At 40.0% G+C, this 71780-nt stretch overlaps 5 protein-coding genes across 8 annotated transcripts; 3 read left to right on the top strand and 2 right to left on the bottom strand.

The window, feature by feature from the left end:
• Positions 1–11155: 11155 nt before the first annotated feature.
• Positions 11156–26339, bottom strand: LOC122023180 (pentatricopeptide repeat-containing protein At2g41080-like). The gene is made up of 2 exons (XM_042581264.1): positions 26286–26339; positions 11156–11677 (listed from the first exon to the last, which is right to left on the bottom strand). The coding sequence occupies exons 1-2, from the start codon at positions 26337–26339 to the stop codon at positions 11156–11158; spliced, it is 576 nt and encodes a 191-aa protein (XP_042437198.1).
• A 20723-nt stretch (positions 26340–47062) lies between these two features.
• Positions 47063–47659, bottom strand: LOC122023179. The gene is made up of 2 exons (XM_042581263.1): positions 47503–47659; positions 47063–47409 (listed from the first exon to the last, which is right to left on the bottom strand). The coding sequence occupies exons 1-2, from the start codon at positions 47657–47659 to the stop codon at positions 47063–47065; spliced, it is 504 nt and encodes a 167-aa protein (XP_042437197.1).
• Positions 47660–52127: 4468 nt separating this feature from the next.
• LOC122024930 (protein OCTOPUS-like) lies at positions 52128–55817 on the top strand. Of its 3 annotated transcripts, XR_006123538.1 has the most exons (3): positions 52128–54396; positions 55431–55573; positions 55693–55817. XR_006123538.1 is itself a non-coding variant. In XM_042583668.1 (2 exons), the coding sequence occupies exon 1, from the start codon at positions 52469–52471 to the stop codon at positions 54377–54379; it is 1911 nt and encodes a 636-aa protein (XP_042439602.1). In that variant the 5' UTR covers positions 52128–52468; the 3' UTR covers positions 54380–54396; positions 55431–55817. The 3 variants fall into 3 exon arrangements, 2 of the variants coding, with proteins under 2 accessions (XP_042439602.1, XP_042439603.1); XM_042583668.1 differs by having other exon boundaries at positions 55431–55817; XM_042583669.1 differs by having other exon boundaries at positions 52128–54401; positions 55431–55817.
• Positions 55818–56844: 1027 nt separating this feature from the next.
• Positions 56845–66019, top strand: LOC122023629 (nuclear poly(A) polymerase 4-like). Of its 2 annotated transcripts, XM_042581854.1 has the most exons (13): positions 56846–57967; positions 58086–58163; positions 59777–59884; positions 61496–61558; positions 61623–61784; positions 63008–63121; positions 63202–63264; positions 63359–63688; positions 63767–63931; positions 64026–64770; positions 64889–65169; positions 65270–65343; positions 65440–66019. In XM_042581854.1, exons 1-13 carry the CDS (start codon positions 57842–57844, stop codon positions 65462–65464), a joined length of 2334 nt encoding a protein of 777 aa, XP_042437788.1. In that variant the 5' UTR covers positions 56846–57841; the 3' UTR covers positions 65465–66019. The 2 variants fall into 2 exon arrangements, with proteins under 2 accessions (XP_042437789.1, XP_042437788.1); XM_042581855.1 differs by lacking the exon at positions 65270–65343 and having other exon boundaries at positions 56845–57967.
• A 136-nt stretch (positions 66020–66155) lies between these two features.
• Positions 66156–68752, top strand: LOC122023630 (protein DETOXIFICATION 51-like). Its single transcript, XM_042581856.1, has 2 exons — positions 66156–68347; positions 68443–68752. The coding sequence occupies exon 1, from the start codon at positions 66711–66713 to the stop codon at positions 68334–68336; it is 1626 nt and encodes a 541-aa protein (XP_042437790.1). The 5' UTR covers positions 66156–66710; the 3' UTR covers positions 68337–68347; positions 68443–68752.
• Positions 68753–71780: the final 3028 nt, after the last annotated feature.

Below are 71780 nucleotides of genomic sequence, written 5' to 3'. Positions count from 1 at the left end.
TCGTCCGGTCCAGAGAACGAGCTACCGAGCCCTCTCTGACCTAGTCCGGAGAACGAGCTACCAAGCCCTCTCCGACTTCGCGTGCCAAGTTTCCAACTTGGACTTTTCCCTTCCACTTGATCAACCTTGATCATTAATCAAACCGAGTTTAATTAACATCTGATACAAACTTAAATCCGTGTCAACATCAAAACAACAGCCAGGTCAGACTGTATCAACAGTAACAACACAATTTTGGCAATCCTTCTTTAGCGCACTGCTAATGAGACGATCTGGATGAGCTACAACAAGACCCTGATGACCCAAAGCTGTAAAGTTTCAACTCATTATTATCGGTATAGCTTTTTCAGTACAGTTTAGTAATAATCTCTTGTAACCTTTTGCGCGATTATAGTTGTTGCCCAAAGTAAACGCTCAACGAGTGTGTGCCTTGGAGTATGAGTCACCACAGACTCTGAACCAAGTAAATCATGTATTTGCTTGTGTCTTTGTGTTTTAATTTTCGCTGCGTTATTCTAAGATTTTCGAAACAAAAAGTGAAAGCCACGAGCGCTATTCATCCCCCCCCCCCCTTCTAGCACTTTTCGATCCAACAATTGGTATCAGAGTGGGATCGCTTCGATTTGGTGCAACCGCCAATCAATCATTGTTTTTGTGATTTTTAGTTTTTCGAAGTCAATCGATATTATTGTCATCTTCTGATCTAGTTTTTTTTCGTAATCGAATTTTTCCTCGAAGTTGGTGCAACACCACTTGAGTTTGCGTGTTTATTTTTTAACCCGCACTACTAAATTCAAGACCTAGTCTTGAAATCTTTTGTCATTTATTTTTTTCTGTGTGCGAGATTCATATCTCAAATGACCCATCAAGAAGGCTATAGCACAGTTCGACCACCGCTCTTCTCCAGGGAAGACTTCGGCTACTGAAAGGGCTGAATGGAGTCCTACCTCCAAACTCAGTTTGAGGTATGGATGATCATCAAGACCGACATCTCGCTCCCACTTGACGGCGCAGGAAAACCCGTATCATGCGAAAGCTGGGAACCTAGCATAATAAAGAAGGTAGAAGCCAACGCAAAAGCAACATGTATCCTTCAATGCGGCCTTACAATGGAGGAGCTGAATCGAGTCGGCCCCTTCTCAAGTGCAAAAGAGTTGTGGCAAAAACTAATCAAGTTACATGAGGGTACATCAGACATGAAGTAAGTAAGAGGGATCTCATTTTTAACAAATTATATAATATAAAGTTGCAGAAGGGTGAAACGGTAAACCAATTACATGCCCATATACAAGATTTGCTCAACGGATTCCACGCAATCGAACAGAAAGTGGAGAACCGTGACGTTCTAAGGTACGCCCTAAATGTCTTTCCGAGGAATACCTTGTGGGAATCCATGGTAGATGCTTCCAAGGTATCCAAATATTTATCTTTAATTAAACTTGATGAATTATTTACAGAATTTGAATTACATGAACAAATTAATGCTCAATCGTCCGAGAAGGGTATAACTTTGATTGCAGGTACAAGCAGAGCGTGCGAACCAAAAGTAAGACGCAGAATTGAACCGGAGTCAGAAGAAGAACCGGACTCAGATGATGACGACGATGAGATCACAGCTGAACTCGTCAACTTGGTAAAAAATCTCTATAAAAAGAAGAAGGGATTCAACAAGAAGGGCATCAAGAAGGTGATCCAGTCCAAGGAGGTTCAACCAAGTTCAAAGGTGAGGTTCGAAGTAACCTGCTACGGTTGCAACCAAAAGGGACATATCAAAGCCAACTATCCGAATCAAAAGGATGCAAAGAAGCAAAGGAAGAAGAAAGCTCTAAAGGTAACCTGGGACAAGTCCTCATCAGAAGAGTCCGATGAAGAGCTCGAACAGACGAGCTTCCTTGCACTGACAGTTGGCTTTCGAAACCAACGAATTCGAAAGCGAGAACGAATCAGAAGCAGAATCAGAGAGAAGTCACGGATCCATATTCGTTTCTGAAGGGCCTAACCCCGATGTAAGTATTTCTCGGTTGCATAATCTAGTCAATTATCGTATGCGTAAACTAGCTAAATCTAACGTTCGGATCAAATCACTTCTAAAGGAGGTAACAGCCCTTAAAGAAGTGACTAACTCTAAATTCTTGACTGGCCCTATTCAGACTGAAACCTCAACTCAAGTCCAAAAGCTTGAGGAGGAAAATTCCAGCCTGAAAACTCAAGTTAAGGATTTGAAGATCATATTAGAACGGTTTACACTGGGTTCCAAAAATCTTGATTTAATTCTTGGAAAATAAAAGGTCGTATACAATCAATCCGGACTAGGATTTAGGACAAAAAAGAAATATTGTTCATATCTATCTCTTGTCAATAGAACAAACAAGAAACTAGTCCAAGCATGGATCCCCAAGTCAAACTTGGTAAATCAAGTTGGACTTGGTCAATGTTGGATCCCCAAGGATTAAATTCATTACCTTGATAGACCAAATCGAGTTTATGATCCAAGGGGAGCCAATAGGAAGACTGTTTTTAGAATTGTTTGATGATTGTTGCTTACTGCTTTTACTACACATGCTTAGATTAGGCTACATAAGGACCTAGGCGTAATTTACACTTGACAAGTTAGACCTAGGGATTTCAAAAGGAAAATTAAATACCCAATTTCTTTGAGCGGCTTTGTTTAGAAGTGGTGGATGATCCCATACCCAAAAAGGCCTAGTGTCTCGCCACAGCCTGTAAGTCAATTTTTGAAATGTGTATTTAATTGACCAATTGAAAAACCTGAGTGTAACTTAAATATAAATTAATCCTTAGACATAACATAAATCAAAGATAAAATTAAACCATCTCACAAAATCCATAAGGATCCCTGATTGATAATTTAGAAATGAATGAGATAGACCTAGGTAAAATTTAGAAATGAATTAAAATAATTTTAAATTAACAAATTAATTTTAAACAAACAAATCAATTTTATTTTAAATAAATAATTAATTGATTTTCACTTAATTAATTTTAACTTAATTTTTACTTAATTAATTCTAACTTAATTTTTAATTAACTAATTCTAACTTAATTTTTAATTAAACAATTCTAACTTAATTTTTAATTAAATAATTTTAATTTAATTTTTAATTAAATAATTTTAACCTAATCTAAACTTAACAAAAACAAAAAAAAAATAAATAAATAAATAAAAAAGGGGGAAACAAAAACTCCTCAGCAAGGCACCTCTCGAAGGCGCCTCCAACACAAAGGAGGTGCCCTCGAGAGTGGCGGGAAATTTCCTGCCAACTCGTATTAGGGCGCCTCGACCGAATACAAGGCGCCTCCACAGCAACCTTGAGGGTGCCTTCAAGGGTCATGAAGGCCCCCTCAACACACGATTTTCCAGCGAACAAAGTCTTCTCTGTTCACTATTTTCTCTCAAAATCAACCACACCGAGGTACCTTCAACTCAAGTTTCTCCCCTCTAACTTCATCAAAGCCTCACAATGCCTCCTAGGTATACCCCAATCCATCTTAAATGTTTCTATATGCTTTTATTGTGCATTTTTTTGTTATATCTGTGTTTGCCTAAAATTAGGAAACGACATAATGTTGCGTCTACTTCCGGTAGTGTCCCGTCCACCGATCCTAGGTTCCCCACTGAGCGACATAGGATTGAGTTTATTGAGCATACATTTTCTCCAATTAAATGTAGATATTTGAGTAGAATATTTTTTTTCTAAATATTGTCAGCCCGTAGTCGAGATGGTTGAGCACTTTCAGCTTGATAAACTAGTTTACTGCAGCAATGTAGTAAATCAAGACTTATGTGCTCAGTTCTATAACAACCTCGAGAGGGTTGATGAACTGACATATTCCACCTGTAACGACCCACCTCCTACTGACTAGGCTGCGAGGCCGATCGTTACGTAATGCTGTGCTAAATTACTATTGCGGAAAAAATCTGAATTGATTCAAATTTTTACTAAACTAATTACTGTAAACTGAACTTATTATTCTAGGTGTACCTAGGAGTCGTACACATGCTAGGGGAGATATTCTATGCCTTTCGGATGTCCTGCTAGCTGTAATCAGGCATTTCAATCGATCCATGGATCGATTGGGCTGTCGGATCGATCCCATGATCGACCCAGCTTGATACTAGCACGGAAGAACGCTCTGGACCGATCGGCTGACCGATCCACAAGCTGTCTTGTTTTTGTACGCGGCTGGATCGGTCTACCGACCGATCCAGGAGTGCACTGATCGGTCAGTAGACCAATCCAGTGACTCACTGATCGGTCGGCTGACCGATCAGTGAGCTTTTGCACTCACTGTTAGCCTCTGGATCGGTCGGCTGACTGATCCATAAACTCTCTGTTCGTGACTGGATCGATCAGCTGACCGATCCAGTGGCACAACTCAACTCTGATCGATCCGTGGATCGATCGGAGTTTCTGATTTCGCACTGAAACTCTGATTTTAGCACTTGTTCGTGCCAAAATCTCACATTTCACTTATACAATCCATAGAATATATTCTAATGACATAAAGCTAGCATTCTAAACTGGATATAAAGCATGGTTTACTAGTTCGTAGCATTTAACAATTAAAAGTGCGTGAAAATAGAAATACTAAAAGTTCAATTGTTTAAACTTGCTAGATCCCCTAAGGATCTTTTATTCCAGTTCCTGCCACACACACCATCTTTGCATTGAACTCCAGCTTCCTCTGCTAGTCCATTTTCCCTTTACCTTTATCTGCAGTATAAGGAAAGTAGAATCTGCAAGCTTAAAGCTTAGTAAGAAACCAACTACCTCACTAAAACATGCATACGATGCAATATATTTTTAAAACATGCTATTTGAAAATACATACTGAATATGCTAAGCATGGCATGGCATACAACACATAGAAGTAAACTGATCATGGCAATAAAGCTAATGATAAACTATCATTTGTATCAACAGAAAACTAAACTGATCTGAACATAAACTGAGCTAGGCTGGAGCTGAATTCAAACTCAACTAACATAACTATTCTTTGTGAGTTTTGAAAAACTAATAATGTAATAGATTAAAGTACATAATCATACTGCTAGTGGGCCCGGCAACTGTACATGCTATGTGCGCATCCTTAACTAGACCCGGGGTTGCAAATCCCGAATTTAGTAAGGTTTACTAGGTTATCTAAACCTAGGGACCGACTATGGGAGCCCAGCCCAGTGGATATCTAATCCTGTACAGTGCCACTGAAAATAAAATACTGAACATAACTACTAATTGCTTATTTTGCTATTTCTAGGTTATCTGAACCTAGAGCTAGGTTATCTAAACCTAGAGGCGACTGTGGGAGCCCACCCATTGGACCGTAGTCCCATGTAAGCTGTAGTAAGGCTAACTAAGCTATTTTAAATGCTTCTATTGCATTTACTGAGCTATTAAAAATACCTAAGTTACATTTTACTGAGCTAATCATTTAATCGAACATCTAGTGTGCTTAAACTCTCCCCTCTATTAGGGAGACTACCTCTAGGCACCCGACAACATCTAAAACCTCCAACTGAAGGGGGAAAGACGTGTCCGGCCCATCCAAAGGTACTCACTAAATCCCTAAACCTGCGAGGAGGGTTAAATACACCCTATGTGTCCGACAAATCTGCATATAACTAAACTAATGCATAGAAAACCAAATGAAGCTACTTATACTCCAGGTGAGGGGTTTCTTACCTCGTACGCTAATTTCCTTACAATTCTAATCGCTAGGTTTCCGGTGGAGACGAGTTTCTCGATGATACTCTCGCGTCTACGTGTTCTGCTCGCGGAGGGGAACGTCCTTGTGCTAGAATCGCTGCCGGAAGGTGCTCTTAGGGCCCTAGGAAAGAAGCCCTAGGTCCTCTTGTGGTTGGCGCTGAGAGAAGGAGGAGGAGAAGGGGAGTCGGCGGTGAGGGTTTGAGGAAAGGTTTTCTCGTTAAAGAAAAATAACAATTCCTCTCTTAAATCCCTATTTATATTTAGGGGTAATTTCCGGCCCAACTCTAATATAAATGTAAATGTTCCCCTTTCCTTTCAGCACGGCCCTGCTGGGTTCAACTGGTTACTAGCATTATCCCTAAGCCATAGGTCTCGGGTTCAATCCCCGCTTAGGCCGTTTTCGTTTTCTATTTATTTTTGCTACTTCTGCTACTCTAAAAATTCCGAAAAAATATCTAAAAATTCCAGAATAATTATAAAATATTTATAATATGGTTTTGAGAATTTTCGGGCGTTACAATCCCCCATACCTTATAAAAAGTTCATCCTCGAACTTAGAATAATTCTGGGTACTTCTGTCTCATGCTGGCTTCTGTCTCCCAAGTTGCCTCTTCTGCTGTGTGACTGTGCCAAATAACTTTGACTAATGGTACTTCCTTGTTCCGCAATTTCTTAACTGCTCGGTCTATTATCTGAATAGGCCGACTGTCATAGCTGAGGTCTTCGCGGATCTGTACCAACTGGGGCTCAATCACCTGGGTGGCATCTGGGGTATGCTTCTTCAGCATAGAGACATGAAATACATTGTGGACAGCTGACATTTCCTGAGGTAGCTCTAGCTCATATGCTACCTTGCCCACTCTTTTGCTGATAAGGTATGGTCCCACATATCTGGGACTTAGCTTGCCCTTCTTTCCAAAACGCATTACTCCCTTCATGGGAGCTACTCTGAGGAACACTGAATCCCCAACTGAAAACTCTAAGGGTCTGCGCCGTGTATCAGCATAGCTTTTCTGGCGGCTCTGAGCTGTCTCTATCCTCTGGCGGATCTGCTGTATCTGTCTGGAGGTCTAGTTCTTTCTGTTCACCACTCTCATACTAGCAGATTGGAGATCTACACCTCCGCCCATAGAGAGCCTCATAAGGTGCCATGCCGATGGTGGCCTGATAGCTGTTGTTGTATGCAAATTCTGCTAAACTCAGATATTTGCACCAACTTCCTTTGAAATCTAGGGCACATGCTCGGAGCATATCTTCGAGTACCTGATTTACTCGCTCCGTCTGACCATCTGTCTGAGGATGGAAGGCTGTGCTAAACTTTTACTTCGTGCCCAAAGCTGACTGTACACACTCCCAGAAGTGTGATGTGAACCTACTGTCTCTGTCTGAAATAATGGTTCGTGGGACTCCATGCAGCCTGACGATCTCCTTGAGATACAACTGAGCTAACTGCTCCATGGAATAGGATATTCTGATAGCTAGGAAGTGGGCTGATTTAGTCAACCTGTCGACTATTACCCAGATGGTGTCGAAACCATTCGTGGTTTTGGGTAGTCCCACTATAAAATCCATAGAAATGTCTTCCCACTTCCATTCTGGAATCTGAATGGGCTGCAAAACTCCTCCTGGTCTCTGATGTTCTGCCTTAACCCTCTGACAGGTTAGGCAGGTGCTGACATATCGAGCGATGTTCCTCTTCATCCCAGGCCACCAAAAATGTTTCTTCATGTCCTGGTACATTTTGGTGGAGTCAGGATGCATCGCATAGGGAGTCTTGTGAGCCTCATCTAAAATCTTCCTTCTGAGTTCCCCCTGATCTGGAATGCACAATCTGTCGCCAAAATACAACACCCCGCTATCTGACATTCTGAACTCCCCACCACTACAACAAAAACTGCAAACGACAACGGATATTATCCGTTGTCATAGGGTGAAAAAACCGTTGTAACTGAGGGTGTTGTAGAATGTATGGCCCTACGACAACGGTTTTGAATCCGTTGTCTTTGTAGACATTTGACAACGGTTTTTATCCGTTGTTGTATATATGCTCAAAATTTGGCTACGAAGGATACAACAACGTTTTAAAACCGTTGTGGTAGATAATTTCAACAACAGAAATAAACCGTTGTGGTAGACTTTTTTTACAACAGATATAAACGGTTGTGGTAGATAATATTTGACACATTTTGTTTTTTTTACAACAGTTTTAATATATTTTACAACGGATAAAACCGTTGTCTTTTATCACTTTTTACAAAAAAAAATTCGTTGTGGTTTACCTTGTTTTTACAACATTTTTAACTGTTGTCTTTAATGTTCATTAATACCAAACAACCAATCTTATTTTACTATAAGCAAACCACCAATACAAAACTAAATAGTTACTACATTAAATCCAAAATAAACATCCATATATAATTTATCTTGTAGCCACATATACAAAAATATACAAAATGAGTTGTTACTCATCAAAATACACATGTTTTCCATTATTATTCTCCATATACATTAAATCACATGTTTTTCATTTGTTGTTCTCCATATGGCTTTTAATTTACAAATTAGCAAGGCAAGCTACATCCTAACAAAGTTCACTTCTTGCATCAAAAAAACTCAAGCCTCACGCATTGCCCGACCTGCAAGAGAAAAATTTAACAAAACTTATCAAATTCCAGAATTCCAAAAGGAGAATGTAATTAACCAATCTGTAGTGCATAGAAGGCAAAAACAAACCAAATGAAGGAAACAAAAAGAGGTGTTTATTAGAGAATAACAGTACATGGAATCTACTAGGAGCAGTGATACCTAGCTTAGCATAGTTTACTAAATAATTAGCACTGCATGCAGCTAACATTATTTAAGTGAACTATGATCCAAGATCAATAGAATCCATGCAAAGTGCATTACGTCCATTAACATCTTGAAACAATATATTCATGTAATTTTCTGTGTCATTTTCCAAACTGCATTACCTTTGAGAATTTGGTATGCACAATATGCTTTTCCATTTTGCAAGTAACAAGTTGCCAGGAGCTGCAAATTGATCTGCAATAAACAGACCCATGACAAAAGCCGCATAAGTGAAAGTAAAAAACATAGGTTCAAAATCTTCCAATTAAAACTTGAACAAAAAGAATTGGATCATCATGATGAGTTATGGTAGGGTGAATTGTTTGTAGAGCTAAAACAATTCCATAAATTCCTCAAAATAGAAATCACATACGCACAACTTTAATAATTACATAGGACACCTAAAAGAACCAAAGTGTCAATCAAATAAGTGTAGATTAAGAGCTATAACATTCACTACATTCTAGCTGGAAAAATAGATTTTTCATTCCATTTCATCAATACAAAGAGAAAATCTAACAAATTTAGCTGCAATGCACCTGCAATTCACGGGTAATTTGCACTACTCATCCATGCAAAAGTATATAGAGCAAACTATTAAGAAATCAAACTGCAGTATATAGATATTTTGTATATCAATATACTATGGATCATACACAAAATGCCTTTACAAGCTCTTCATTTCATTATTCTCAAGCAATCACTAACATGCATATAGATTAAATGAGTGATGCGAAAACTTACCACATGTACTGGAAGTGTTTGTGGATCCACAAATCTGAACTTATCAACCTTGTTTTCTTTTTTCATCTTTTTGAAGAGAAACCTTCCATTCAAGCAAAAAGATGTTAGTATGCTAATACAAATAAAATGAAAAAAATGAGTGATGCGAAAACTTACCACATATAAGCAACCAGACAATTAGCAGATATTGACTCCAACTCATAAAAAGGTGTGATATCTTCAATGTTCACTAGCAATTTGTACCTAATATGCCAAGATGAATAAGTACAATCATATGGCACAATTCAGCAGCAAGAGCAGCAGATGAATAAGTCTATCAAATCTTTCTTGCAACGTAGTTACCTTTGCTACAACTGTAAGTGTAACACATGCCTGACCCTTTATCTCCAGCTCTTGGATCTGCTTCCAAGACTCTACCAATAGGCCCTGCTGCAGCACTAAGACCAGCACCTAGAGAAAAATGCATTCGGCTGCAAAATGTCTTAACTGCTTTGGAACCATGAAGTACGATGATGTAGTCCATCAACTCCCCTCCAATCTAGTGTTGTTAAAAAAACAAAAATGATCAGATGAGGCAATCACTTAACCTTAAAGTTAGTTTGCTGAATAGTCGTACTCCAGGAAAGTTAAGAACTAAAGGCAATTTATAATTTTCAAATTGCTAAACAACTGATAATTTCCAGTATGAATCTTTGCCATAAGTTCATTTCATATTTCAGAAAATGTCAATTGTAATGTAAAAACAACCAGAAATTTGTAATGGTATTTAAATATTATTGGAAATAGTCATGCACAAAGTTCAATGGAGAAATAAGATCAAAGTAGCCACGGCTTGAAATCTCATGTTGTGCTAGACTGGTCAACATGACATGTATCATTCCGATCAATTTAGAATCCAATATTGATCAACACAGATAACCTATCATGTGCCACCCGTGTAGTTCATGTCAATGAGTGTGTTGTGTTGACCCTTGACGTGCTTCGGCATGCTTCAACACACATCAAGCAGATTTTTTAAAAGTTTTTTAACTTGTTTTCCAAAATTATAATTCAATTGATTGTCAAATTATTATAATCTTATTTTAAAACTATACAAATAAAGTAGAAGAAAATTATACGAGTAAAACTTAATATGAATTTTTCTCAACATGCACTGAAGTAAAAAACGAAAAAAAATCATCTCTACTTTAACTATCTAAATTGATATAGTTTATTAAAAGTACAAAAAAAACTCAATGAGAAAGAATTAAATGAGTAAAACCTATCTCAATTCATCTTGGCATATTAAACACGTGTCAACTCGTATGGGGTTTCAAGATTGTACGTAATCTCGAATTGTAATGGGAGAAGTCAGGACCTTCCTGTTGCTGCTGTTCTTCTAATTTCCTGGATTCAGAGGCATAAAAATAGCAACTGTAATAGTGATTTAATATGAACAAGCAGCATAGATAGCCATAAGATTCGAAAAGAACTGGTAAGAAGAGTATCATACCTTCGCTTTCGGTGTCAAAGATTGTATATTAACTTCTCCATTAAAGAAATCTGATTAAAGATTGACAAAATGTGAAAAAGAAAACATGAAAATTGTAAAAGAGAACAGAGGATGAAATGGTGCTAACAAAGGTTACATGGTCTGGCAACAATCCGATATTCTTCATGAGGATGAAATGGTGGAAGGCCCCTTCAGGGTCCCCATTTTGTGCTCTTCCTGCAATCACAGTATGGCAAGAGACCACATTGAGGAAAGGCAATCCTCTCAGAACCCTTTCTCCTTCTTCAAGATGACCACTTCTCATGTACATGTGAGCTAGAGAGCTCCCAACACACATGTCCTACTCAAACCCATTGATAACCACGAAGGCATGGATTTGGCGACCAGAACCTGCATCCTTCAATCTGGCGCAGCATCGCAAGGTGCTCCCCAAACCAAACTCATCGGGACGCAGGCCCTCCCTTCTCGACCTCAGGAAGCACTCGAGTCCCTCCTCGTCGAGCTCGAAGTGAGCCAGCCCGGCAATCATGGCATTCCAGGTAGCGAGGTTCCTCTCTGGCATTTCATCGAACAGCTTGCGGGCAGCGTTGATGTCCCCGTTGTGGATGAGGTCGCCGATGAGGATGTTGAAGGACAACACGTTTCGACACGCCATTGCGTCAAACACGACGCGGGCGGCGGGGACTCGGCCAAGTTTGAGGTACATGTGGAAAAGGTGGTTTCCAGTGAAGCGGTGGAAAGAGGCAGCACCGACGATGGCTATGATTGCGTGGAGCTGACGGCCTAGGCGGAGGGAGCGCGGCGAAGGGAGTAGGCAGCAGGCGTTCAGGAGGTGAGAGAAGAGGTTGGGGTCGGACCATAGCTGGGGTCAGATCGCCATCTTTCGGAGCACGATGAGAGGAAAACGATGGAGGCTGGGAGAGGGGGAGATGGTCGTGGCTGTGGGAATGGGAATGCGACAAAAAATACGGAGGGGGAAGGGATTTGAGAGATATCGAGAAGCTTCTGTTACAAAAAGGCGATTGGAGCTATGGACAGTGTTGGGGTCGTGGAGGAAGAAGGGAGGGAGGGAGCGGAGGCCGGAGCCGCCTCCCACCAGTTCATTGATTCCATCGTGAAGAAGGAGAAAGTAAAGTGGCTAGGTTCGGAAGCGCGAAGGGAAAAACACGGCACCGAAAAGAAAACAGCGAGGGAAAGGAAAACAGCGAGCGGGAAAATGACCAAATTTAATTACAACGGTTTTTTCAAAACTGTTGTCGTAGTCGCTAAAAACGCGGATAAAGACAACGGTTTATAAAACCGTTGTAAAAAGTGTTGTCATTTAAAAAAAACGCTCAATGACAACAGTTTTGCCAAAACCGTTGTCTTTTATATTTAATAGGGAGTTCAAAGACAACGGTTTTGGCAAAAACCGTTGTCTTTGAGCAAATACGTAACGCTTTCTCTTAAAATCGTTGTCGTAGGGGTGTTGTCGTTTGCAGTTTTTGTTGTAGTGCACCTTCTGATTCTGCTAAACCTTGCTTGATTCTCTGAATTTTCAGGATCCTGCTCCTGAGCTATCTGGATGTCACCGAGCAAGGTAGACTCTAATGTCATAGTAGAGAGCTGTCCGACTATGAGTTCGAGACCGAAATCTGTGATCTCTTTCTGTAGGGGCGGTGACATGGCTGCTAGAGATAATAGGGTAACGCTGGACTTTCTGCTGAGGGCGTCTGCTACCCTATTTGCTTTTCCTGGATGGTAGAGGATATCTATGTCATAGTCTTTGACCAGTTCTAGCCATCTGCGCTGTCGCATATTCAGATCCTTCTGAGTGAAGAAATACTTCAGACTCTGATGATCTGTATACACCCTGCACTGAGCTCCATACAAGTAATGTCTCCAAATCTTGAGAGCGAATACTACTGCTGCAAGCTCAAGGTCATGGGTAGGATAATTCCTCTCATAATCCTTGAGTTGTCTAGAGGCATAGGCGATCACCTTGCCATCTTGCATCAGCACTGCTCCTAGTCCCAACTTCGAGGCATCACTATATATGTCAAAGCTATATGCGTTCCCTGGCAGAGTCAGAATAGGTGCACTGGTCAATCTCCTTTTCAGCTCGTTGAAGCTGTTCTCGCAATCCTCTGTCCACTGAAATTTTTTGTTCTTTCTGGTAAGAGCTGTCAGTGGGGAGGCTATCCTGGAGAAGTCCTCTACGAATTTCCTGTAGTAACCTGCTAATCCCAGAAAGCTTCTGATCTCACTGGCGTTCTTGGGTCTTTTCCAATTGCTCACAGCTTCTATCTTACTAGGGTCTACCATGATACCATCCTTTGAGATGATGTGACCCAGGAAGGACACCTGATCTAGCCAAAATTCACATTTCGTGAACTTGGCGTACAGCTGATTCTGCTGAAGGGTCTGCAATACATCCTCGGTGCTCTGCATGTTCTTCCCGAGTTGGAATAGATAAGGATGTCGTCGATGAACACGATAACAAACTTATCTAAATATTCTCTGAACATTTGTCACGCCAAAGGGCATAACTACGAACTCATAATGTCCGTATCTGGTCCTGAATGTTGTCTTGGGTATATCCCCTTCTCTAACCTTCACCTGATGATAACCTGATCTGAGGTCTATTTTAGAGAACACTGCTGCTCCCTTTAGCTGATCGAATAGGTCATCTATTCTGGGAAGAGGATACCTATTCTTGATTGTGACCTGGTTCAGTGCCCGGTAATCTATACACAGGCGCATGCTTCCGTCCTTCTTCTTCACGAACAATACAGGCGCTCCCCATGGTGAGTGACTAGGGCGTATGAAGTCTTTGTCAAGTAGCTCCCGTAATTGCTCATGAAGTTCCTTCAGCTCGGCTGGAGCCATGCGGTAGGGTGCTTTGGAAATAGGGTTGGTACCAGGAATGAGCTCTACCTCAAATTCAATCTCCCTGTCTGGTGCTAATCCTGGTAACTCTTCAGGGAAGACTGCTGGGTAGTCACTTACGACTCGGACCTCTGCTAGCTGTTGGTCCTTGTCCTGACTACGTGTGCTAAAAATCCTGTACACCCTGAATCCATTAATCTCTGTGCCTTCATAGCTGAGAGAAACCTTTTGGCCTTTCTTTTGGGTTCTCCGACGAATTCGAACTGTGCTTCTGCTTCAGGTTGGAATATGACTTTCTGTTTACGACACTCGATGGAAGCACCGTATCTGATCAAGAAGTCCATTCCAAAAATGATGTCGTAGTCAGTCATATTTAGCACGATCAGATCACAGAAGAGTTCTCTGTCTGCTATAATGACTGATACTGCTCTGAGCCAGTGCGTAGATGCCATAATTTCTCCCGAAGGTAATGTCGTCAGAAACTGACTACTGAGTACCTCTGGAGGTATTGCTAACTTGTTTGCGAATGCCCTGGCTATATAAGAATGGGTTGCCCCAGTATCGAATAAGACAGTTGCTATTTGCTGAAAAATACTAATCTGACCTGTAACAACTGTCGAGGCATTTGCTACGTCCTCTCTGGTGAGTGAGTAGATCCTCGCATTGGTCATAGCTGGAGGGGCTTCTAATCTGCCCTGGCTGATGTGTGGACCATCTAGAGCGGCCTGCATCTGATGCAACTGTGCTGGCTGGCCTCCGTACTGAATCGGCTGTGGCTGAGGAAGACTGGTCTTGTTTGGGCACTGCTTAGCCATGTGCCCTTCTTGTCCACATTCAAAGCATCCTCGTGTGCCCTTACGACAAACTCCAGGATGGAATTTCCCACAAGTAGCACACTTTGGATAACTGGGCTGCTTGCTGGCTGGTCCTCCTTTTGGGTAACTCCCTGGTTTGCGCTTGTTGCTGGAGTTCCCTTTCCAGTTAGAGCCATGAGAGCTGTGGCCCTGCTGCTTCTGGGTACCTGAGCCTCCTTGACCCTTAGGTTCTGAGAGGATTTGCTTCTGCTGCTTGATACTATTCTGGTAGTGCTCAGTGGTCAAGGCACTGCTGACTAGTTCTTCGGTGGTTTGCGGCCTGTGGATGCCGCCAGCCACGTTCATTGCTATTTCCGGCCTCAGCATCTTGAGCATCAACCGGACTCGTTCTTTTTCTGTGCTGACTAGTTCTGGGCATAGACGAGCCAACCTGTTGAATTTCTTCACGGCTTCCTCCACTGAAAGGTTGCCCTGACGAAACTCTGTGAACTCGTAGTAGTGGCGGTTCGTGACCCGCATGTGAAAGAATTCCTCAAAGAACTCCTTCTCGAAGTCAGCCCATAACATCTGGTTCACTGGGCGCTTCGCTCTGATTCTCTCCCACCACATGCGTGCATCCCCTGATAGGCAGAAGGAGGCACACTTCACCTTCTTATGTTCTGGCCAATTCAGAAGCTCCATCGTACTCTCCAGTGTTTTGAACCAGGCTTGTGCATCCCATGGTTCACTAGTGTCTGAGAAGTTCTCTGGCTTGACTCTCTGCCACTGGATCAGATAAGCTTCTCTCTTTGCCTCTACTGCTGCTGGGGCTACTGGTGCCGCAGGCTGGACTGGTGGAACCTCTAAGACTACTGGCGTTGCTACGTTCGGTTCTTAAGGTGGCTATTTCCTGTTGCTGTTCAGCTAGCTGCTGCTGTAACTGAGCCACTAGTGCTGTAAGGTCTGGGGAGGCACTGAACTGCCTGCCTCATGCTGGGGCTCAGTAGCTGGTGTCCTTCTAGCTGGGCGTCCTCGTGTCATTTCTAAAGACATAGAGGACAGGACATGTATAACTAATACAATTATAATTGTATAACTATTGCTATCATGTTATCTATTATCACATACTAACATGCATCAGTTATCTATAAACATGAACTATAACAAGAAAGCAAGAAACATAAATAAAGTAGAGGTATTCTTACTTGGAAGCTGCAGGTTCAATGCTGATGTGTGTGTAGGAAGTATGGAACACTGCTCTGATACCACTCTGTAACGACCCACCTCCTACTGACTAGGCTGCGAGGCCGATCGTTACGTAATGCTGTGCTAAATTACTATTACGGAAAAAATCTGGATTGATTAAAATTTTTACTAAACTAATTACTGTAAACTGAACTTATTATTCTAGGTGTACCTAGGAGTCGTACACATGCTAGGGGAGATATTCTATGCCTTTCGGATGTCCTGCTAACTGTAATCAGGCATTTCAATCGATCCATGGATCGATTGGGCTGTCGAATCGATCCCATGATCGACCCAGCTTGATACTGGCACGGAAGAAGGCTCTGGACCGATCGGCTGACCGATCCACAAGCTGTCTTGTTTCTGTACGCGGCTGGATCGGTCTACCGACCGATCCAGGAGTGCACTGATCAGTCGGTAGACCGATCCAGTGACTCATTGATCGGTCGGCTGACCGATCAGTGAGCTTTTGCACTCACTGTTCGCATCTGGATCGGTCGGCTGACCGATCCATAAACTCTCTGTTCGTGACTGGATCGGTCAGCTGACCGATCCAGTGGCACAACTCAACTCTGATCGATCCGTGGATTGATCGGAGTTTCTGATTTCGCACTGAAACTCTGATTTCAGCACTTGTTCGTGCCAAAATCTCACATTTCACTTATACAATCCATAGAATATATTCTAATGACATAAAGCTAGCATTCTAAACTGGATATAAAGCATGGTTTACTAGTTCGTAGCATTTAACAATTAAAAGTGCGTGAAAATAGAAATACTAAAAGTTCAATTGTTTAAACTTGCTAGATCCCCTAAGGATCTTTTATTCCAGTTCCTGCCACACACACCATCTTTGCATTGAACTCCAGCTTCCTCTGCTAGTCCATTTTCCCTTTACCTTTATCTGCAGTATAAGGAAAGTAGAATCTGTAAGCTTAAAGCTTAGTAAGAAACCAACTACCTCACTAAAACATGCATACGATGCAATATGTTTTTAAAACATGCTATTTGAAAATACATACTGAATATGCTAAGCATGGCATGACATACAACACATAGAAGTAAACTGATCATGGTAATAAAGCTAATGATAAACTATCATTTGTATCAACAGAAAACTAAACTGATCTGAACATAAACTGAGCTAGGCTGGAGCTGAATTCAAACTCAACTAACATAACTATTCTTTGTGAGTTTTGAAAAACCAATAATGTAATAGATTAAAGTACATAATCATACTGCTAGTGGGCCCGGCAACTGTACATGCTATGCGCGCATCCTTAACTAGACCCGGGGTTGCAAATCCCAAATTTAGTAAGGTTTACTAGGTTATCTAAACCTAGGGACCGACTATGGGAGCCCAGCCCAGTGGATATCTAATCCTGTACAGTGCCACTGAAAATAAAATACTGAACATAACTACTAATTGCTTATTTTGCTATTTCTAGGTTATCTGAACCTAGAGCTAGGTTATCTAAACCTAGAGGCGACTGTGGGAGCCCACCCATTGGACCGTAGTCCCATGTAAGCTGTAGTAAGGCTAACTAAGCTATTTTAAATGCTTCGGAGTGACTTTACTGCTTTTAGAGATGACTTGACCTCCAGGTTTGAGCAGTTCTTCCAGACTTCACGAGCCCCTGAGTGATCTCCACCACCACCTGAGGATGATTGATTAGACTATGCATTGTATATATAACATATTATAGATAGTCTGTATTTGGTACATTTCATCTTTTTGCATTACTACCTAGGACTTTCTTGATGCCTCACTTATTCTATTTTTAAAATAGGTTATGTTGTTTTGTGTAGTATTCAAATTCTAGGAAAAATATTTTCAAAATTTCAATTTTTATTAGTTTTCAAAATTTGGACTTAGCTTAGGAATCTACCCCCTAGAAAGCATGTACCCCTAGTTTTCAACCAGAGCATCTCACAAGCACACTAGGATTACCTTGCTTGTGTATGAAAATACTTAAAATGGTGTAAGATGCATAGGATACTGCCTAGACTTCAGAATCAATAATAAGTCTGGGCAATAAATACTATATTTACATTAATCAAGTTAAGTTATACTGTCTTAGTCAAATCTAACTAGATCACTGACTTAGCTTGACTAACCAAGTGAAAGCTATTGCCTTTTAGATAAGCAGCTAATAGCTAATGGTTAGACATTTGGCTAAGGAAACTAGGTATTTAGTTTGAATTTTTAATTACTCTCATGTTTGGACTTTATGACTTTGGAAAGAAAACTAAGTTTTTTTTAATTATCCTACTATTTTTTGTTCTAAGTGAGAGTAGACTTAGCTAAAGTTATACAAATTGATACTATTTAAGCTAAGTACTTTTCAAATTTTGCATTTTGAAATCCTAAAGTTTTTCAAAATATTCTTAAATTTTTATCAAATATTTTTTTAAATCAGATTTAGCTAAGTTACTTTTCAAAGTCAATAAACTTTCCCTTAGCTAAACTACTTTCCAAACTTAGTTTTTTAGCAAAATATTTTTAAAAAAAAGGAAAGGATTTTTTTCTAACAACAGATTATTTTTAAACTACGCTTCCTATTAAACTTTGTGGTTTGTTTCCTTAACTTAGCTAAAAATTCTTACAAGAAAATTTGTTCTAAAAGCTAAGTGTTTATCAAAATGGTTTAAGTATTTATTCAACCTCCTAGTAAACTAAGTTAGTTTTAGCTAAAGGTTATTTTCTCATATTTTTAACAGCTAAGTTTTTATAAGCTAAACTTTTATCACTCTTAAACTTAGTCTTTATCAATTTGTTGAAAAATCAAATTTTTTTTAGCAAGTGATGTCAAACAACATTTTCTTACTCCTTCCCTCACAAAGTTTTTTTTGATATATGGTAAAGGGGGAGAGTATAAGCAAATTAAAGTCAAGTAAAGGAATTTTTTTTAAAAAAAAATGAATTTTTTAAAGTCTAAAAAAAAGGGGGAGCTTTTATTAAGGGGGAGTTTTTTTTAAATTTATTCGTGCTTGCGCTGTTATTTAAATTCAGTTATGCTTGCGTTGTTCTTAAAAGCTTTATTGCATTATTCTTTATACTTTGTCTTTTTACTTAACTTTAAATTTTTGTTGTCATAATCAAAAATGGGGAGATTGTTGGTGCGGGAAACATCCGATGATCGAACCTGAGTTTTGATAATGGCAAAGGATTCAAAGTTAAGGTTATTTGTGATCTAATGTGTTTGAATGAGCTTGCAGGAAAAGTCCTAAGGTATGTTAGGCAAATGTCCTAGCTGCGGTTAGGCAGGCAGAAAACCCTAGGGGGTGGTAATCCTAGGTGGAAAGCCTTGGCGGGTCAAGGTCTTCGGGCAAAAGTCCTAGTGTCGGAAACTCTAGGTGAAAATCCCGGTGTCGCGGATCGGATGGAAAGTTTGGGCGGGTCATGGAGCAGATGTCCGGCGGAAAGACCTGAAAACTCGGGCACTGAGCAAAAGCCCAGTCGATCTGGAGGATCGAGCTAGCAACAGGTATACTCTCCTGAGTGGAGTAGGTGAGGACGCGTTCTCCGGAAGAGGGAACAGTAGTCGTCGGTTCGACCTAGGGTTTCCGATCGAAAATCTGAAGTCAGAATCAGACAGTCTAGTGGCTGTCAAAACATTTATGTTTGTCTTGTTATTGTGTGCTAACTTTGTGTTACAGGGTATGCTTGGTATTTTGGGACTAACGTATCTTGCAGGGACAAAATAGCATAGTTTGCCTCAGATGAACAGTACCCGAGGCGCCCTCCATGCAGCTTGGAGGCGCCTCGGGTGCAAGAGCTAGAGAGTGTATGCAACAAAGCTGGAGGCGCTCTCATGGAGTGCTGAGGCACCTCGGGCGCCCTTGAAGGCACCCTCCATGGCATTGGAGGTGCCTTCAGGTGGATAGTCTGCGAAGGAGTCAAAGCTCATCCATGCTACAGATCCGCCGGGGATGGAGGCGCCCTCAAGGGCATTGAAGGTGCCCTCAAGGGCATTGAAGGTGCCCTCAACGGCTTATATAAGCATGTCTCGACCAGCAATTTGTAACAACACAGTTTTGGCAATACTTCTTCAGCGCACTGCTAACAAGACGATCTGGCTGAGCTACAACAAGACCCCAATGACCCGAAGTTGCGAAGTTTCAACTCATTGTTGTCAGTATAGCTTTTTCAATACAATTTTATAATAATCTCTTATAACCTTTTGTGTGATTATAGATGTTGTCCAAAGAAAATGCTCAACAAGTATGGGCCTTGAAGTAGGAGTCGTCACAGGCTCCGAACAAAGTAAATTCTTGTGTTTGCTTGTGTCTCTGTGTTTTAATTTTCGCTGTGTTATTCTAAGATTTTCGAAATGAAAAGTGAAAATCACGAGAGCTATTCACCCCCCCCCCCCCTTTAGCGCTTTTTGATCCAACAATCTATACATCAAAAACTAATTTTCATACAATATGAACCCAAATCGTATTTTCATGCATGAAACTCAACCCAATTATGCCAATTTCCTAGGTTTGAGACTCAAGTCCATCTCTAAAATCCTGTGGCACATTTCATGGCTCTTCTAGACTCCTAAGTAATACCCACTTGAGATCCATTTACCATATATCCCAAAGACTCTTTGAGCTTCCCCTAGAACTCTTAGTCTTAGCTGCCTCCTTTGGTGACTCATTCATTATGGCTAGGCAACTTCGGTGCACCTCGGGTGACACTTGGCCTACAAACTTTACCTTCTTAAACTTAGACACCTTGTCTTTGGTTAATTTATTCTTGTCCTTAGCATTAGATACCTCATCCTTGTCATAATTATATGTCACTCTAGAATATTCCTTTTTATTGGCCTTGGATGACTCTCCCTTGCCATTATCATTTGCCACACTAGCATATGATTTCTCCTTGGCCTTGGAGGAACCCAATTTGGAATTTTGGATCTTTGACCATCCAAACATATGTCAAGTCCTTTAGGTCTAATAATGAACCTATCTAGGACTTTCTTCTTTCCTCAAGCCTTGCCTTCAAGGCTTGATTTTCCAATTCTAGGGTTCTAACTCTAGAATCAACATGCCCACCTTGGACATTCCTCGACCTACCAACTTTCCTAGGCATATATCTCCCTTTCTTGGGATTAATGCTTATGTTTTCACCCCACTTTCCTTCCCTTAGGAAAAGTGGTTTGGGTCTTAATAGGTCTAACCTTAGTACATGATTTCTTAGGGTTATCACTTGTTGGGACCTTGATGCCTGGCTAGAGGTGAGTGAATAGTCGATCACCCAAAGTGTCGCTTCCTACGCTTGTTGGTGCATTGAAAAAATACAAAATAAAACTAACAAATAGAAAGTTAAACCTAGAGGCAATGACCAAGACAATCAAACCTCTAACATGTTTATATAACGTGGTTTGGAGATCACTTACTCCTACTCCACGGTTGTCCGTAAGATAGATGATCTCAATCCATCGGTGGATGATTCCCCGGAGAACTTCAGGCTAGCTCGCATAGCTCTTTGTGAGTGGAGAAATCTCACCACAACTCACACAAGATCATACTAGATCACTTGAGCACTTGAAGACTCTACTTAGGATTAACAACCACTAATTTCATCAATCATGCCTAAGCACCCCGAGCTCTATTAAATAGAAATCGGGAGGAAAATACCAAGTTGTTTTCTCACCCACCACCAGTCGACTGGTACAACTATCAGTCGACTTGACCTAAGTGAAATTCAACCGTTATAAGTCAACGGTCGGCTACCAGTAGACTGATGAAAATACCAGTAGACTGCTACAGTAACGATTCAATAATGCTACAGTAACACTGAAATTTTACCCTGAGTACAGTCTATCATGCACTCGTCCTTGCCCGCAAAACCTGGACCTAGCCTCCTCTATTAGCCTCATGTCCCTCGGATGCCTCCCCATCTTTCACGCATTGCCTTCTGGAGTTTCTATCGACATTATCATTATTGTCGAGTCTTCCTTTGCCAAGAGGTCGAGCCTCCGGGACTTCATCCATTGCCAAGTCACACTTGGACTTGCGTTGCCAAGATTACATGCTTTGACTTACACCGCCAAGACTCACCCTTGGACTTTCCTCCTTTGCCAATATCACACTTGTACTCTTTTTGTTGTACCTATATCCTGTATACTCACAATTCATATCAAATACAACAAACCTAAATTAAACCTTTGCCCGAACATCAAAACCTAGGCTACTCAGATTGCTCCAACACAAACCTTATTTTTCTATCTTGATATAGAAAACCTTTCAGGTTGCTCTATATAGATTTTCTCTTCTAAATCCTCATTTAAAAAAATTATTTTTACATCCATCTGATGTATTTTCAGATTTTATAGAGTAGCAATAGCTAACAATACTCTAATAAAAGTTATTCATGCCACTGGAGAATATATATCAAAGTAGTCAAGACCTTCTCTTTGTTAGTGACCTTTAATTACCAATCTAACCTTGTACTTACCAATTGTGCCATTTGATTTAATCCTGAGTAAGATCCATAAGTTCCAAAGTATGATTTTACAAGATAAAATTTACCTTAGATGCAATTGCCTTTTTCTAGTGAGGTTTATCAGAAGAGCTTACTGCTTTAGAGTAACTTTGGGGCTCACTTTCCAATATGAAAGTGATAAAAATTATTCCGTCGGATTTTTTCATCCGAACTCTTTTACTTTGTCTAAGTTTAACCTCAACTGGTTCATCATCTTGTTCTTCCTCTTGTGTTTCAAATGTCTGTTTTGAGGAATTTGCTTTCTCTTGAGTTTTATATGAAAACACATGCCTAAAGAATGAGGCATTTCTCGATTCTATTATCGAGTTCTTGTGTATATTCGGTATTTGTGACTCATACATAACATATCAATACACATTGTTATTATGGCCATATATAATAAATATACAATCAATAATTTTTGGTCTTATCTTAAACCATCGGATTATATACCAAAACTTTGACAAAATACTCTCGCATTCACAAATATTTATTAGATAGTTGTCTTCTACTCCACAACTCATAAGAGCTTTTATCTATTTTCTTCCAGGTACCTTATTTAAAAAGTAATTAGCCATTAATACAGCTTTCCTACACAAGAACTCTAGCAGTCCAAAGCTCAATAGAAGAGCATTCATTATTCCATTTAAAGTTTAATTTTTCACTCAGTGACTCCATTTTACTAAGTATAAGGAACTATTGTTTCATATCTGATCTCATATTCAACACACAACTTAGCAAATGGTGATACATATTCATCGTCTCGATCACTTTGAACCACCTTAATATTTTATTAAGTTAGTTTCCAACCGCATTCTTATAAAGAATAAATTTATCTATAGCTTTATCTTTACTTTTGAGAATATACACATAATAATATTTTGTGTTATCATCTACAAAAGTGATGAAATATTTTTTCTCACCATATGTCAGTGTACCTTTTAGATCGCACATGCTAGTGTAAATTAGGTCAAGTGGTTAGTTGCTTATTTTAATATATTGAAATGATGACCTTATTATTTTCATTTCAACACAAATCTTACACTTGTGTTTTGGGTAAAAGTGGAATATAAGTATGTTTTGAATGCTAATTAATCTATGTAATACATCGTAGTTAATATGTCCTAGTCTATCATGTCACAAAATGAAGACTCAAATATATAAAAGGAAGATTTTTCAATGTTATTAACTTTAGGCCTAATAGTCATTACACTAAGCTTGAATAGCCATCTATTACATAACTCTTTTCTAAAATTACTCCATTTTTAGACAGAATAACTTTGTCTAACTAAAAAATAATACAGAAATCATACTTGTTTAATAGTGATATAGACACTAGATTCTTCTGAATCTTTAGAATATACATCACATTATTGAGAATCAACTTCTTGTTCGAGGTCATCTTCAACATTACTTTTCCTTGACACATGATGTCTAAGGTTATTGAGTTCCCCATGAACATATTTTCTCCATCTTTGATTTCTTCAAAATTGTGGAGTAACTCCTTGTTGCAGCATATATATCTAGTAGCATCGGAATTGATCCACTATTGTTGTGGGTTTGAACCGATCATATTCAGTTCGAAGGTCATGGCATAGAGGTCATCCATTTCTAGTCCCTCGTTCAAGTTGACTCCTACTTCTTCTTTGGCTTTCTACACTTGTAAGATTTGTGACCAACTCAGTCACAATTAAAGAACTTCTTAGAGAACTTTTTACTTATGCCTCCTCTGGGTCCAATCTTCGAAGATTTGGAATTCTTTTGCTTTAAGTTTTAACCATAATCACATTGGCTTTATAGCAGCTTAAGAGAATAGCTTTCTGTTGGCCCCTGCCGGCTAGAGGGGGGTGAATAGCCTTGCACAAAAATAAAAGAAATAAAAACTCTTCTCAAACTTTATAGCTTTATTAAACTAACACTTGCATAAAAAATAATTAACAAACTGATTAGAAAGAAAGAATATGCACAGAGAGGTTACTTGATTTGCAATAAGATGATTGTAAATCCAAGATAGTTAAAGCTCATTATCAAAGTCTCCTTTAGGCGGAGAAGCCTCTTACAATGGTGACAGCTCACATAGTAGTAGAACAGATAAAAGAATTAATTACTAGTGATTATTCTAAGCTACTGGGATCAAGGTTGTATTTATAGTCCTAATCGGGGCGCTTAGAAGGGTTCCAGGCACTTAGAGGAGGAGGAGGGGGGGTAAAATTTTATCTCCGTAGAAACGGATCACGCCACGTCGTGTTTCGATAAAGTTTCTGATCCGAGCACCCGAAAGGGTTCAAGGTGCCCGGACCGAGTTAAACTGACATCCGTGACTCCGCAAAGCCGAGGCACCCCCGGGCTATCCCGGGGCTCTGGGCACCCCAGACTAGGTTCGGGGTGGACCAAAAAGTTAATATTTTATTGACTTTTGATCCTAGTCTTTTGCTCCGGTTCTGTTTGCATTGATCAGGGTCTTCTACTTCAGTTACACTTGCTTGGGTGATTTCGGCCATTCGGAATAGGACTCACCCGAATCCATTTTTCGGCCTTCTTGAGCAACCTTCCGCTCCAGCTTCTTGTCCCTCGGAAACCCCTCGCGCCTCCTTCTCGTCTACCCGCGTACTCTTCTGTAGCACCTCATTTCTCAGATACACCGAGCCCATTATCTCTCTCCCGTGCCATCATTCTTGCTAGTTGTATCTTTCGCTCGACTTCTTATGCTTCTAAGTTCCTACACACTTAAACATAGGGGTTAAACCATAACAGGATTTAACTTAACTTGGTTGATTACATCAAAATTACCTTGGAGTACTTACAATTTCTCCCTTTTTGATGTGAGCAGCCCAAGTTAAGTTAGGAAAAAAATAAATAAATAAATAATAGAGATATTTTGCATTTAAGAAAAATATACAAAAAAAGGAAAATCTACCTCCCCTTAGACTTACCTCTAATTCTCCTCCTTTTATCACATTAAAAATGAGTACTTTAAAATGACTTGGAAATAAAACTAAAATAAAATCTAAGAGAAACAAAGTCTAAAATGGCTATTATCCAGAAACTTAGGAAAATATAAATTTTGAAAAATCTAAATTCTTTGAGCGAATTTTGAAAAGTATTTTTAAATTAAACTTTTCTTTCTCTGAAAAATTAATATCAAATTAATTTTAATCAGAAATTTTACAAAACAATTTTTTTAAAGCATTAGATAATTTTATAATAGTTAAATGCTTAACAGTTAGTTAATTAAACATTCAGCAATTGACTTCCATGCTGTGGCAAGACACTAGGTCTTCTTGGTTATTAGAATAACAACCACTTCTAGACAAAGCCTCTTAAAGAAATTAAATATTTAATTTTCTTTCTGAAAGGCCTAGGTCTACCTTTCAAAAAATAAGGCATGTACAAAAAGATAATTTAATTTAAACATGACTTTGGAACCTAAAACAAATTCCTTCCTACTAGATTAATCAAAAACTTTCTAGAAATATACTTCTGTGATATTCTTCTAATTTGGCCCTTATGATATCTAAACTATCAATTTAGTCCATTATATTTTCTAACTTATTGAATATGGGAGCATGCATATTTTTTCAAATCTTCTATTGCTAGAATTCCTTTTAATTCATCATTTTATTTTTCTAATTTGCAAGAACTTTTTGATAATATTTTTATAAACTGAAATAATTTATCATGAGGTAGAGATCATACCTGACTTACCTTATCGATCACATAATCTGAAGCTCCCCCTAAAGTGCTGCTTCCTTCTAATGTCGCTCCCCCTTCATTGATGCTCTCGATGTTCATTTCGGATTAGCTTGCTTCATCTTCATCTTCTTGGTGACTTTTCACTAGCGCAAGTCTGGTGAGGGCTTTAATCTTTGATTTGAACGACGTTTCGTCTCATGTCACCTTTAGATTTCTATACTTGGTTTGGGTTGGCTTCTTGTTCTTTTCCTTGTCCTTGCTCTTCAATTTTGGGCAGTTATCTTTCATGTGCCCTTCTCATTGCAGTGGTAGCATCTTACATTTCTTTTCCTTCTTTTACCCTACACTTGATTAAATTTATTAGTTTTAAATAACTTTTTAAATTTCCTTACCATGAGCGTCATTTCGTTATCATCGAGAGAAGTTTCGGATTCTGATTCATCCATTTTTGCTTTTAAGGCAATGTTGTGTTTGGGCTCCTTCTTCAAATTTGCACATTTTGTTTCATGAACTTTAAATATTAAAAATAACTCTTCTAAAGTACTTACCTCTAGATCCTTAGAGATATAATTGTTGGGGATCGGACGGCCGGCTTGAAGGGGGGTTGGATAGACGGCGCCCCCAAATACTCGCTTCTCCTACGATGTTAGCTTGCGCAGCGGAAATACAAAACAAACAAGCTAAACTAAAGACAAGAATAAGAAAGAGCAAACAAACCAACACACGCCGATTTACGTGGTTCGGAGATAAAGCTCCTACTCCACGACTGTCCGTAAGGTGGACGATCCCTCAATCCGTCGGTGGATTAATCCCCGGAAACTCCGGCTAGCACAATCCTCCTTGTCGGTGGAGAAACCTCACCACAACTCGATCAAGAGCACTTGGATTGCTAGGGCACTAGTTGACTACTAATTAGAGGTTACCCACCACTAATTTCGTCAACTCAAACCAAGCTCCCAAGCTTTGGTTTTATAGGCCACGGGTTGGAAAACCCCGCCTACCAGTCGACTGCTAAAACATGCAGTCGACTGCCCTCTGTGGAAATTCGACCGTTACATCCCAACGGCTCGATTCCACACATTCTGTTCGCTGCCAGTCGACTGCCCCAGTCGACTGCTAAAACATGCAGTCGACTGCTACAGTACTGCTACAGTAGCGCTACAGTACTGCTACAGTAACGCTACAGTACTGCTACAGTAAAACCCTAAAAACTAGGATTTTACTCCGAGTACAATCTCTCGTGCACTCGTACCCTCACCCTTATGACTCACTTGATTCTTCCTTTGCAGCTTTGACCTTTTGCCTTCAAGCCTACTTCCTTTGGCTCTCGTCCCTCGGATGCATTCAAGCCCGCGGCTCGTACCCAATGCCATCCTTCGCGTATGCCTCGAAGTCGCTTCCCTCGGCCCTTGTCCTCGCTGCCTTGTCCACGGTCCCTCGGATGCTCCATCCTTCACTGGACCCGAAGCCATCAACCTGAGTCATATGTGTATCCTGCAAACCTGCACAACTCAAATACACATATCAAATACAAGGGTGAACCTAACTTAAACCCTTTGCCCAAACACCAAAACACATGGTCCCGCGGACCATTGGGATTGCTCCAACAATCTCCCCCTTTTTGGTGTTTGGCAATACGTTTAAGTTAGGGAAAACATATAGCAAATAAACATGCTAAAACAAATGGACTTACGTTGCCAAGGCTACACACTTGGACTTACACCGCCGAATGGACTTACGTTGCCAAAGCTACACACTTGGACTTACACTGCCGAATGGACTTACGATGCCAAGGCTACACACTTGGACTTACAATGCCGAATGGACTTACGTTGCCAAGGCTACACACTTGGCAACCGCCGAAACAATGCACAGGGCTTTTTAAGAACCTATCCCAAGGCTCCCCCTACACCTAAGCTCCCATTGAGCTAGGATTTTCCACATAAGGCTTTTGAAGGACCTATCCCAAGGCTCCCCCTTTACCTAAGCTCTCCATTGAGCTAGGATTTTTACAACGGGCTTTTTAAGAACCTATCCCAAGGCTCCCCCTTCACAAAGGTACTTTCAGGTTTTCCTAACTAAACCTTACTTCTCCCCCTTTGCCTAACATCCAAAAAGTTCTCCAACAATATCCCAATTATTGAAAACTTGTCATCCAAATGACCCTAAACTCATGTATGTATCACTCATGGATCCCATACATCTATATGAGCTGACCCGGTCAAAATCTAGTGCTGAAAACACTTTCAAACTGGTATCAGTCGACTGCAAGAAGTACCAGTCGACTGCCCCCATGAAAACGAGCTTACAGAGACATTCTGTGCTCGTGAACAGTGTTAACAGTCGACTGGTAACTGTACCAGTCGACTGGTACACTATTCATGAAAAAATCAGCCTTTTCTAGCCAACTTCAGAAATGCGCCAGAAATTCCACAGACCTCCAAAAATCCCCAAATTTTGTGGAGAGGTCTATTTTATCAATATCTACTTGGGAAAAATATATATAAAAATATATCTATCACCAATCCCAAGATTGACACAAAACACAAAACTAGCTAAAAAGTTCAATTGAACCTTGACCTAAAGTCCTAGTTTTGACTTCCTCTTGATGTATTTGCCCGTACTAACCCATAATGCATCCCTAGCATTGATTTATATGGCATCTATACATCAAAACCAATTATCATGCTATATGACCCCAATTGTCATATTTCTTGCATGAAATACAAACCATGTGTGCCAATTCCCCAGGTTTGAGACTCAAGTCCGTCTCTAAACCACTTGGCACACTCCATGGCTCCTCTAGACCCCCAAGTAGAACCCACCTGAGATCCATTGGCCATGGGTCCCAAATTGACTCTTGGAGCTCCCCCTAGAGCTCTTTACCTTAGTCACCTCCCTAGGTGACTCATCTATTGTGACCAAACCACAATGATGTCCCTTAGAAGATCTCCTTATCTTCTTGACCTTGGACATATCATCCTTGCCATAATCATATGCAACCCTAGCATATTTATTTTTATTGGCCTTGGATGACTCTCCCTTGCACTTATCATGTGCCACCCTAGCACATGGTCTTCTTTTAACCTTGGAGGGACTAGATCGGTATCCCAAGCCCGATCTATCATTGTTGGGTCTTTGACTACCCAACACCATATTTAATCCCTTAGATCCAATAGTGAATCTCTTAAGGAATTTCTCCAAATTATCAAGCTTTGACTTCAAAGCTTGATTTTCCCTTTCTAAGTTTCTAACCCTAGAGTCAACATGTCCACCTTGGACATTCCTAGACCTACCCTTTTTAGGCATGTGTCTCCCCTTCTTGGGATTAATGCCTTGGGTCTCCTTAGGTCTACCATTTTTAGATTTTTCATGAATGGGTCTCCTAGGGTTTTGATCTACAATTACCCTACTCCTATCATGATATTTGAAACCACAATTTTGCATGGGCATATAATGATTAAAATTATTTTTCCTAACATGCATGGGAACATAAGAATTTGAATTTGAATTACACTTCAAATTAGGGTATACCTCCCTTACCCTTGAAGCTCCCCCTTGACTCGAGCCTCCATTCTTCCTCCACTTCTTTTCCCACATCTTCAAATGCGCCAACTTCTTGAGCTCTTTCTTCTTTGGGCATTTGGTGTGGTAGTGCCCTATGTCACCACAAGTGAAGCATCTAATGTGCTTCTTCTCCTTCTTCTTCTTGGCACCATCATTTCTACAACCCACATTAGTATTCAAATCAACTTGAATGGGTTTAGAATTTACCTCTTTCTTACCCATAGGACATCTACTCTTGTAGTGCCCTTTTTCATTGCAACCGAAGCAAATGATGTGGTCCTTTGACTTTGCTTCGGTGGAGGTGCTTGCTAAATTGACCTCTTCCAAGACCTCTTCTTCATCCTCTTCACTTGTCTTGGATTCTTCTTCAATTCTTGAGGATGTTGATGATATCTCATCTTGCTTCTCCTCCTCGGATGTTGAGCATGGCTCAACTTCCGGTTGCTCCTCTTCAACTTGAGCAACTAGACCCATCTCAATGGGTTCTTCTTCCTCTTGTGTAGGTTTAGGTTCTTCTTGTAGAACCATCTTCACCTTGCTCCACAACTCATGGGCGTTCTTATACTCACCTACACCATTTATCACATGATTAGGCAAAATATCAATCAATATAGATATTACCTTTGAATTTGCCTCCGATCGTGAGGTTTGCTCCTCCGTCCAATGTCGTGTTCGGAGTCTTTTTCCTTTCTTGTCCTTTGGAACTTTAAATGGCTCCCTTACCACCATCATTGTGTCCCAATCCGTGTTGAAGAAAACCTCCATCCTCATCATCCAATACGTGATGTCCCCAAGGCTTCCTCCTTCAAATTTTGGAGGGACAATAAACCCGGCCATCTTGTGCTTCCTTGGCGGTTAGTCCAACGGAGAGCGTCCTCGCTCTGATACCATTTGTTGGGGATCGGACGGCCGGCTTGAAGGGGGGTTGGATAGACGGCGCCCCCAAATACTCGCTTCTCCTACGATGTTAGCTTGCGCAGCGGAAATACAAAACAAACAAGCTAAACTAAAGACAAGAATAAGAAAGAGCAAACAAACCAACACACGCCGATTTACGTGGTTCGGAGATAAAGCTCCTACTCCACGGCTGTCCGTAAGGTGGACGATCCCTCAATCCGTCGGTGGATTAATCCCCGGAAACTCCGGCTAGCACAATCCTCCTTGTCGGTGGAGAAACCTCACCACAACTCGATCAAGAGCACTTGGATTGCTAGGGCACTAGTTGACTACTAATTAGAGGTTACCCACCACTAATTTCGTCAACTCAAACCAAGCTCCCAAGCTTTGGTTTTATAGGCCACGGGTTGGAAAACCCCGCCTACCGATCATTGCTAAAACATGCGATCGACCTCGTGGAAATTCGAATTACATCCCAACGCTCGATTCCACACATTCTGCTCACGCTACCGATCGCCGATCGCGATCGCCAAAACATGCAATGATCACAAAGATCACAGTATCGCTACAGTACTGCTACAGTAACGCTACAGTACTGCTACGGTAAAACCCTAAAAACTAGGATTTTACTCCGAGTACAATCTCTCGTGCACTCGTACCCTCACCCTTATGACTCACTTGATTCTTCCTTTGCAGCTTTGACCTTTTGCCTTCAAGCCTACTTCCTTTGGCTCTCGTCCCTCGGATGCATTCAAGCCCGCGGCTCGTACCCAATGCCATCCTTCGCGTATGCCTCGAAGTCGCTTCCCTCGGCCCTTGTCCTTGCTGCCTTGTCCACGGTCCCTCGGATGCTCCATCCTTCACCGGACCCGAAGCCATCAACCTGAGTCATATGTGTATCCTGCAAACCTGCACAACTCAAATACACATATCAAATACAAGGGTGAACCTAACTTAAACCCTTTGCCCAAACACCAAAACACATGGTCCCGCGGACCATTGGGATTGCTCCAACAATAATAAGTATCTACTAAGGATACCCATTCATAATTCCTAGGAAAGACATTAAGCGCGTACCTTAGCGAATCTCGATTGGTTACCTTTTCTCCGAGATTCGTGAGTTCGATGATGAGCTCTTTGATCCTTAAGTGAATGTGTGCAACAGTTTCATCTTCTTCTAATGGGAGGTTGTTGATCTGGTCCGGAAGCAGGTCCCATCTCGCTAGTTTGGCTTCAGACGTACCTTCGTGTAGCTCCAAGAACTTTTCCCAAAGCTCCTTTGTTGATTCGTAGGCGTCGATTCTGTTGATTTCTTGCAGAGGTAGTACACTCAGTAGATGGAATTTGGGTCGTCCATTTTCTACGAAGTCTGCTTGCTCCTTCTTGGTCTATTGATACTCTTCTTTGTCCTTTGGTGTTACAAAACCATATTTCAATATTAGTAATAAATCAAAGTTCGTTTTGAAAAATACCTCCATCTTTTTTTTCCAAATCACAAATTCCCCCTCGAACTTAGGTGGGTAGATGTTCGGTCCGACCATCTCTTGTGCTTTGGTCGATGGTTAGTCTTTTTGAAGTGTCCTGGCTTTGATACTAATTGTTGGTCCCCTGGCGGCCGAGTAAAGGGGGTGAATAGCCCTGCACAAAAATAAAACAAACAAAAACTCTTCTCGAACTTTACAGCTTTATTAAAATAACACTTACATAAAAAGTAATTAACAAACTAATTAGAAAGAAAGAAGAGGCACAGAGAGGTTACTTGGTTTAGAATCAGATGATTATTAATCCAAGACAGTTAAAGCTCACTATTAAAATCGCCTTCAGGCGGAGAAGCCTCTTATAGCATTAACAGCTCACACAGTAGTAGAACAGACAAATGAATTGATTACCAGTGATTGTTCTAAGCTACTGGGATCAGGGTTGTATGTATAGCCCTGATCGGGGCGCTTGGAAGGGTTCCACATGCCTAGAAGGGGATAAAATTTTATCCCCGTCGCAACGGATCGTGCTACGTCGCGTTTCGATAAAGTTTCTAGTACGGGCACCCAAAAGGGTTCTAGGTGCCCGGACTGGGTTGAAATGCCATCCGTGACTCCGCAAAGCTGAGACACCCCGGGGTTGTCCCGGGGGTCCAGGTGCCCGGACCAAAAGTCCCGGTCTTCCACTTCGATTCCTGTCACATTGGTCTGGGTCTTCCACTCCGGTTCCACTTGCTTGGGTGATTTCGGTTATCCGGAATATGGCTCACCATAACCCATTTTCTGGCCTTCTCGAGCAATCTTTCGCTCCGGCTTCTCATCCCTCGGAAATGTCGCACGCCTCCTTCTCATCCGCCCACGTACTCTTTCGCAGCATCTCGTTCCTTGGGCGCACCGAGCCCATCAGCTCTCTCCCGTGTCATCATTCTCGCTAGCTGCGTCTTTCGCTCGACTTCCTGTGCTTCTAAGTTCCTACGCACTTAAACATAGGAGTTAAACCACAACAGAACCTAACTTAACTTGGTTGATCACATCAAAATTTCCTCGGGGTAGTTACACTTTCTCCCTAAACTCTTTGTTATTTTATTTGATGTCAAATCTAACAATGAGTTCCTCGACATTCATCTTCTGAAGCTTGTGTTTCAGGTAATTCTTGAAGTCCTTTCACTCGGGAGGTAATTTCTCAATGATTGTTGTCACTTGGAAGGTTTTACTCAACATCATGCCTTCTGAATGAAGCTCGTGCAGAATCACTTAAAGCTCTTAGACTTAGTTGATCTCTATCTTGGAGTCAACCATCTTGTAGTCCAAGAATTGACCCAAAATGAATTTTTTTTGCCCCTGGATCCTCCGCTTTGTACTTCTTATCCAAGGATTGATACATCTCCTTAGTCATTCTCTTCGTACTATACACTATGTATAATAAGTTTGTAAAGCAGTTGAGAATGTAGTTTCGATAAAGGAGCTTAGAATGAGTTCATGCTTCTACTACACTAATGGTTTAGACATCAATAGTATCCTTAACATGCTTGGGAGGTTCCTCGATCAAGAATCGAGCCATATTTAATATGGTCAACTAAAAATACATCTTCTGCTAGTTGCTACCTTTTGAAGTTCATCCCAGTGAAGTTCTCTGGATTTTTCTATAGTTGATTAGAACATTTACAATTGTGACGGAGGGAGCCTTCATGTAATGAGTTTGTTGCACCTCAACATTTTTTGTGATCTTTTCAACAGAAATGAATTTATTTTAAGATTGTTAGACAATCCTCCACAATGAAGATTGCTCGTAGAAAATTACAGGGATAGTGGCTAAATTGAAATCTACTTCAAAAATCAATTTCATCCCTTTTAAGATGACTGAGCTGATAATCTCATGCTGCCAAGTAGAGAAGGAAGAGTTGGTTGAGATGACTAAGCTAGCAAACAGAGATGCCCGATCGAGATGCAGAGGTCGAGATGTCTTGGTCGAGATGCCTTGGCACCCGGGATTCTAAGACCGAGATGCCTTGGTTGAGATGCCAAAGTCGAGACGTCTAGATTGAGATGCCGAGATAGCTAAGACAGCCAAGATTGTCAAGATAATCGAGATGTCAAGCTAACCTAGATGTCAAGCTATCCGAGATGCCAAGATGTATGAGGCTTGTGTTAGACGTAATTTTCTTAAAATAGATGTGTCCCCTCCAATAGTGTTTCAAGGTTACGATGGATGTTTGTTTCCCGGGATATGTTAGTAGACCACATTGACAACCAAGCACTAGTTGTTCGTGGTGAACTGAGAGAGTACCCCATATGTTATAACAGGTAGAGTTGCCAAGCAAGTGCACGACAAAGAAGAAAAACCGGGAACGAAGGTGGAGGATTTTCTTTTTGCTATTGCATCTATCTACTCTCAAGGTCATGACTTTCTCTTATACGAGCTTCATGCCTTCGCTGCATTGAATGACCCAGTAATAGTCATTCATTGCCTCCAGTCTCTCAGTCATCAATAGTGATCATTTCAAATCAACGGTTATGGATTCTCAATTAATGAATGATTAATTCATTTGTTACACATTAGCATTAAGTAAAAGAATTATCCACGTATCGATTGTTCCAATTAAACAAATTTTAGTTCGACTAGTCTGGTATTTGACATGCATAGATCATGCTCATCTATGAATCATACTTGTAGATCATGCTCTGTATTTTGCTCGTTTGAGGGTGGGTAAATATTTCGAGAAACTCAATCTTCGTGGTAGTCGTGTTGTTGTAGAAGACCAAGTCTGTCAAATTGATAGGAATTATTAATTGTTGTATTCGTGGTAGTCGCGTTGTTGTAGGAGACCAAGTCGGTCAAATTGATAGGAATTATTAATTAATCTATTAGACAAGTCATTTGAATATCATGTTAATTAAAGTATTTTAGTCTGTACTAATAATTAGCAGTTATTTATAATTTATCTCTTCTGTGTTGATCTAGAAATAAATTGGCAGAGATGGTAGGATGAGTAAATCACTTTTTACCATGTGTTAAAGTGTTTTGGTTCATTAAATTATTGGGTAGATCAAAATAACTTTAAAATAAAGGTCAAGATTAAATTTGACAAGCTCCTGCGAATAAAGGACTGAAATTTATTTGGTTTTATGAGAGAATATTTCGAATCAATAGAAAGTGAGCTCTTAAAACGATGTGTGATAAAACCTAAAACACAAGCTTCCTTTTAGGGAAAAAAAATTTCCTCTGACATTGAGAAATTCTATTAAAAAGCTTTTCATACATCGGCAACAAGGATGAACAGTCTTAGAAATGATGAACACTCTTAGAATTTTAGAGACAGTGGCGACCAAGACCACTGTTCTCTTGGTAGATTTTATTTTATTCACACCTTGGTATGGGGATTACCGAAAACCTCCATCTGTATGGAAAAAGTTATGAGTTTATTAAGTCCACCGTGTCGACTGTCCATCTGATTCAGCTCCATTGATCCAACAAGCTAGTGTCATTTGGCTAATGCTCTGTTTATCTTCTTTGGTCTTGCTGATTCAACACACTGTACTTGACCTTCTATATTACTAGGATTCCAGCGATCTAATTCGGTTCAGCTCTACCAATCTGAAAGGCTAGTGCCACTTGGCTAGTCTCCACCAATTCGATGCTCTGTTCATCTCCATTCGATCCTACCGATTTGACACATTATGTCTGGCCTTCTATGTAACTAGGATTCTGACGATCCCGTTCGGCTCAACTCCATTAACTCAACTCATTGTCATGTTCATCTTAGCTCTACTGACTTACTCACTTTTATGTTTGGCTTAGCTCTTATTGACCCGATACTTAGGCACATTTAACTTGCTTTTGATCTTCTAACGCACTATAACCTAATATGCTCATATCCTCAACCCCATCGATCAATAACATGTCATACATCATGTGAGTTGTTAGAGCTTGTGAAACAGTATGGTGCATATGACGTGTGATAACTCGCACAGCATGGTCAGAATATGAGTGACGTGACTTTAGATATGATGTGACATTGTCTTTATCAAAATATGATAGACATCATATCATCAATTAATACCCGGAAAAAAAATATCAGACCGCTATGATATATATAGCTCCTGCGAATGGAGGTATACACTTATGATTATATACATGCATGCACTCACATGCAAGCTGCTTTATTGTTCTTCTTCTCTATTCTCCTTTACTGAAACTTAACTTGAATATCGGAGTAACTAAGCCAGTGCATTCCTGGCCTCCATTCTAGCTCTCGCCCTCTTTCTCTCTTTCTCCCAAGCTTTGTGGACTTTCTTGTCGACCGGTTCTCCTTTCTGCATGCGAGTATACGATAACTCATCGATGGTTCACCGTTCACCTATCCATGCTTGGTCTCGGACAAGAACAAAACCTCTTGAAATAATTAAAATGGTTTTGGTTTTTATTCATGTGTTTTGGATCCATCCTCAATTAGATGAGATTGTCTCGGTCTATCAATTAGTTTCACACGTGTCCTCTCATTTCCCAAGCTAAATAACCTTGTCGGACAAGCACCAAATCTGGAGCAAACAATTTGAGCACGGATCCTCACTCCACTGCAGTTATACTTTACTCTAGATTCGATCCCACACACTAATCTTTTCTTGGAAAAAGAAAAAGGAAATACAGAAATAACAATAGGGAGAGCAAACGCTTGTGCGTGATCACAGGTCCCGTCTCAATATCTTTCTCTTTTTCATTACTTTAGCAGAAGGGTAAAAGGACCTACTCGTGTTGTGCGTATGTGGTGAAACTTAAAATTGAACGATGCGGTGATAAAAGAAGATCTATCAAGTGTAGGTTAAAAGATAGAGATAGCGATCAATGTTAAGGTCAAGATCAAGGAGGTTAAAATCAGAAAACTAACGGATTCACTAAAGGAGGGTCAAACGGAGCTCTAGTATAGTGGTCGATTAGGCATGAAGCTTCCGACTAGCAAAAAGTTGGTTCAAGCAAAACGCCTCTACAATCAAGATCATTGGCGCTCATTACGGAGCAGACGAGCATTGAGATGATTAGAGCGTTAGTCCGATTGAATAGAAATAATCTACCGAATCGAGTCATTGCAGGGAAGTAGCAGAGGTCGACCGGACAAGGATCCCCGACCAAGCGGCTCCCCACTCGGCTAAACATTGGGGCATCTCTCTTATCTTTTGATATCCCTTTGGGAGATAGTATCGCTGACAACAGAACGTGGTCAACAGGCGGATCGTATGACAGAAGCTTCTATTGTCTCGTCAGGGATTTACATGCTCTATTAAGGTATAGTGTCAGAGACACTTTCCTAATAGGTTCTTCCATAGGACATTCGAAGAATGTACCTATGTTTCGAGGAGCGTGTACGTCGTCCACCGGGATGTTATATAATGGGGGATCTATGTATCGGTAAAGGTACGCGTTATTCATAATTCATGTCTATATTTACTATTGCTCCATTTTCCTTCCATCGTTTTGATGACTAATTTGAGCGTCGGAAGGTGAACGTCGGAATCCCTAAATTCCTAACTCGATATTGACATTTATTACGTTATTGAGCTGAATGAAAACTATATCCAATCAACGCATAAATCACATTCTTAATTAATCATCTCCGTAAGTAGGAATTTTCTACCATTCATTTTTCATCCTTTCGACAGCTAGAAAGTACGCGGATGGGAATGTAAGTAGCCTAGGCATGCAGTGCGATGCACATTTTCAAAAAATGGCGTCAAATTTTAGCTGCAACGAGATGGTAAAAATGTCCTGCGTTCTTTCTTTCTTTCTTTCTCATCGCCATCAAAAGCATAGATGTTTAGTCGCCACTCTGTTCGAAGCAGAGTCGATCGGGCCCGTGCAGCCAACGAGCCAGTGATGATGATGATGATCTCCATGCAATCCAATCAAGCTGCTTTATCAGAGGCCGTAGAGCCCCCTTCGTGAACTCCAAGGAGCAGCAGCAACTCATCTCTCTGTCTCTCTCCTCGGAATATTATTCCAAATCCCGGAGAACTCCAACAGCACATCTACTCCTGCCCATCCTCAGTCTACTAATGCTTTGTTCCCTCTTCCGCTTCCATTAGCGACGAGTTAATTAATGAACCTGAGGAAAAATACTTTCTTTCCAAAGACAAACGGAAAGTACAGTCAAAACGGAAAGTACAGTCACGGTGGTGTCAATGATGAGAGCCTACTCCATCTTCTCATTTTGCAGAATTCTGTAGGGAATATTTGCAAGCTATCTAATATTATTATTCTCCGTTACTACCGATGTTTTTTCTTTTTGTTTCCTCGGTAATAAATAAGCAAAGAATCTTCATCTGCTCATGTTTTTAAAATTATCCCGCGACTTTGCCATATCACATCGTGACTCCTTCCGTGGGAACCGATAAGAGTGAAAGCTTTGTTTTCCCCTATCATGCTACATAATTACCAACTTCAGTGCTAGTGCTGTGGGAAAGTTTGAAGCACTCCCTCAGAAATCTGCATATTTGTCCATTAAACTCCATGCTGCTTTTCTTTGTACAGCGAGGACGATGCCATCCTGACTCTTATTACGATGCGTGGCAGAAGATAGTAGTGAAACAGCATCCAGCGCAGAGCAGAGAACGCCCCCAAATTAACGTAGACGCAGCGAGCAATATAATAATCATGTGTCGGTCTCTCGCGCACGCGCTTTACTTGCTGCGCTATTAACTCCCTTCATGTGACCTCCGTGACGGTCGCCCCACTTGGCCGCTTTCACTTGTACCTGACACACGCGCTGCCACTTCGCTGCTCTGGTCCGCCCGATCTCGAACCGGTCTCGGAGTGTATATATATATATATATGCGACACCGGTGCCAACATCGAGGCCTCCATAATTCCATTTGGTTCCACGCCATTGGTAGGGAATCAATCCACCAATCACCTGTCGTAGATCTAATTAACCAAATATAGATAGATATTTAGTGTATATTAGTGTTATCGTGCACACGTGTATCATAATAATATATAAATGATTTGGGTCTTTATAAATCTGAATTGTTTGGATTTTTTAATATCACCATTATAAACCAAGAATTAATTATTTAAGTATGATTCATCAAACTCATGCAATAATGATTATTGCAACGGACTGTTGTCAATTCTAAGATATGAGACTAAAAAGAACTATATTTTATTTTATATAAAATAATCAGAGAAAATTAATAATGAGAAAAATTCATAATAATACGCTGTAGCTGAGTCTCGAACTCTAGATCACTGATTGTTTCGCTTGTAGAATTACTAATAAACTTTGAAATTATTTTTAGTGTAAATAGAAAAAAGGACATTAATGTAAATGTATTTTAGGCTTCACCAAAATTAATTAGTAAAGAGGGGAGATTTTTAATAAAATAATAATAAGTTAATAAAATATATATATATTTATTTATTTATTTTGGATCTTAGTCGTAATATAAAGAATTAAATAATTATGAATAATGTTATATATAAAATTTCATGGTTTCGCATGGCAACTGGGTCTATTTCCTTTATCAGTTGTCTTCTAGCTAGCAGCAACTCCTTTGCTTCCACGTCATCGAAGGCTTCGAATCCCGAAACCACCATCCATACCCTTGTGCTTATGTCATTTATTTTTTTTATACCGACATCCGATGGAACCCGACGGCTCGATTCGTTTGAAGATTTGTCTTATTCATAAGTCTTTTAAAATTATTTTGAACAATTTATCAAATTTATCAAAAGGTACATATAAATTTTTAAATTTATCAAAGACACCTGTTACTCTAGTATTTATCAAAAAAATATATATATATTTTAAGTATATTTTCTATTTTAAAAATTTAACTTTTTCTTTTTTCTCTATCGTTTTTTACTCTCTTCTTTTTCCTTTGATGTACAACCAATTTTATTTTTTCTCTCATCTCTTCTTCTATCTTGTTTTTTTACATGTGTGCATGCATAACATAGTCCTAATATACATCAGACCCACAACATTTAAAATTTAGTTAATTTTTTTATCACATTGTAATATATTTAGAGAAGTCGAAATAATTAATAAATAGTATATTTAAACTCTTTACAACCCCAAAAATTGATAGAAATTGATCAATTATTATTTCGACTTCTAAGGAGGTGTAAAATTATAATAATGATGAATCGATAAAAATCCTCATGTGTGGGTTTGATATTATTTATATCAGGTCCAATATGGAGATTTTTTTATTGATTCTTTCTTATTATATTTCAACACATTCTAGAAATCAAAATAAATAATGTGTAGTATATTTGAACTCCTTGCAATATCAAAAATCCACATGAACTAAAATGGGTACAATCGGAGCTCTTTAGATCCATCAGTGGGTTAGTTGCATGCATAGGAGAGAAAATAAAAGAGAGAGTGAGAAACGACAGAGAACAAGAAAAAGTCATATTTGTCATAAGGATAAAATAGAAAATACACTTAAAAATATATGTTATTTGGTAAATACCAAAGTAATGTACTCCTTTTAGTAAATTTAGAAGTCTACATGCGCCCTTTGATAAATTATCGAATTATTTTAAGAGATTTAAACATATTAAAATATAAAAATAGAATTACATCGATCTTGGGTTATATATATATATATATATATATAACTTCTAAAAGTCAAAATAAACAATAGATAGTATATTTGAACTCCTTGCAACATCAAAAATTTACATGAACTGAAATGAGCGCAATCAGAGCTCTCTAAGTCCATCAGTGGATTGGTTGCACGCATTGGAGAGAGAAAATAGAAGAGAGAGTGAGAAACGACAGAGAAAAGGAAAAAGACATATTTGTCGGAATGATAAAATAAGAAATGCAATTAAAAATATTTGTTATTTGATAAATATCAAAGTAACGTGCGCCTTTTAGTAAATTTAAAAATCTACATGTACCCTTGGTAAATTACCAAATTATTATAAGAGATTTAAACATATTAAAATATAAAAATAGAATTACATCAGCTTGGGTTATATATATATATATATATATATATATATATATATATATATATATATATATATATATATATATATATATATATATATATATATATGCACCTCCGGGCATCCCAATTCATTTTTGAGAATTGAGGCCTCAGGGTGCACCCGAGCACCCGAACATGTGAGGGTCGCCTAAGAGTGTGCACCGTACGGGTGTGTATACTATCATTTTATATATAGAGAGAAATAATACCTTGTACATGCTTACCCTACACACTCCTAGGTGGCCTTCACAGGTCTGGGCACTCGGAAGCACTCTTGGATGTCTCGATTCACTTTTTGAGAATCGGGGCACCCGGGGCAGACATCCGGGCACCTGGATAAGCATCTGAGTACCCGGACCTATGAGGGGTGCCTAGGAATGTACAAGGTAAGGGTGTACAGGATGTATATGTATGTGTGTGTGTGTGTGTGTGTGTGTGTGTGTGTGAAAATGTTATCCAGTACATGCACACTCATGGGCGACTAAGTACAAATTCAAGCACCTGAAAGCCCGACCGGACACTTGGAAGCCCAGTTGGGCTTTCGGGAGCCTGAAAGTGTACTCAGTCGCTCATGAGTGTGCAGGATAATAATGTGCAAGGTATCAAATTACTATATGTGTGTGCGCGCGCACGCGTGTGTGATTTTCTAAATAGTTTTTTTTAAGTTTATGTTCCTAACTAAAACCAGTGACAGGGTGAGGTACCGGACTCTTCTGCATTAATGAAGTTATCAAGCATAGGAGGAAGGTCTAGCTAGTTGCCTGGACATCTACAAAGCTCAAGTGAGGGTTAGAATGGAGACCAAGGGTACCTGACTCAACCATTCCGATACTCAAGTAAGATCTCCAACGGAGAAATGGAAAGGGAGTAAAAGAAGAATAGTAGAGCAGAGCTGCAGAGGGAAAATGTTGAAAATAGTCTTGTGCACAAACCTCCTCTTATAAGATGAATTACCTTTTATATATATGTGTGTAAGATTTTCTAAATAGTTGATTTTTTTTTAAAGTTTATGTTCCTAACTAAGACCGCCGACAGGGTGAGTTATCGAATTCTTCTATGTTAACAAAGTTATCAAGCATAGGAGGAAGGCCTAGCAAGTTATCTGAACATCTGCAAAGCTCAAGAGAGGGTTAAAATGAAGATTAGGGGTGTCTAACTAAACCATTCCGACACTCAAATAAGATCTCCGACGGAGAAACGAAAAGGAAGTAGAAGAAGCATAGTAGAGCAGAGGAAAAATGTTGAAAATAGTCTTGTGCACAAACCTCCTCTTATAAGATGAATTACCTTTTATGTATATTCTATTGGGGGAGGGGTGGTGCTCACATTTTTCTGTATCCTGATCGATAAGATATTATGTACAGGTATAGAAGGTGTCACATCGCTACATTCTCTGAGTTATGTCATACCATTTCCTACTAGTCATGTCATCTCGTACTCTATGGGCTATCTCATCCCTGTTCCGTTGACCCTTACCTCTCACACGGACCGTGCTTTTGGAATTGAAGGCTTGATATAGCTTATGTTTGTGCATGTTCAAGTGGAGAAGGTGTCACACCCCGTGACTTAGGCGCGTGGCATCGACGCTGCTCGCAAATATAAATACTCGAAAACAACAAGCCTCATTAAGTGCATACCAAACCAGTAATAATATAATGAAAATAATGTCTTTACAATCCAAAAGCGAAAGCGTACAAATAAAGATAACATGAACTAAAAGGACGAATCACTTGGACACGACTTCATTACCAACCCCAAAACATCTCTTGCTCCTCCTTCTCGACTTGTTCCGCGTCTTTATCTGGGGATGGGAGTAAGGGGGGCTGAGTGCTTGGAAAAATACTCAGTAAGTGGGATCGATCGAACATAGCACGACAAAATACAAAACATAGCAAGACATTCAGAATTCATGACGAAAACATATTTCTTGAAACATGGCAAAAACATAACTTAATCGTAAACATATACTTTTAGCAAGACATTCAGAATTCATGACAAAAATATAACTTAATCAAAAACATATACTTTTAGCAAGATATTTAGAATTCATGATAAAAACATAATTTAATCGAAAACATATACTTTTAGCAAGACATTCAAAATTCATGACAGAAACATAACTTAATCGAAAACATAGCACTGTTAATCATCTTATTTTTATGGTATTACTGATCAGTCCCCTATATGTAATTCCTCTAAGGAGTGAGGTCATATATCGGTTATTAGTACCCACCGTATCAGGGTCATAACTTGTCATATCTTATCATATTTTTGGAAATTCCCTTTACTGATCAGTCCCCTATATGTAATTACTCTAAGGGGTGAGGTCATATATCGGTTATTATTACCCATCACATCATGGTCATAACTTGTCATATATTATCATATTTTTGGAAATTCCCTTTACCATATCTAACTTGAGTCATAACAGTACATCTTGAAATAAAAAGAAACATATTTGCAATATAAAATGATGAAATGTAAACATATTCCGCAGCTATGCTCGAAACGAAAAGCCCACTTACTTGATCAGAAACTTCTTCGATTTTGGATAGAAATTTTATGGGACTTGAACTTGCACTTGTTGATCGAAACTTAGGCAGAAACTTGCACAAAATGTGGATGATGTTTGGATGAATTTCTGCAGCACTTGGACAGTAAGTTTTTCAAAGGATTTAAGTGTGCCTTTGGGAGACAATGTCTTGACTATTTATAGGCCAACCATGGCTAGATGGAGGGTCATCCATTAAAAAGGTTAGGTGAAAGGTCATTGCTAGATGAAGGGTCATGGCTAGATGAAAAGTCATCCATTAAAAAGGGTAGGTGAAAGGTCATGGCTAGATAAAAGTTATCCATTAAAAAGGCTAGGTGAAAGGTCATCATACCATTATAACTTTGCACATGAAACATAGGCATAGCTAGAACAAGTCCAATTTACATAAAAGGATTAACACATGACTTATTATGTTATCATGATAAAACCAAAAAAAAATATGGGCATAAAATTTTAACATATGACTCACTAAGTCATCTTGTTAGAAAGCAAGAAAAATATAGATATAACTAGAATAAAAATTAAAACATATAAATTAACATGTAACTCATTAAATTATCATGATGAAGAGCATAGAAGAAACATATGAGTAACTAGACCTAACATCCAAAATCCCTAAGATCCAAACCTACACATGACACAAATTAATCATAAACTTGGGTTCAATTTTATGGTATTAAGATTTCTAGGAGTCGAACCTAACTTAACCTTCAAAGGTATCTCCACTAGTGTCCATCATCATGTCCAAAATTGGGTCTTCGCATCCCACCCTCCTTATTAGAAGTTTCATCTTCGAAACTTGAGCTCGCTTGATCTTCAAAGAGATATGGGTAATGCTTGCGCATCTTTTCCTCAGGTTCCCAGGTAGCTTCCCTTTCAGTGTGATTGGACCATTGTACTTTGATGTATGGGATGGTTCTTCATCTAAGTACTTGATCCTTAGTGTTAATAATTCGAATGGGAACTTCTTCATACTTCAATTCTTCATTCAAGTTCCCTTCGTCTAGGAGTGGTCCAGTTTCCAGAATATGACTCAGGTCTGCAAAGTATCATCTTAGTTGGGAGACATGAAAGACATTATGAATCCTTGACATATCCGATGGTAATGCCAGTATGTAAGCTAGTGATCCCACTTTCTCCAAAATTTCGAAAGGCTCTACATATCTAGGATTCAATTTCTCAGCTTTATTGAATTGAACTGCTCCCTTCATTGGTGAAACCTTTATATAGGCCTTATCACCTATTTCGAATTCCAGTAGTCTTCTTTTTAAATCAGCCAACTTTTCTGTCAATCTTGAGCAGCCTTGAGTCGTTCCTTAATGACAGTCACTTTTTCTACCGTGGTTTGGATAAGCTCAGGTTCAGTGATAGCTTTTTTTCCTACTTCATCCCAATATAGAGGTGACCCACACTTGCGCCCATATAGAGCCTCGTATGGGGTCATTCCAATGCTGTCATGATAACTGTTATTATAAGCAAACTCGATTAAGGGCAGGTGCTCACTCTAATTATTGTTGAAGTCCAAAGCACATGCTCTTAGCATGTCTTCAAGTGTCTGTATTGTCCTCTCAGTTTAGCCATTAGTCTAAGGGTGATAGGTCGTGTTGAGAGTGACCTTAGTCCCCATAGCTTTTTGAAAACTTTGCCAAAAATAGGACACAAATCTTGGGTCTCTGTCGGATAATATGTTTGTCGGAACTCCATGTCGCTGCACAATGTTGCCCATGTATAGAGTAGCCAACTTATCCAGATTGTAATTCATGCGAACGGGTAGGAAGTGTGCAGATTTGTGAGTCTATCCACCACTACCCATATCCCATCATGACTTTGTCTTGCCTTTGACAATCCCACCACAAAGTCCATAGAAATGTACTCCCATTTCTACTCTGGAATCTCTAAAGGTTGAAGAAGTTCTCCAGGTTGTTGGTGTTTTGCTTTGACTGTTGGCTTACTAGGCACCTAGATATGAATTCCCCGACATCCTTCTTCATTCCGCTCCACCAGAAGTTCTTCTTTAAATAGCTATACATCTTTATACTGCCAGGGTGGACCGAGAATTTTGATTTGTGGGCCTCAGACATTACTTCTTGTCGAAGATTATCAATGTCAGGCACCCACAACCTTCCTTTCATCCATAAGATCCCGCTATCATTTATTTGAAGATCAGGAGCTTTTCCTTTTTTGATCTACTCTGTAAGTCTTTCCAACGTCGGATCTTGCTTCTGCTTCAACTTGATTATTTCTCGAAAGCATGGTTGTGCTGAGAGCGATGCTAAAACTGTCTTGCCCATGCTCTTTCGACTTAATGCATCAACTACCTTATTTGCTTTGTCTATGTGGTAGTTTATTATTAAGTCATAATCTTTTAAGAGCTTAACCCATCATTGTTGACTCATGTTTAATTCTTTCTGCATAAATAAATACTTGAGACTCTGATGATCTATAAATACTTCTCACCTGGTACCACATAGGTAGGGTCTCTAAATTTTTAGCGTGAATACTATTGCAGCTAGTTCGAGATCATGTGTTGAATAGTTTTGCTCGTATAGTTTTAGTTGTCGTGAAGCGTAAGCAATAACTCTTCTCTCTTACATGAGGATGCGCCCCAAACCTCCTTTTGATGCATCATTGTAAATAATGAGATCCTTATCCTCTGCCGGTAGTACTAGTACTGGTGTAGATGTAAGCTTTTTCTTCAAGGTTACAAAACTCTTCTCACATTCTTCACTCCGATTAAATTTGGAGTTCTTTTGTGTGAGTTTGGTGAGAGGTATAGCTATCGAGGAAAATCCTTAAACAAGTTTTCGATAATAGCCAGCTAGCCCCAAAAAGATTCGAATCTCTGTTATTGTCTTTGGTCTTAGCCAGTCTAAAATTGCTTCCACTTTCTTGGGGTCTACAAAAATGTCTGCTTCAGAGATTATGTGACCCAAGAAGGTGACACTTTTTAACCAAAATTCATACTTCTTGAATTTGGCATATAGTTTCTTATCTCTCAGTGTCTGGAGGGTAAGGTAAAGGTGCTCTTTGTGATTTTCTTCACTAGGTGAATATACGAGGATGCCGTCGATAAACACCACCACAAATTTATCAAGATATGGTCTGAACATCCTATTCATGAGATCCATGAATGCTATTGGGGCATTGGTTAAGCTGAATGGCATTACCATGAACTCGTAGTGTCCATACTTGGTTCTGAAAGTCGTCTTTGGTATATCTTCGGCCTTAACCTTCAGCTGGTGATAGCCTGACCTTAAATCGAGTTTGGAGAATACTGTAGCCCCTTTAAGTTGGTCAAAGAGGTCATCTATCCTTGGAAGGGGGTACCTATTCTTGATTATGATTTTATTCAATTCTCGATAATCGATATACAATCTCATACTCTCGTCTTTCTTCTTCACAAATAGGATTGGGGCTCCCCACGGAGATGCGCTCGATTTGATTTGAATTTTATTTAACAACTCTTGAAGTTGTTCTTTTAATTCTTTGAGTTCTGTCGGGGCCATTCGGTAGGGTGCCTTTGATATTGGTGTCGCACCTTGTGCCAAATTAATTTGAAAGTCTAATTCACGGTCTGGAACCATGTCAGGTAGTTCCTCAGAAAATACATTTGGGAAGTCTTGAACAATTGGAATTTCTTCTAGCCTGGCCTTGGTCTTCTCTTCCACCTCACTTATCATAGCTGATAGATTCCATCACCACTCCTCATGGCTTTCAAAGTCTGAGATGTGGGCAGGAGAAATCTCTTTTCATTGGCCTTGTCATGGTAGATGATTTTTTCTTGGCTTGGAGTCCGAAGTTTGACGCTCTTCCTGTAGCAATCCACTAATGCGTGGTTCTTGGCCAACCAATCAATTTCAAGAATGACATCGAACTCAACCATGTTTAGTTGAATCAGATCAACTTCAAATGTATGATTACCAATACTGACCTGACAACTTTGATGCAACTTATGAGTTTCAATGGCCTTATTAGTGGGCATAGCTACTCTATATAGTTCACTAAGTATTTCAACTCTGAGTCCTAACTTCATAGTGAATCTTTTAGATATAAAAGAATGAATGACACCATAGTCAAACAATACATATGTAGTCATTTTGTTGATTAGAATGGTACCTGCCACCACATCGCTTGCGTTGTCCACCTCTTCTTGAGTAATAGCGAACACCCGAGCATTGGGCTTATTCTCCTTTGGTTTATTCTTGATTGCAACAGAATTTGATACCACCCTTTGTTTCTTGGGTTCAGGACAATCCGCAATTCGGTGCCCCATCTTCCCACAGTTGAAACATGCATTGGAGATCCTACGACATTCCCACAGTTGGACATGGCTTAATGCTTTGGGAGGGCAAAGTGAAAGAGGGTCCTTTGGACTGGCCACTTGATAGGTTGAGCTGTTTTAACCTTTATTCACTTGGGGAAGATTGACTTGCGAGGGGTCGCTTGTTCTTGCCTTCATCTTCACGCCCTGTGATGTCCGTTTCAGTTCTAATGGCTACTCCCATCAGATCGGCAAAGTTAGTTGGCTTGTAGATTGCTAATGCTAATTGAATTCGGCTACTCAAATCCTTCTTGAAGCGATGTAGCTTCAGGGTGTCATCTGCCATGATGGTTGAGGCATAGGTCCCGCGAGTTGAACTTTGAGGTGTACTCCAATACGGATATACCCGGAGTCTGAGTAAAGTTTTCAAATTCACTCAGCTTCTGTAACATGAACTCAGTCGGATAGTACTGCTTCAAGAACATCTCTTTAAAGTATTGCCATGTCACAAGTCCAACTTCAGTCATTGCTGGTGAAATGATTTCCCACCACTTGCATTCCTTATCTTCTAGGAAGGGTGTCACGACGTCCACTTTAAACACTTCTAGGATTTCCAGTAGTCAAAACTGAGTTTTGATATTCTTGAGCTAGTTTTGACCAACTTCTGGGTCAGGGTTGCCATCAAATGTCGGGGCTCTGTTCTTTCGAAGAGACTCATAGTAGTACTTAATGCCACGTGGTTGGACTTCTGGTGGTCGGTTGGGATTCTAGTTAGCACTTGGGGTCGCTATCCCTTGCAGTGTGATTGCTACGATGGTAGGCTAACTCTTGGGGGAGAGTTTGCATCTTCATTGTTGTTGCGGTTGGCACAATTGGGGTTACGGTTGTTCTGGACGGGTCTGTCAGCCATTTCCTAAAATTGGATAAGCGAAATGGTTCATGATAGTTCAAAGATAACTACTTAAGAAATGAGGAGTATCAATTAACGGAATCTAATTTTGACTTTCCTACGAGAAGTTATAGGTAATCGAAAACTTTTCTGAAACGACAAAAACGTGATTTCAAGGGCCTAAACGATGGAATTGGGTAAAAAACTGGCATGTGTCACGATGAAGGGCCCATGATTTTTTCCTAGGCCATTTTCGGAGGGCACTAGCCATTTGTCTAAAATCCAACTTCGTCAAATTTGCATACAAACGTCCCAATCTTATTAGAACTTGGCTCTGATACCATTTCAATGTCACACACTGTAATCTAGGCGCGTGACATCGGCGTTGCTCACGAATATAAATACTCGAAAACAATAAGCCTCATAAAGTGCATACCAAACCAGTAATAATATAATGAAAATAATGTCTTTACAATCCAAAAGTGAAAGCGTACAAATAAAGATAACATGAACTAAAATGACGAATTACTTGGACACGCCTTCATTACCAGCCCTAGAATATCTCTTGCTCCTCCTTCTCGACTTGTTCCTCGTCTTTATATGGGGATGAGAGTAGAGGAGGGAGGGGGGGTGAGTGCTTGGGAAAACACTCAGTAAGTGGGATCGATCGAACATAGCACGACATAATACAAAATATAGCAAAACATTCGGAATTCATGACGGAAACATATTTCTTAAAACATGGCAAAAACATAACTTAATCGAAAACATATACTTTTAGCAAGACATTCAGAATTCATGACAGAAACATAACTTAATCGAAAATATATACTTTTAGCAAGACATTCAGAATTCATGACAGAAACATAACTTAATCGAAAATATAGCATTGTTAATCATCTTGTTTTCCATGGTATTACTGATCAGTCCCCTATATGTAATTCCTGTAAGGGGTAAGGTCATATATCGATTATTATTACCCATCACATCAAGGTTATAACATGTCATATCTTATCATGTTTTCGAAAATTCCCTTTACTGATCAGCCCCCGATATGTAATTCCTCAAGGGGTGAGGTCATATATCGATTATTATTACCCACCGCATCAGGGCCATAACTTGTCATATCTTATCATATTTTTGGAAATTCCCTTTACCATATCTAACTTGAGTCATAATAGTGTATCTTGGAATAAAAAGAAACAAATTTGCAATATAAAATGATGAAATGTAAACATATTTCGCAGCTATACTCGAAACGAAAAACCCACTTACTTGGTCAGAAACTTCTTCGATTTTGGATAGAAATTTTATGGGACTTGAACTTGCACTTCTTGATCGAAACTTGGGCAGAAACTTGCATGAAATATGGATGAGGTTTAGATGAATTTCTGCAGCACTTGGACAGGAAGTTTTTCAAAGGATTCAAGTGTGTCTTTGGGAGACAATGTCTTGGCTATTTATAGACCAACCATGACTAGATGGAGGGTCATCCATTAAAAAGGTTAGGTGAAAGTTCATTGCTAGATGAAGGGTCATGGCTAGATGAAAAATCATCCATTAAAAAGGCTAGGTGAATGGTCATGGCTAGATGAAAAGTCATCCATTAAAAAGGGTAGGTGAAAGGTCATGGCTAAATAAAAACTCATCCATTAAAAAGGCTAGGTGAAAGGTCATCATACTATTACAACTTAGCACATGAAACATAGGCATAGGTAGAACAAGTCCAATTTACATAAAAGGATTAACACATGACTTATTATGTTATCATGATAAAATTAAAAGAAACATATGCATAAAATTTTAACATATGACTCACTAAGTCATCTTGTTAGAAAGCAAGAAAAATATAGATATAACTAGAATAAAAATTTAAAACATATAAAATTAACATGTGACTCATTAAATTATCGTGATGAAGAGCATAGAAGAAACATATGAGTAACTAGACCCAACATCCGAAATCCTTAAGATCCAAACCTACACATAACATAAAGTAATCATAAACTTGGGTTCAATTTTATGGTATTAAGATTTCTAGGAGTCGAACCTAACTTAACCTTCAAAGGTATCTCCACTGGTGTCCATCATCATGTCCAAAATCGGGTCTTCACAGAAGGAAGAGTCAGCAAGGCTAAGTCTGGCGAGACGAGTTGGCCTGGTCGAGCTGAGTGACTAAACCGAGTGATTGAGTTGAAGGAATTGACATGACTGAGCCGAGTGGTTGAGTTGAAGGGACTGACCTCGCTAATCTGAGTGACTGAGCCGAATGATTGAGTTGAAAGAACCAACATTCGTTGGGAAGGCTTCTTGGGAGAGGTCAACGACTCGGCTAGTCGAGTTTGCTTGGCAGTTGACGTGTCTATGGAGTCTATATTGACCAAGTTAATGACTCGCCATATGGACCCTTATTTACCTTCGTATCACAAGTATCCCCTCAAGTATAGTTGAAGGAGGCGGAAGTCCGATTGACTAGACTGTTGGCACCGAAGATCAGGGAAGTCTTCCACTATTAATGGAAATATGACTGGTAGAAATGAGATGAGCATATTAGACTTTGACATGACGACTTTACTTGGGGCGGAGGAGATGAAATGCCAATGATCGTCTAGATAGGGAGAACAAATTCTTGATCCTCGATTATGTTCAAGTCAAAAGGGAATAATAAGTTGATCTGTGATTATGTTTGGATCGAAAGAGAATAATAACTCGATCCGTAATTATATTTGAGTCGAGAGAGAATAGTAGACTCAATCTCAAGACTCCTGAATATTCGTGGAGTCAGAGAGAGAGAATAATAAGTCGATCCGTGCAAGAAGACTCAATCTCATGATTCCTGAATGCCCGTGAAATCGGAGAGAGAATAGTTTAACCGTGACTATGTCTGAGTCGATAGAGATTGAATCCTGAAAAGGATAATTACTGATAAGCATCATTAGTCAAGATGAATTACCTTTTATATATTCCATTGCAAGAGGGATGAGACCCACGTTTTTTTGTACCCTTATCAATGAGACGTTTCGTATAAGTATAGAAGGTGTCACATTACCCTGATCTGTGGGTCTTGTCATATCATGCCATACTAATCATGTTATCTCATATGGGTCATGTGATCTCATGTTCCGTTGACCTCCACTTTCACGTGGGCTATTCTTTTGGTATGGCTCGGTGTTGCTGATGGTCGACATGATCAAGCGGAGGAGGAAGAGTTGGTAAGGTTGAGTCTTGCAAGATGAGTTGACCTGTCCGAGCTGAGTAACTAAATTGAGTGATTGAGTTGAAGAAACTGTTATGATTGAGCTAAGTGATTGAGTCGAAAGAATTAGCCTGGCCGATTCGGATGACCAAGCTAAGTGATTGAGCCTAAGAAACTTACCGTTGTCAAGAAGACTCTTATTTACCCCGCATTAGTTTATAATATTAAGGATATTTTATGTATCTAGAAACGAATAGGTATCTAGACTCTAGAATGCACCCGTATGAAGATTGAGGAATTTCTGGAACTTTGTGTACCTCCGAGTAAATTCTGAATTGTAATGTGCCTTTCTTAGAAAAATTTATTAAATAAAGGTGAAATTGTATCGAAAGAAATGCATGGAAAATGAGAAAGAAAAGGAAAGAGAGGGGATAAAGTGGTAGGAGGGAGCCTGATCGCTTTTACTTTTTCTCCTTTGTAATCCAATTTTTGTTGCTTTTGTGTCTGCTTTTACTGTCGTCTCCTTCATCAAACCACCAAATCCTTCTCTGCGACTCGCTTGTGCTCTCCTGCTTCTGTCATTGCAACGGCACGGCTTGCTCCATTGGCGAGGAGGCGACTGGTGGGTGCTGTAGCGACAGTACTGGGTCAGCTTTGGCCAACGCCGCAAGAAGGAAGCAGCCGAGAAGCCTCGGTTCATTGAGTGTAGGGGCGGGGACGGGGACGCGAGGCTCCTATGACGGCCGAGATCGAGAGGGAAGTGCTCCACCACCACCAGTTGCTGCAGCCACAGCGCCGCCTGCCGTCCTCCACCTGCGACCTTCACCCGGGTGAGACTGTCACCGGCTTCTGCGCTTCCTGTCTGCGCGAGCGCCTCTCCGGCCTGGAGGCCCCTGCCGCCTCCTCGGGCCGCAAGTCCACCTCCGCTCTCCGATCCGTCTTCCAGAAGGTCTCCTCCAGCGCCGCGCCAGCCGCCGGGCCCTCCTTCCTTCGCCGCTCCAAGTTTTTCTCCTTCGCTCGTGGGGGAGGAGGTGAAGGGTTATCGATCCAGCGGCCGCCTGCGGTGGCCTTTGAGCCGCAGCGGAGGTCCTGCGACGTTCGTGGCCGTAGCACATTGTGGTCGTTGTTTAACCAGGACGACCACCAACGGGTAGCCGAGAACACTTCTGTTGCTCCCTCCTCCGTTTCACACCCGGTCTCCGTCGTTGCTGTCGCCAGTGGTGTGATAGCTAGTGAGGTCGAGTGCCGAAACCTAGGGATTCCTGGTCCCTGCGTTGCCCCTCCTTTCTCTGAAACACGAGAAGAGGAAAATGAGAATGATGATGAGATCACGCCAGTCGATCCCGTGGTCCTGGTGGTCGAAAGCTCGGGGGAGATAAATGAGGAAAGAAAAGAGGAGGCGGAAATAGAAGAGAGAACGACTGAGGTGAAGCCAATGAAGGACCATATAGATCTCGACTCCCAGCAGCAGCAGCATCAGGCGAAGAAACTGCCGGCCAAGGATTTCAAGGAGATCGCGAGCAGCTTCTGGCTCGCTGCCTCCGTGTTCAGCAAAAAGCTCCAGAAGTGGCGCAGAAAGCAGAAGCTGAAGAAGCAAGGCGGCGATGGCACAATGCGGGCGGAGAAGGCGCCCACTGCGTCCCGGAGGTTCCGGGACACGCAGTCGGAGGTCGCTGTGGATGCCTCCGGCAGGAGATCATGCGACACTGACCCTCGATTCTCGCTGGATGCCGGCCGCATGTCCTTCGAGGACCCGAGGTTCTCCTGGGACGAGCCGAGGGCATCCTGGGACGGTTACCTCATCGGAGGGCGATCAGTGTTCCCTCGTCTCCCTCCCATTCTCTCAGTCGTCGAGGACGCCCCCACTCAAGCTGTGCCGCGATCGGACTATCTGATCCCCGTCGAGGAGGACACAACCGTTCCCGGTGGTTCGTTGCAGACTCGGGACTACTACTTGGATTCGTCCAGCCGGCGACGGCATAGCCTGGACCGATCAGCCTCTATCCGGGAGCAGCCTGTCGAGCCTACTGAGTCCAAACCTGTCCCTAATGGGAAGTTATCCCCTGCTGGTGGCATGGATTTCTTCCAGTGTAACCCCACTACGTTGCTTGACCGGGATGTCAAAGATTGGAGCTCAAATTCTCTCAGGGATGACTACCTGGGAAGCTTCGAATCAGCCTTCAAGGATCAAAGAGGTGCTTCTGCCAAGAAATCTCGGAGGTGGAGCAAAGCATGGAACATTTGGGGGCTCATTCAGCGAAGAAGCAGTAGCAGAGGAGAAGCCAATATAGTCGAGAGATCTTTGTCGGAGTCCTGGCCAGAGTTGAGGTCCAGTAGCTTCAATAATAGGATGCTGCGTAGTAACAGCAGCATAAGCTCTAGGCATTCTTTCAGTGGCAATGCTGGATATGGGGGCACGAAGAAGAACAGCTCAAAATTTGGCAGCCATTATTATAAGAATAGAAGAGATGACTTTGTTTTGGAAAGGAACAGAAGTGCTAGGTACTCCCCCAACCGTCTCGACAATGGTATGCTCAGGTTTTACTTGCCACCAATGCGAAATAGCCGGAGGAATGGAGTTTCTACTAACGGGGGGAGGCAAATACCTTCCCACTACATGACAAGGAGCATGCTTGGACTGCATTGAGCCTACTGTTGGCCTGTGTAAGGTTCTTTCCCTCTTAATTTTGTGCCATTTCTCTCCATATTTGTTCATCTGAAGCACCCTGCTATTAGAAAGTGTTTGATAGTTAGTTGGTGCAATGATCTAGAATACACCTTGAAATTTAAGGTTGGCAAAGGAGACGAAGTTGATGGCTAGCTATTGAAGTTTAGAGTTACCCTGTCTACTATTCTGTCTGCTTAAATTTCAGTAAGAATTTGTGCTTACCATATGAATATCTATCATGTACCTTTCTTAATCCAGGACCACTTTTTTTTGTTGTATACTAATGGAGTTGCTAATATCCAACTCATTTGTACTTTTCTTCCTTGAAGAGCCAAATGAGCATGAGATCACTATCTTTGGCAGAGCGCTTTGGACACTTCCAACCTCAATCATGCATTCCTTTTGTATTGTTAGTTAAACTCAGTTTGGAGCCATTATACTTCCTACTTTGTCACTAACCATCTAACCAGTTTGAATTGTGTCACAACATTAGTCCAAGCATTTTTTTTTTTATTGGTCGTCCCCACTTGTTTTGCCTATAATTGTGAGTCTCTTTTGTACTCAACAAAGCCTTTTGTTTGTGTTTATTGGGTGCCATGATTGTTATACTCGTGGAGGCATGAGCTCTCTCCTTTATGCCTTAAAAGGAGATGTTGCACTTCATTGGCTCAAATATGCTTTAGATTTTTACTGTAGTATTCGTTCTTTCCTGTGCTCTTTATGCTGTCCTTTTACTTTACTCCCACTCCATGTAAACATTTATCCCTCTGAATGATGGAGCTTGCCCTTGCTAATTTTCCTTGGATGCTCCTCCCACTGAAAAGATTAACAAAGCCAGTTGAATACTTTAAAAAAGTTGAATGGACAGTCATACCTCTAGCTCTTCTTATACACAAAATTATAGAAGGAACTCTGTGTCTGCTTGAGAACTCCTAGCCATACCCCTTCTAACCAATGCTATGGAGAATATTCTCCATTGTTTATGCCTGATCTCTGTTTTCATTTTTCATTTTTCTTTTTTCTTTTGCAGATGATCCTGCATCGAGGAGAATTTGCTGTCATCTTTATGTACTCTAATGAAGAAGCATAGCAAAATATCATAGTAATTTGATGCTCAAAGCCTGCAACTGATGCACATGTGGGGACTGGGAGTGACAGAAGGCTGAGACACAGGTATGATGAACTGGGTAATTGAAAGGCACTCTCCACTGGTAGAATTATAATGCTACCTTTAATTCCAGATTATTGGGTAGTTCATCTTCTTCTTTTTTTTTTGTTTTTTTTTTTGACAGTTGTATGAATGCAGAAGTGGAATGAGTGAACTGTTCTTTTCCAATCTGGCTGTCCTAGTCAGTTGTATTGCTTGTAACATCACCTGAGCTAGTGATACAAGGGATCGCCTTATCGGTTTATGCTATGCAATCAATCCTGATTCAAAATAATTATAAATTTTATAATTTATAATTTAATTCTTGTGAGAGTTTAATTATTAAAATAGAAATATTTTTTAAAATCAACCTTTTGTTTACAAAATTACAAAAACAAAGGAGGCATAGTACAATAGTGTAGTCGTGTAGATAATTCCAATAGTATAACAACTCCAATATCCCTATGGCTTTGATGAATCTTTCACGTAACAAGTGTGAATGGATCATGACTTTCACATGGAAAAGGTGGAAACCCTCGTTGGCTTTCCATGATCAAGATAATAATTATTTATAAAAATTATGTTACAGTGCGCATAACATATTATTTATACATACGTAAAATTAACTAATGGAATGTTTAATTTGACATCAAACTCTAAATAATGTGTTAAATTTAATATCATTTGGAAACATTCCAAAGGTGGAAAATCTCTTTGGATTACATAAATGGAAACCAAATAAATATCAGTTGTTATAGTTTAAAACATCTGCACTCTGCCCGGGCAATTGGGCAATGGTACTACGATAGAGTGCATTCTTAATTTCTCAAATATATGCTCAAATCTTAATTTAAATAAATTATTTAAATTAATGGATAAATTGACGGTATTATTGTAGGACTCAAAATTAATTAGCGTAAATTGAAAATCTAGCACTAACTAAAAAAAATATCAAGATAATTTTTTTAAAAAATCGACACTAATTAATTAAATATTGCATCACTTTATTTATTGCCTTATTAATTTGACGGCAGATCCAACGGTTGCAAAGATTCCGGACAATTACTAAAATGTTAATTCTTAAATTCTTATTTGACGAATAAAAATGGAAATAGCATTTTCTATTAATATGATGCAAATTAATTAAAAAAAGTGGGTTCTTTCGATTTAATATTAATCGTTTATATAATTTCGCCGTCACCAGGGGTATCTGGGCCGTCGATCAGGATAGATCCGACGGCCTCATTCATTATTCGTGCTTTCCTTCCGCCACCAAATCTAACGAAGAAAAGGCTTGATTTCCGTGTCTTCGTGAAACAACGCCGCAACCAACGCCTTCCTCTTTTTTTCCCCCTTTGCTTTCCGGCGATCGACCTCGACACCGCGTTGAATTTCCGGTACGGGACACCGCGTGGAGGTCGATCCCTGTCCTGTCTCCTTCGACTTCCTTTAAGATCTGGTTTTTTCAATCATCGTGGGCCGCCGCTATGGTGTCGCTCCCTCTCGCTTAGATTTGCCTCCGCTGCGTTTTCCACCTCTGCTTCTGGACGAGGAGAAGGCCCCAACGCCTGCATTTGAGGTTTCACCGCCTCGCCGCTGCCGTACCGGGTCATAGGAGTCGACGTGATTCAGTAAACTCTAGGGTTTGATCTGCCGTTTAGGCCTGTCTTTTCTTTTCTGTGGTTCCGTCCCCAATTCGGTCTAATTGTTTCTGTGGGATAAGAAAGAAAATTTCGTTTTTTTCTAGTGTTTGTCGTCTGGAGTTTGTTTTTCTAGGGTAATTTCGTTTGCATCCCGATTTCGTGGCTGTCAGTGACCCTTTCCTTTCAAAGGCCTTTTCTTCGTTTCCACTCTGTAGGTTCTAGTTTAGGATGTAAAGAAAAAAAAGAAAAAAAAAGGTGAAGAAAGGGGTCTTTGGTCTCTTGTATGCTGGTTGGAAGCTCACTTCCGGGTGAATTGCGCTCGTAATCGATTGCTGGAAGTCTTACTCGTATTGTCTCTCTGTTGGATCAAGGCTTTAATTTATCTATTCTGATGACGTTTTTGTTTGAACAATCACTTTGTTGGGTGTCTTTAGGGTTTTAGCTTTATCCGTGTTGTGTTAGCATCTGCTTCTCCGTGATCTCTCTAAAAGAGTGAACATCCCTTTTTTTCCCTACTTTTTTTTTCTAGGCGCCGTTTAGGATTAGTTTCATCGCTGTCTGATAATTAGGGCTGCTTGAGTATTACCATCTGGAAGGCCTCCTCCCGCTAGACCCAACGTTCGTCTAGTGAATATCTCTTTCATTTTGTTCATGGGTAGTTCTTCAGAAATGGGTAGTGCACCTCCACCTTTCCCAATACAGTATGGTATAACAAAGCCAATCTCGACTGCTGGACCTACTGAGGCTGATCTCAAGAGGACTGTTGAACTTGAAAGGGTATGCTTGTTGTTTTTTGTTCCATTATCAGACTACATTATTGATCTCCTCAGCCCTCCCATGCTGCATCTAATTATCAACCCTAATTTGTCAAATGTTTATTTTGGTCTACCAAAAGCTCTTGGTTGATGCTGGACTTTATGAGAGCAAGGAAGAATCTACCAAGAGGGAGGAAGTATTAGAAGAACTGGATAAGGTAGTTTTTTAATTTGTTTTCTGAAAGATTAGCCTATTTATCATGTGAATAAATATTTTCAATCTATTTCATTAGGGAACTGCTTGTTTCATCTGTTAGTTGCTCATATTTTCTGGATACTTCTTTCTATGTGGAATGCAGTATTATATAAAATGTACTGAGAATTTGTCTGTTGGATCTGCCCTATTTTTCTAGTATTTACTATTTAATTATTCACAAATGTGAACTTGGTGATAATGATAAATTGGCCAATAATTCTATTTGATAATGTTTTCCCATTATTTTTTGTCTCTTTAAAATTTTCTGAATAGCTTACTTGACTTGGACTTGGTGTGCGGCTTATCTTCTTGCCTGAATAGGCCCACTTTTTGTTGTATCTAAATTCCAAGAAATGTTCAAATCTGGTTTCACATGGTCAGTGCAGGTTTTCTGTCAGGTATTGTTAGAGTCTTAGAGATGACACACTATGGATTTCAGTTCAGTTCAGTAGCAACCTAAATCAGTCAAACTAGCAGCGAATTTGATCTAGTGCATTTGAGTTGCTGAGAGTTCAATTGAGCTGACTGTTAATGCTTTTCCTATCAGATGGTAAATAGATTGCGACACGTGCCAAATTGGTTGACTTTGAACAATACCAAGGCAAGCTTGTGTCAACCCTGATTAATCTGGGTTGGTGTTTCCTGGTTTCAATTTGGTCCTCCCTTTACTGCTATCTGCCCGCTTATCATCCAATAATTTTGTGTAAATTTACCCAGACCAGCTTTCAGAGTTTGCAATTTCCTTTAGATTTGATGAATTGTCTATATAAAACACCATGATCAGGTTATCAATTCAATGTAATGCATATTGGAATTATGGATACATAAGGTTAATCATAGTTGCTTAGAAGGCGGTGAGTTTTGGGTCCTTTTGTTTAGGTATTGGAAAGACACATCTACTGTTGGGGTTTAGAATCTTTGTTAGTATGGTTTATGCCATATGGTCATGGTTCCTTCTTCATTAGGAGGGAAACAACTAAGGAAATGAGGTAGGGTAGGGTAAAATATTTGTAGGGAAATGATTCCTTAGTTTGTATTTTCTTGGGGGAAAACTGTAGATAGTTTTCTTTCACACTGTTCCCTTGGAGGTAAAGAAAGAAAGGGAGTTTCTCTCTCTCTCTCTCTCTCAAAATAATTGTAAAAATTTGATATTTGATATATTAATGATCAACACAATTGATTTTTTTGTGTATCATGTGTTTTCTATGGGTCAGATTTAGCTGACATTTGACTGATTAGATGTGAATAGAATTTTGTCTGCTTGTTTTATGCAAAATTGGGGAAAGAATTGCATAGCCCTTTTCTTTCCTTCATTTTCATCAAATGGAGGGAAAGGTCTGCTGAGGAATTCTTTTCACAGCCTGACCTTTCCTCGAGCATTTCCACACAAGGTAACACAGTATAAATCCTATTGTTTGCTAATCTTGGTTCATACTTAAATATTTTGTTTACTATTCATCAACAATTACGGTTAATATCTGGAATTTAAGCTTTATAAGGTTTCAGATTCTTTTATTTGCCGTTTCTTGATCTCATTTGCTGCATTGTACTTTTTTTTTAATTTGAAATTGTCAGATTGTCAAAAATTGGGTGAAACAATTAACGCATCAAAGGGGCTATTCTGATCAAATGGTTGAAGAAGCAAATGCTGTCATTTTCACGTTTGGATCTTATAGATTGGGGGTATGTTATCAACACTTTGCATTCTAGCTGTATGAGGCCTGAAGTTTGTAATTTTACTAGGGTGTGTAATCTGAACTTAAGTTTTCTATGCTAGGCTTTTGTGCGCTGTGTATTTTAGGTTAGAAAACAAACCATTTTGATGATTGTTCTTGATGAATAACTACAAGTGTAAAATGGGGCTCTTATTACTGCCTGCAAAAATCCTGGTTATTCAGTTCTTAAAATTCACATTGCATCACAAATCTTCTACTAGTTTAACTCTCAACAGTATTTTTGTTGCTTAGTTCAAATACAAGGCTCTCTATCACATTACTTTATGATTGTCTTATAGTTATGTAATTTTTCTGGAAATTTCATGAAAATTGATTTCTATAAATGTTCTTTTGTTAAAGTTAGTGTTTTTAAAGTGAACCATTGTAAAATCATCAAACAATGTATGCCAAATATCACTTGAGAAATTTGCTAAAATATATGGCTGATTTGTCAAGCACCATACAGTATTCACATTCGAACACACATATTATACTTTGATTATGGAAGTGGATTCCTATGCAGTACTTGCCATTGTTAAGCTATCTTTTAACTGCCACATTTGGCTGTGGAGGACTAAGCACATAAAACCTTGCCTTCTATGTGGAGCTCCTGTCACTGCACTCTATCTATAATCTTGCTTGCCAGTAAATAAAATTCTAATCTCTTGGTTGAAAATTAGTTGTATATGTTCTGCCTTGTGTAGTTAGTCATGTTATTTCTTGTTGCATTCTTTTAATTGGCGCTATACACTTCGCTTGTTTTTCACAACTTTACTTCTCAGAACTGAATTTTGCACTAAATGGTCTTTTAATATGCAAAATCTATTTTGCCATTTTTAAGGTACAGTTGTAAAAATGGATTTCAGGATTAAGGTTCTACCTAGGTAACTGATACTTAAGATCGAAGCATCGGATGCTAAGATCCTTTAACAGATATAATTTTTGAAAATTAGTAGACATTTAAGTTAAAATGTATTATCATATAATTATTAATTTTATGAGATGGTATGACAATAACTTATATTTACTTTCAATGGTGGTTGAGTTTTTAGAACACTTAGATGGATGGAAGTATATTCCATCACCTATTGAAGAATGGTCATGTTCTGGGAGCCTTGGCGTAATGGTAAAGTTGTTGTTCCCTGACCTAGAGGTCAGGGTTCGAGTCTCGGAAATAACCTCTTGCAAAGCAGGATAAGGCTACGTACAATAGACCCTTCCCCGACACCCCGCATTAGTGGGAGCTTCGTGCACCGGACTGGCCTTTTTTACAGGTTCTACTTAGCATTTGGAACGTCTAGGAATGATCTAGATCAGAATCATAACCTTAACAGCAATGGTTGCAATGACTGAGTATATTCCTGTATGTACGTTTTGTTGGTTATATGCCTTCTTTGTGAACTAGTCATGTATTCATTTTCATTTGAGTATGCAAGCTTATAAGATTTTATCTAGTGTGCCCTTACAAATAGTGTCTCTCTCTCCCTCCCTCTCCACACGTAATTTTTTGGCATCTGATAATGTTACTCAAGATTCATGTTAATTATTAGCAAGCTAAAATTGCTTTCGCTGGTGGCAGGTTCATGGACCAGGGGCTGATGTTGACACTTTATGTGTTGGACCTTCCTATGTTAACCGAGAGGTTCTGTTTTTTTTTTTATTTATTGTATTGCTAAATTTATATACTTAATCCCTGCTTTTTGCAGGAGGATTTCTTTATTATTTTCCATGATATATTGGCTGAAATGGAGGAAGTCTCTGAACTACATCCAGTTCCTGATGCTCATGTTCCAGTCCTCAAATTTAAGTTCCGGGAAATACCCATCGATTTACTCTATGCTAGTATATCACAGTTAGTTGTTCCACAGGTATGCATGTTATTGTGAAAGTTGGGTATTTTAGGCGTCAATGGATTTTTTCCACCCTTCAACACTTTCTTGTTTCAGTGTTTATATGCTTTACTAGTTCAGTTTCTTTTTATCTGTTTGCCCTATCCAGTTTGCCTACCCTCTGAGTTGTCCATAAATAGCTAGGAACTGTCAATTAAAATATGGCATTTGTATGATTGGTTTTATTACCCCTGAGGAGGAAGTTGTTTCTATCACTTACTTTGTGCTATACCTGCTCATTGCTGATCCTTGGTTTAATTCCATGGAATTAATAAGTATCTTTTTAGACTAGATATAACAATAGACTGAAATCCATCAAAAGCACCAGTGATCAGAGTGTAAATATCCCTTGATATCTTTCCCTTTACACAAATTCCTCCCTTCCCTTATCTATAGCTGCCCTAGTTTCTTGTTCACTACTCTACCTGTCTGACCACACATTGCGATCCACACATTCAAAATCATTCATATGCCCATATTTGTTCATCTTTGTGTGTTTCTTCATTTCACAGACCTGATATCTAGTTGTATCAATAATTATTGTGAGTCACATGTATCTTTCCACATGTCATCTTTTGATATCACAACACTGTTTTGGTGGGTTGTGTGATTATTTATCTAGATACTTGATGCCCTCTCACCTATTTTGGAACCTCCTTTTATCTTCACTGCAGATGTATGCCTATGCCTAATCATGATGTGGTAGTGCTTGTGCCAACAACATGCATTACCAGGAAAATTTGGTCCTGATTCTTTTTATATTATTTTTTACATTTCCATGCTTGGAGGTTCTCTTAGATTATGTCGGGAGATCCTTTTTTAATTACACCTAAGTTTAACAGCTTGTAGCCTTTTACTGACACTGTTACTTAGTTTCACAGCTTGTGTCCTTTTGCTAGCATGTAAAGTCTGCATATTAGTAGACACAATGAATATGGATAGACATGAAGTTCATTCTTGTTTGGTTATTGTTAACTGAATTTATTGTTTACTTAATGCGGTATTTCAAGATTAATAGTGTAATGAATAAAGTGACCAGCCAGTCATGTGCTTAAATAAATTTCAAATGCTTGCAGTTCTTTGTTTTGTTATATTTTCTCTCCTCAAGTCTTATGATCACATGGACTTTAAACTCCTAAAATTTTTTACATTGTAATATTTGGGCTTATGCTTAACATATCTACTGTAAACATTTTATGAAGGATCTTGATATTTCAAATGGGTCTGTGCTTTATGATGTTGATGAGGCAACTGTCAGAAGTCTTAATGGCTGCAGGGGAGCAGACCAAATCTTACGTCTGGTGCCAAATGTAGTGGTTAGTTTTTATATTACATTTTTTTGTGTTTAGCAATTTATTATGCATTTATATGGATACTAAAGTTATATTTTTCATAGAATTTTCGAACCACTCTCAGATGTATAAAATTTTGGGCGAATAGACGCGGTGTTTATTCCAATGTAAGACTATGTTTATTTGTTCTGTAACTGAATCTCTTCAAATTGTTGTGATTTAGTATCTCAAGATCATGTGTGTTCTTCCTTTCATTTTCAGGTCACTGGATTTCTTGGGGGTGTTAACTGGGCACTGTTGGTTGCTCGGGTCTGCCAACTTTACCCTAATGCTGTGCCCAGTATGCTAATTTCCCGATTTTTCAGAGTTTATACACAGTGGCGTTGGCCAAATCCAGTGATGTTGTGTGCTATTGAAGAAAATGAGCTTGGCTTTCCAGTTTGGGATCCACGCAAGAACCCACGAGATCGGACTCACCACATGCCTATTATTACACCGGCATATCCATGCATGAACTCTAGCTACAATGTATCAACAAGCACATTGAGGGTCATGATGGAACAATTTCAAATGGGCAACAAGATCTGTGAGGTCTGTATTTTACTTTGTTACTTTTAGTTATTATTTGGAACCAATATCTGTTGTATTTCCCTTTTTTCATGCTTGCAGGAAATTGAGTTGAATAAGGCTTGCTGGACTGCTCTGTTTGAACCTTACCGTTTCTTTGAGGCATACAAAAATTATCTCCAGGTCGACATTGTTGCTGCTGATGCTGAGGATCTAAGACTGTGGAAGGGTTGGATAGAATCTCGTCTTAGGCAGTTGACGCTCAAGGTTTTAGCATTTTAAAATACTAATTTTACCAATTTTTTTTTCTTCTTTTTATGCTTAGAATGCAACTACTTAAACATTTCTCATCTTTGTACAGATTGAGCGTGATACTTATGGTATGCTGCAGTGCCATCCATACCCAAACGAGTACGTTGATCCATCCAAACAGTGCTCACATTGTGCTTTCTTCATGGGATTGCAAAGGAAACAAGGGGTTAACATACAAGAAGGTCAACAGTTTGATATTCGTGGTACTGTTGATGAGTTCAGGCATGAAGTGAATATGTATATGTTCTGGAAACCTGGGATGGAAATATATGTATCTCATGTACGAAGGAAGCAAGTACCTTCTTATGTGTTTCCTGATGGCTATAAGAGGCCTTGCCCATCGAGACCAATGTTCCTGCAGCGCGTTGATAAAACTATGAGTGAAGAGGAATGCCAAGGTGGATCCTCAGAGCGGCGACGTAAGAGGAAAGTTGACGCTGAATGCTTAGGTGCTATCCCAGATAAACGTGCTTCAATTAGCCCAGAAAAGGAAAAGTCTCTAAAATCGGATGGACAAGATCCTGTGAGCATAGAAGAGAATCAAAGTCAGAGTAGAACAGATGCCCAAGGTGAATACACTTGTAAGCGGATGGGTGGTGATTCTGTACAACAACCTAAGATGAAAATTGAAACTAGTTGCTTGTGTGCTGGACCTAGTAAAATGGCATCAATTAACCCAAAACATGACCACACAATTGATGGAAGAGATCATGTAGTTAAAGTGAATCAGAATGACAATATGTTAGGTTACCATGAGGATCATGTTGGTCCGGGCAGGCAATTGCAGCAGTCAGGTATGTTTCTCAGTTAAAGATTACAAAAGGATGTCAGGTAGAACAAAATGTGCAGTTCTTAGTGATCCTGACAATACGGTAACCTGTAGCACTAACAGTTTCAAGGATTTGACGGCAGTCAGGAGCATAATGGATGGTGCAGTGGTAAGATCTTATGAGAACTACAGCAAGAAGTTGGCAAATGGAACTTCATGCCTCGAATGTGAAGGAGCTTCCACTAGAATTGTGACATCTGATCTAGAGACTAAGAAACAGTTGGTTCTGCAGCAATCTGTTGGATGTGATAGCAAAATTGCAGATGAGAGTCAAATATTGCAAGATGGGAGACAGTTTACAAGTGTAGGGTCGGACCAGATTGTGAATGAACCTGCACAAGATAGTATGGCAGATGAGTTGGAGGTATTGCTTTTTGTTTCTTGTCTTCGTATTATCTGATGAGCACAATTTCATTTTATTGCTGAAATGTTCATCCTTTACTTTCTTTTTATATTTTTCTAAGCCAAACATCACGGTCAGAGTAGCAATTAAATCACACGGAGTGTCTACTGATGCTCCTCAGAAGTCTGCATTAAGGCATGGATATCGTAACCCTGCACGCCGCTTGAGAAATGTTAACATCTGTTTTCTTTATACTGAGAGCCTTATATTGTTTTTCCACTTCTGTGGCAGGTTAAGTCTGACTACTACAGCTTAAAGTTTTGGGATAGGCAATCAATTCATGCGATGGATACTTAAACAGAATCAGCATATCAAATTCTATGAATGTGCAGTTCACGGTAAGCTTACTAGACTCGATGCAGTTTGGCTAAATGAGACACGCTTGTGTAGGAAGGCGGATCAACCGACAATGGTGGAATTGCTGAAGCAAGATTGCTGTGAAGGAAAGGCCTTTTGTTTGCTGTTTGTATTTGTCTTATATCGAGAAGGGGTAAAAATATCCAACTTCTAGATTTTAGACCAAGGATCTCCATCTAGGCTTTAGGTGAGGATAGGGTTCCCTTTGTTTAAGTAGAGCTATGTATACTTTGGTCGAAACAACAGTGGATTATTTGTTTCTATAGGTTAGATCCAAACAATACTGATTGGCATCCTCTAGTTCGTCATCGATTCAAGCGATGGAGGGTCCATCACCAATTTTATTTTATTTTTTAATCTTTTCCTTCTCTTCCCTTTCCCAATGAGACTGGGGGCCATTTGCTCTTTTTATTCTGTTTCACTAATAAATTACGTGTACAATCTTTCCTGTGCATCATCATAATGCATTCTGTGAATCAAGGCCTGTTAGCTCTCTAGGGTTGCCAAACCCTACATGGCATCATAATGCACCTAAACAAGCAGATACGCCTACCCAACTCTGATGTCACCGCTGTAACTGCCGGCTTACAGTCCCACATATATACGCCATGAGAGCGTGCGAGGATTGCGTGCCAGCAGGCTCCTCTGAACGAAGAAAATTTAATGTGAGAGATATGATGAAGATTATTAGCTGCGTGTTTTAGGTTATACAACACGTACATCTGTTGCGTGCATGAGGAAGAAGGCAGTTTCCTCCTCACGGACATGCAAACTGTTCCTTGGAAGGCGGCAGTGAATTATTTACTTCCACAAACATTAAACGGTCTTATCTTTCTTATGTATTTATTTTAATACAATTTGAATTTAAACACAGAGTAATAAAAAATACACATGGTTTTTTTTTTAAAAAAAAAAAATTCTAGGAGACATGATTCGAGATTGTGCAGCAGGATAAACAAGAATTTGAAGGCTGGAAGCGACGCCAATCTTTCAATATTTAATGCCCAAGAAGAACCGACGCTTCTGCTGCGCCCCCGCTCATTAAATGCTGGAAGAAACGAAAGCAGTGCAGAATTAAGCTTCCATTCCATTCCATCTTAACTTTTTGTTGCCTTCTGAATTCCGAATTCGTCGCCTCCGCCGCGATGTGCAACACCACAGCCGCCGGCGACTCAACTGATGAAAGCCATGCTCTTCGGTCGCCCGCCCATTTCTACCTCACCTTCCTTCGTCTTTCCAAACAATCCGGCCTTTGCAATATCCAAGAGCAGCGGTTGAAGAACTTGAAGTCCCTCCCCGCAACAGAGTATCTGGAGAAACCGCTTCCGTCGCCGGCGGAAGCGCTTCAGGAGGCCGCCTCGCTTTTCCGGCTTTCCTTCCCCATTGCGGTGACGGCGTTGCTTGTCTACTTGCGTTCCGTAGTCTCGATGCTCTTCCTGGGTTCGCTGGGCGACCTGCCGCTCGCCGCTGGCTCCCTGGCCGTCGCCTTCGCCAACATCACCGGCTACTCTGTTCTCTCCGGGCTTTCGCTGGGCATGGAGCCGCTCTGCTCGCAGGCGTTCGGTGCGAACCAGCCGCGCGTCCTGGCGCTGACCTTCCACCGCTCCGTACTCTTCCTCCTCTGTTCCTCGATGCCCATCGCTCTGCTCTGGCTCCACATGTCGCCCATTCTGCTCTTCCTCGGGCAAGACCCCGAGATCACCTCGGCGGCGCAGGAGTACCTCCTATTCTCCCTCCCCGATCTCTTATCTTTCTCGCTCATCCACCCCATACGTATCTACCTGCGGTCGCAGGGCGTCACGCGGCCGCTCACAGCCGCCGCCGCCCTTGCTGCGGCTGTCCACCTCCCGGCGAACTTCCTGCTGGTGACCCGCCTCGGCCTCGGCGCATCGGGCGTGGCTACCGCCGCCGCGGTTTCGAATCTTGCTCTGATCCTCTGCCTCCTTCCGCACGCGCCACGCGGGGCCACCGCCGAGTGCCTCGCCGGGTGGGGTCCGCTGCTCCGCCTCGCGGCCCCCAGCTGCGCTTCCGTCTGCCTCGAGTGGTGGTGGTACGAGTTCATGATCCTCCTCTGCGGCCTCCTCCCCGACCCCCGCCCCGCTGTCGCCTCCATGGGCGTCCTCATCCAAACCACCGCCCTCGTCTACGTCTTCCCTTCCTCCCTCGGATTCGGCGTCTCGGCCCGCGTCGGCAACGAGCTCGGCGCCAACCGCCCATCCCGCGCGCGAGTCTCCGCCGCTGTCTCCGTGCTCTTCGCCGCCGTCATGGGACTCGCGGCCATGTGTTTTGCCGCCGGGATGCAGGAGCGTTGGGGCCGCATGTTCACCGACGACGCCGACATCCTGCGGCTGACGGCGGCTGCGCTTCCGGTCGTCGGGCTCTGCGAGCTCGGAAACTGCCCGCAGACGGTCTCATGCGGGGTCCTTCGCGGTAGTGCGCGGCCGGTGCGGGCGGCCCACGTCAACCTCGGCGCCTTCTACCTCGTCGGCATGCCGGCGGCCGTGGGTCTCAGCTTCTGGCTTGGTTTAGGCTTCGTCGGGCTTTGGACGGGCCTGCTGGCGGCCCAAGTCTGCTGCGCCGGACTCATGCTTCACGCAGTGGGGACAACAGACTGGGAGGCGCAGGCCCGGCGGGCTCAGTTGCTGACGTGCGCGGCCGTGGCCGGAGCAGGCGACGCCTCGGTGGACTCAGTCGTGCTGCAGGAGGTAAAGATCGAGAAAGAGGAGGGGAACAAGGGAACGACCGAACGAGCGAGTGGTGCCAGCCTCTGATTTCGATTCAGGTGTGCGATTAGGAAATATGACATAAATTAGAAATATATTTCCATTAATTAGTTCTACATTTGACTGAGTCCTTATGAAGCTTTTATTTTAATAGAGTCACGACGAAGATTCAACTCTGAACTCGTCTTCATCATCCTCCGGGAAATGATTAGAACTGCACGTGAAACCTTGTGGTATCTTGAACCTAGCTACCATATCCAGCGCAAGATCACGCCTCTCCCAATTCATGCGACATCACACGACGCAAGTCATTAGCAGGTTGTTTTTTATTATTATTATTATTATTATTATTATTATTAGCGAGATGTATTTAATTTTATCTTACCATGTCATCGACACATTGTTACAGTAAAGGTGAAATCATTATTTTAAGGATCGTTTCAGGACAACCTCATATATTTTAGAAGGAGTAAATAAAAGAGGATATTTCCTCATCGATTCTGGTTCAATTTACTAATCGGCTCGACTTTGTCCAACGGACGTTATTAGCATGGTGTTGTGGGTAGGTGTTGTGGGTAAGTAGGAATCTTTTGGTCCATAATTTATGAATCAGGGGATGATTCATTATATGAGGATTATTGATTTGGATTGAATCCACCTTTAAATTGATAAGATTCATCTAAATTAAAAATCTACAATAATAAATCATCTCTTAATATGTAAATTACGGACTAAAGGATCTATCCACAAATTGTGGGTATACATGATCGACAGGATAGCCCAATTATTTTATTACCTGTAGTGTAATATGAACAAATTGAGCCTCACTGGGACTCCAAGTTTTCTGATAACAGCTGAAAATGGTGAGAGGACAGTGGGATGTCTGATGCCAGGTGGCGCTTGCTGGTCCATTAAATCATCGATTATTCGACCATTTATTGAAATGCGGAGCCAATTATTTTTATTTATAATATTTAAATGTATATTATTTTTCATATTTCAAGGTTGTGTAAATTTTAAATTCCCACAATTCTCTATATATCACTAAGTTTTGAGTAAAACTCGCTAAGTAGGACTAAGTAGCTCAGTATCACTTCAAATCAAATCGTTATATTTGAAAATATCCTGAGTGTAATTAGGATTAGGGTCGCCCATTTAAGAAAAGGTTATGCCTTCTCTTAATCAATGTACTTATGGGTGCCAAAAATAAATTTAATCCGTCAACTCGATCTTAGGTAGAGGATTTTCGGATTCAGATCGTGTTCAAGTTAAAATTTTTAGATTTAGATTGGGTTAAAATTGGAGGTTTTGGATTTGGTTTAATTTTGGGCCGGATTCATATTTCAATTCACCTAAATTTATGATTTAGAAGTTTTTTCTATGATTAAATTAAATTTTATTTTAAAAATTAAAATATTTTATGTACATAAATAATAGAATGTATAATAATGATAAAATATTAAGATAAAAATAAAAAAATATAAGAAAATAATAAAAAAAATTGAATTGAGCATGTTTAAGTTTAAGATTTTCAAATTAAGTTCGAGTAGGATTTAAGATTTTTTTTAATAACAGAATTTCAATCCGCTCCCAACCTATATAATCTACCCGAATTGAAACCTTAACGTCTCACACGGACGTGATAAAGTAGTAAAATTATTTACAGGAATAAATGGATTAGAATTTGAATTTCAACCAAGATGAAAAAATATATAAATTACATTCTAAATTTATGGTAAGTGAATTAGTGGAGAAAGCAATCTACCCCATTAATTAATAGGAGGAAGATAGTTATGAGAGAGTTGCACTGCACCTCCCCCTTTGCCCATAATTAATAGGAGGAAGATAGTTATGAGAGAGCTACACCTCCCCTTTGACTTATTACACCTCATCTCATCTCATCTCACATTGACCCCACTTCTGTAACCTTCTGTCATTTTTAAAAAGCTGGATGTGCTAATCTGTCATCTCATCACCGATAGATCGTAAAAAATATTTAGCATCATAGTTTTCTTCAAACTCTCTAATATATAATATACCGCGAGTAAAATTTGATTTCTTATTGCTGAAGAAATCTGTCTTATTGTTTACCATCACACCATCGACGTCAGTTCAAATCTACTTGAGGCCTTATCGGAAAAACTTAGACCTTTGATATTTATTAAAAAAATTCCTTCATCCTTTTTCATTGGAACTTGAATCTGACAACGACAAATTTAAAATTTATTTTAAACCGATTAAAATATTAATTTTAAAAATAAAATTTTATATAAATTTAATTTTCTAGCCATTTTAAATGTAAAATTATTAATTAAATTTACATATATATTTTTTTAAAGTGATAGAATTACTAAATTATTTAATCGGTCTAAGAAAAACTTTTAAATAAAGGAATAAAATTTAAAAAATAAGAATAACAAAATGAGATAATAATAGAAAAAATTATGCTGCCATCCTCAACTCATCTTCATCCGCAAAGAAAAATAAATAAATAAATAAAAAGTACATGTACAAAATAAATGATAAAACTCAATAAAAATTATTATCATTTATCAAAAATTAATTATATTTTTCATTACTAAATCATAATAGTTGTAAATGATAAAATGAAAATAAAGAGAAAATAAAAAAATTTATAACTATAAATATATCTAAATAAAAGATAAATTTATTATAGATGTGAAATGATAAAAATATCTAAGTCGTTATTGTTAAAAAATAATAATAAATTTTTCATTTCAATCAGATATCAACATTTGAACTTAATCAAATAAGAAACATACATAGTAGTACCAACCGAATCAACATGACAACATTAGGTACGATTTCTTCTTCTCCGGTCTCAATGAGCGAAATAAACACATAAAGGAGTTGGAAAAGAAGAAGAAAGAGAATTTGAAAAAAACTAATATTTTATTTTACATTATATGAATAAAAAATTTCTAATTCATATTTTTAACTATCAACTGAAAAAACATCACATAATGAGAAAAATACTAGGGCTGAGGGATATTAAATATGAATAGATTACATCCTATAAAATAATATATGATCCGGCGGTAAGAATCCGGAACCCCATAAAGAGGGGTCAACTCCACGGGGAGGTCAAAGGGTCCAGTGGCTCGCCGGAAAGGGACGAGCCGACCGGACTCGGAAGAAAGGGAAATCTGATAGTAAAATGCATCCTGGTAGGGACCAGGGTTCCGACGCTCAAATGAAGCAGTACATAATGACCGAGCGGAAGGACGTGCCTCCCGGTCGGCGCAAGGAATTAAGGTCGTCCGGACGACGTTCTTCGCCCGCCCGGCCGGTCGGACGTTCCGGTCAGGTGGTGGGTAAAAGACGGGAACAGCTTCTGACAGCCGTCAAGTCGTATGGCTACGCCATACTCCTAGTCTGACAACGGGGGGTCCTGTTATCCCATCGAAGAACATGCTCGGACTGTAGCAGTATGGTGTCAGGTAAGCTCTCTGACAGGTGCATACCGGGGTA

Source organism: Zingiber officinale, chromosome 9B (assembly GCF_018446385.1).
Source record: "Zingiber officinale cultivar Zhangliang chromosome 9B, Zo_v1.1, whole genome shotgun sequence".
Lineage (NCBI taxonomy): Eukaryota > Viridiplantae > Streptophyta > Magnoliopsida > Zingiberales > Zingiberaceae > Zingiber > Zingiber officinale.
This window is presented reverse-complemented; position numbering and strand designations above follow the sequence as displayed.

Coding starts and splice junctions, on each gene's coding strand:
- LOC122023180 (XM_042581264.1), bottom strand. CDS start 26,339: ATGGATGAATCAGAATCCGAAACTTCTCTCGATGATAACGAAATGACG. Junction 11,678..26,285: donor ATAACGAAATGACGCTCATG/GTAAGGAAATTT, acceptor ATCTGACCCCAG/CTATGGTCCGACCCCAACCT.
- LOC122023179 (XM_042581263.1), bottom strand. CDS start 47,659: ATGGGGCACCGAATTGCGGATTGTCCTGAACCCAAGAAACAAAGGGTG. Junction 47,410..47,502: donor CGCAAGCGATGTGGTGGCAG/GTACCATTCTAA, acceptor CTATGAAGTTAG/GACTCAGAGTTGAAATACTT.
- LOC122024930 (XM_042583668.1), top strand. CDS start 52,469: ATGACGGCCGAGATCGAGAGGGAAGTGCTCCACCACCACCAGTTGCTG.
- LOC122023629 (XM_042581854.1), top strand. CDS start 57,842: ATGGGTAGTTCTTCAGAAATGGGTAGTGCACCTCCACCTTTCCCAATA. Junction 65,170..65,269: donor GTATGGCAGATGAGTTGGAG/GTATTGCTTTTT, acceptor TATTTTTCTAAG/CCAAACATCACGGTCAGAGT. Junction 65,344..65,439: donor CCTCAGAAGTCTGCATTAAG/GCATGGATATCG, acceptor CTTCTGTGGCAG/GTTAAGTCTGACTACTACAG.
- LOC122023630 (XM_042581856.1), top strand. CDS start 66,711: ATGTGCAACACCACAGCCGCCGGCGACTCAACTGATGAAAGCCATGCT.